The sequence below is a fragment of the Arvicola amphibius genome, chromosome 11 (genome assembly GCF_903992535.2).
Source record: "Arvicola amphibius chromosome 11, mArvAmp1.2, whole genome shotgun sequence".
In the NCBI taxonomy this organism is placed as follows: domain Eukaryota; kingdom Metazoa; phylum Chordata; class Mammalia; order Rodentia; family Cricetidae; genus Arvicola; species Arvicola amphibius.
The window spans coordinates 20,423,599-20,495,687 of NC_052057.2; the positions used below are offsets into that span (position 1 = coordinate 20,423,599).

Consider the following 72,089-nt stretch of genomic DNA (forward strand, 5'->3'; position numbering starts at 1 on the left):
ACTCCCCATCCACTCCTCAGAGAGGGTTAGGCACATTGCTTTGAGGAAGGACCAAGGCCCTCTCTACTATATCTAAGCTGAGCAAGGTATCCCTCCAAAGAGAATGGGTTCCAAAAAGCCAGTACAAGCAGTAGGGATAAGGGTTTGTGTTAGCTGACAGTTCCAGTGGGGCAGAGTCCGTCGTGGTAAGGAAGATGTGCCAGACGTCAGGAGAGGCACGGTGACAAGAGCAGAAGGCTGGCTGGCCACCTGGCATCTGCACTCAGGAAGTGAGGGTGACCTGTGAAGTCTCAAAGCTCACCCCAGTGCTGTTTCCCTGAAGCAATGCTCCACCTCGTGAAGGTTCCACAATCTTCCCAAATAGCACCACCAGCTGGGGACCAAATGTTCGGCCGTGGGAACCTTCCACACCCAAACCACACACACCATTTGGAGGCATATGTTCTTCTCTTTGCCTTCTAAACGCAACGGAATGTGCTGCCTTTATTCAGAGTTTACCGTGGGAAAGAGCCCTCTTGCCAGAATTGTTACCGGAAGAGAGACAAAGCTAAACCAGTAGGACACTTGAACTTGGCGGCCAACGTACAGATCTACGTTGTAACACTTGTCAACTGCAAGCAAGCAAAACCAACATTCCGCCTCCTCCTCAATCACAGATTCTAAAAGACAATAAAATCACCCCAAATCAAGGTACAGCGAAGGGATCATCTTGATCTAGTTCACTGGTGACTCATTTGCCTCATCCCAGAGCGTCTTTCTTGACAGCCCAGCTTTATCCTCACACCACTTCTTTATGCAATACTGTACTGGCTTGGATTTATGATGTAGTAGGTCTTGGAATTGAATTCTATGAATTTATGATCTAGTAGGCCTTGGAATTGCATTGTATGAGTGGTGGAAAGAGATCTAGGGAACATTTTATTTTACAGATGGCAAAACTGAGAAATCCAGAGACTGGAAATGATTTATTCAAATCCAGAGAATGGATTTATGGATTTATTCAAGGCCACGAAATGACAGATAAAGGACACACCCCCACTTTACGACCTTTATACTCTGATCATCTAGCTACTACATATCCTTCCAAGTGCTCTCTGAAAGTGTGTGACGTGGTTGCAACATCTGCAAGTTACCTTTAAATCCTTCAGCTCTGACAGTGGGATAGAAAAATGTCAGCTTGTTAAGGCTTAACCTGCACTCTCGGGCGAGTAAGTCACTCAAATCAAGAATTCAAAGACAACATCTAACCATAACCCCACATAACAGAGAAGACGACCACGGGCCTCAGCGACTTTCCATCAACACCGGAAGCACTGCTAACCACGATAAACATTATCAATAGGCCCTCGTGGGTAATTACTTAAAACTTGCTTCAAAATTAACGAGTAGTGACTTAATATAATGGATACTATAAATGGACTGCCACTGGTACTCTCCTGCTCTAGAGATAACTCAGTTCTTCACCATCGTGATGAACCGTGGGGAGTCAGCCCAAGGCTTTCTCAGAACCCCTGGTGGAAGGATAAAGGGAATGCTAGTTCTGTCTTTGCCCAGGGACAGACTTGGTGAAGTCTGGTCTGAGGATGAAGCCTGGGCCTGGAAGGAGTTAAGGCTGCAGCTTCTGGGGATCCAATTCTTCCCCCGTGCTGTGGTTATCAGTCCTAAGGCAGTCGTGTCCGAGGTATCCTGTGTTCTCTTTGTCGACATTGTCTGATTTAGCTCTCTGCTGACCCTGGCCATTCCCCCCTGTAAACAGTATGAAAGAACCTGAGCTTATGCAAGACCTCCTTGGCCTAGCTCTCTAGCTTCCTTATTATCATCCCTGGTCCTTCTTGACGCCTTCCTGCTTGTGGCCCTCGTGTCTGAAGGTTCCTCTGAAGATCTATAAATCCTTCATAAAGATGGCAACCAGGGTTTGACTAGAAACGATTCTTAGTCCAGCCTTATTTCTAAGAATCCTGCTTGGTTGATATTACTGCAGAGTTAACTGAATTCTCTCTTCTAGCTGAAGCACCAAACTCAGATGGAATCTTTACTCAGGATGGAGCGAGATGTCTACAGAGAAGAAAACTAGGGCTCCTTCCTAACAGTTTGCAACTATCCTTGAGAACTGTGCCTGGGCCTATTTGTCAATATACACTTATTTAAGAAGCTGTGCGAGTCTGTCCTCCTCCAAGCATAACAGCCATTGTCATCTTAAAGAGCGGCCATAATTACCTGCAAGAAAGCCCCCAAAAGAGGTCAGTTGGCCTTCACTCCCAAAAAGAGGTGTTGAGAAGGTTGATTAGACTCCCGCCTGAGAGCCCAGCTGTTACCTTCCATACCTCTGGAGCTTTCATCTGTATTCTACCCCAGCTGTATGTGATCTTGAAAGGTATTGGAATATATAGGGGGCACAAGGTAAACCTGAAGAGGGGACCCCATCTATGCAACTCTGGGGAAGTCATCATCTAAACCGGGGTAGGACTTTCCACTGATGCTTTTATTTTGTTCCTGTGAGCAACCCTCACCTATGCTCCTGTAGGTAATCCCAATAATCCCACTGGTTCACCAAGCTAGACTTTGTCTGTCATTGGTATCTTATAATGGGAAAAGACATTTGTTCACATTTCCCTGGGAAAAATGCACACATCAGAAATATTTACATGTGTGCAGGAATTTGACTGAATGTTGTAGAATATTTGTGTACTCTGTAAAGTTGTATTTCTGCCTAAGGCACATTCTGATTGGCTTAGTAAAGAGCTGAATGGCCAATAGCTAGGCAGGAGAAGATAGGCAGGATTTCCGAGGAGAGAGAGAAAGGAGGAGGAATCTAGGCACACAGATTTCGCCAGAGACTCTGAAGAAGATGGACATATGGTACAGAACAGAGGTAACAGAGCCACATGGCAAAATGTAGATTAATAGAGACAGTTTAATATAAGTTATAAGGGCTAGTTAGAAAAAAACCTAAACTAAGGCCAAGACTTCATAATTAAAATGATCTACATGTTGTTATAGGGGAGGTGGTGATCCCATGAAAGAAAATCTGACTGCATTAGTGAAAACTTGTTACAACTGAAGACTCACTTTAAATATAAAATAGAAAAGATTATATTTCTTTATATTATATAATATTATAGAAAGATTGTTAGGAAGTATCACCACTAGCTGTCTCTGAGAGTAGTGGCCAGCGACACCAACTACAAAGATGCTAATAGTGATGAATTAGGGGTTGAATTGAGTCCCCCATAAAGGCATTTGCTGATGGCTTTACAAAGGTAACCCAGCTCTGATGTGGCCTTTGGAGGGGACTTCAAGACGGTATGACTGGTGTTTTTATAAAAGGGGAAAACTTAGAAAAAGTGGATACATAAGGAGGGAAGGGTATAAAATAATTATTACAAGCCCAGAAGCAGACTCCACGCTAACTGCCAGAAGCTGGGTAGGGGGTGCTTCACAGTCCTCAGCAGTATGCGTGTCTTATAACTTGAACTTCTAGCAGGCAGAACTATAGGACACTAGGAGGCTACTGCTTAAACCTCCCAGTCCGTAGGATATTTTTCTCTTCAGAACACACTTCAAACACTGATACAATAAACTAATGGTCTTAGGTCTGTTCTAAAGAGATTTCAGTACCTGTTTGGACTACATATATATATACAGTTTCATAAGGGTGAGAAATTGCTACCAACTATGGAATTCTCCCTCTACTTAACTACACTGGGTTGAATTCCTACTTAAAAGTCCACTTCAGCCGGGCGGTGGTGGCGCACGCCTTTAATCCCAGCACTCGGGAGGCAGAGGCAGGCGGATCTCTGTGAGTTCGAGACCAGCCTGGTCTACAAGAGCTAGTTCCAGGACAGGCTCCAAAGCCACAGAGAAACCCTGTCTCGAAAAATCAAAAAAAAAAAAAAAAGTCCACTTCATAGGCATTATAGTGGGAGATGAGACTTCCGCGATCAATCGGAGCCACTGCAGTGCCTCCAAAAAGACACCTGGAATAGGAGAGGTGTTTCTGTTGTGTTGTCCTAGGAGAGGAACAACAACCAACAGAGGAACTGTGGAGTCTCTGGTATTGGAAAGGACTCTAAGGCTTGGGCTGGAGTTCAAGGAAGGGGGCTGTGCTTAAATGGTCCCATCAGGAAATGAAGGATTATATCAGGAATTTTATCTATTTAGTTAGTTAGTTAGGTTTTTGTTTTGTTTGAAACAGTCTTTCTATGTAACCCTAGCTGTGCTAGAACTTGTTATATGTAGACCAGGCTGGCCTTGAACTCATAGAGATCTGCCTGCCTCTGCCTCGCAAATGCTGGGATCACAGGTGAGCACCTCCCTGGGATTTTTAACTCCCATCTGAAAGGCAGAAGGAGGAAGTGGAATTAAGGCTGTATCACAGAGAAGCAACAGCCACTTAGTGGAGCCACATAGGGATTTACAGTCGGAACAATGGTTTCAGTGCATGCTCAGCATGATTTTGCTTGCGTCTTGCTCCATCATATATACAGGGTAACCTTACATGAGAGTGCATGCTCTTTGAAGACAGAGCTACTCAATGGAGAAACATCAATATTTCGGCAGGAGTGCAAGGCCAGTCCCCAGAAGGCCCTGCCTTTCTCATCATAACCAGTGAGCAATCTTAGCATCATAATCAGGGGGCAACAGGGTACTATACACCTCCAGATATGATGAAAGAAGTCCACATCACCCCAGGAGCGTTCTTCCCAAGAAGAAGCCCAGTGAACACAGCAGAGAAGAAGAAACTATAATACAAGTCACATGTGTCCACATCATAAGAGCAAAAATTAATTTTAAAGTATATTTTATTTGGCTAGTATATCTGACATATCATTTCACATATAATGAAGACTATTACGGGACTTACCAATCAGATGCATTCCTCGGACTTGGCTTGAAACTTGATTTGATAAAACAAATGGAAAACATTTTTTAGCCAGTTCCAGAGACTGACTTTTTTAAAGGATGATATATTATGGTTAATATTATATTATAATATTATTATTATATTATATATATAAAATATTATTATGGTTTTGGAGCTGATAATGCTACTGTGGCTACATTGCAAAAAATAAGTTTTAATCTATTAAAGATAAAGGCTGAAGTACTTACATGTAAAACAATGTCATATCTGGAATTTAAAATATTCCAGCAAAATTAAAATGTAGGAAAGTGGCGAATGAAAGGAAAACTGGCTGGATGTGGATGTGGTGTGGAGGGCCCATCTGCTACTGTGTTTGCTTGAGTAGCTCCATGATAAAAGATTAAAAATGTTAGGTGTATTGGCACGCGCCTTTAATGTGCACCCAGGAGACAGAAGCAGGTGTCTTTTTCTCAGTCCGAGGCCAGCCTGATCTACACAATGTGACCCTGTCTCGATAAATAAATAAATAATAACTGTGATTAAAATGCAATTAGTTTATCATCTCGAGTGTGTCGCTGGTATCAAAATGACCAAGTTTTACACTTTAAATATGATTGGGGAATTGTATGTCAATTAAATCTCAGCACAGCGATTTAATAAAGCAATCCATTGTGGTATCATATGTCCTTGGGAACCTAGCATGGGTGTGTTCACACACTCCATCTACGTGGATACAGGAGATAATTTGCTAGACTGTCTCTGCTGTGAGCAAAAGAATCTCAGTTCTTCATTGCCTAGGAAACAAAAAGGAAACCTGGAAAGCTGGCTCAGCATTTAAGAGCACTGACTGCTCTTGCAGAGGACTCCGCTTCCGTTTCCAGTACAAATGGGTGTCTCCCAACCATCCACAACTTCAGTTCCAGAGATCTGACACCTAATTCTGACTTTCATAGGCACCAGGCATGAACATGGTGCACATACACACGTGCAGGCAAAACACTGATACACATAAGCTAAAATAAATCTTAAAAAAGAAACAAAAATGGGTAAAGGGTGCCAGATCTGTTATTTAATTATGCCATACTTAGAAGCTAATGAGTGAGTCTGTAGCTATTTTAATGGTGCTGGTAGAAGACACCGATCAATGACCTATGACCTTGCTACTTATGGCCCAAGCAGCCTGGCATCCGCACACTCTCATCTCAGGCCGTCTGGAGTCCTGCAAGAGAAAATAACGTGGTCCAGATGGATATTTGCACAAAGTAGGTCTTCGCTGCAGCTGCATCATACTTAGCTTATGAAATCCATCACATTCACGCGTATATCAAGAAATAAGAAAGTCTGCTCGGGTGGGGAGGATACTGGGGGAGATGAGAGAGGTGAAACCATGATGAGAATATACTGCATTAAAATAACTATTTTCAAGTTAAAAAATTAAAAATAAAAAATAAGCATACAAATGAGTATTGTCAAAACAAAACAACTAAGTTTGCTTTTTGTTCTGGAGGAGGATGTCATCCTGTTCCTCGCAGCTGCGGGCCAGCTGTGGGAAGTGGCTCAGGTAAAGAGTAGTGGGGGCCTGTGTTCTTGTCCCACTCAGCAACATGCACAGGAGCAAGAGGAGCCACGGAGAACTTTCTTTCTTTTTGATAACATAATACAAATTCAGAGGTAATTCTACCGCTTCAGGCATGGCTGGATAAAGGGTTGCACTTACTTCACGAGCTGGTTAGCCTCCCCTTGGCTCTTTCTCCCTCTGTGTCAACGCTACTCCGAGACAAACCTTTTGTGTGGCATGATTACCTCCAATACCTGGGTGGGGTGAGGGGGAGGACAGACTTTCCCTTTCTTCCTCTGTGGCCAGGTAGACCACTCTACCTGGTTGGATGGCTTGGGTAGTGTACAAAACATCACATGCAAAGAAGTGCCGTTCATATATGTGTCATAGATTTGTGAACTGCAACCATTTCCAATAGATCGAAGTATCTTGGGGCAGGTGTTATATGGGTGGCCTGGTTTGGATGATGAGTCTGATCTCCAGCTATAAAGGCAATCTTACCGAAATCAGAGTGTTTGCCAGAAGCAACACTTGAGAGCATTTATCAAGAGTGGAAGTGAACACTGTACACACCAGTACATTACACACCAGGTCTGTTACTGTCGATGATGTCATAAGCCACAGGAACCAAACCCAAAGCCGTATGACCCCACAACACAGCCAGTTTCCACTTTAATTTCCTGCCATTAGTGGATCATAATTAACTTGCATATTTTGTGTTTACTCCCTTCCGATTGAAAGTCCATTCTTCTCTGTGTGATGGGGAGTCTTGACTGTCAATACATGAGAGTTTTGAGTCACCATGGAAATAAATCCCTGCACAATCTGTGAAGAATTATCTAGATTAGGTTACACGAGGAAAGAATGTCTACTCTAAATGTGAGCAGTAGTCTTTCATGGGGTCCAGACAATAAGACAAAAGAGAACTAAACACAAGCCCCCACCGCAGTGTACTTCCTGAGGATGCAAGGTGACTGTCCACTTCCTGCTGCTGCTGCCAAACCATCCCCACTTCAGTGGACTGTAGCTCTTTGAACCCAGAGCCAAAATAAACCTTTCCTTGCTTCATTGGCAAGTAACCAGTATAACCCCCTGTCTTAACCCCCACGGCTCAAAATTAAATGTACCCGCAGTAGTATCGCCGGCCTTCCCTCATTCTTTTTAAGAACCTCTGTATTCTCATGTGAAGCACATGTGCCATACAAAACTCAAAGCCGTATGTTTCTTTAAAGTCAAGATAATACTTCTGTGTTAGGTTACAAAATTATTTCCAAAACCCACCCACACATTTCATATTTATTTGTATTAATACCAACTCACCACTTAATTTCTCCAGGGATGAGGAGCCATACATAGGTCAGGACAAATACATAGGACAACTTTTGGAGCATCAGAACAGCCCTAAATTTCCTTCATTAAAATGTTTTTTTTTCCCATCTACCAACAAGGAACCAATAATCACATGTTCACAGAAAGCCTGTCTGCCCAGCCTTAGCCGGCTGCACTGGGAATAGTTATCTGGCCTAGGCTGGCCAAGAAAATGGTCTCTCCTGAGACTTGAACCTGAATCTAAGAAATAAGATGCTTTGTCCTTCCAGAACTAGAATAGAAAGCGGTATCTCAAAATCTGAAGGCTACCTGTTTTTGACTCTGTGTTCTGGCCACCAACAAGAACCAGTTTGCAGAAAGAGAAACAAGCCAGTCAATTGTTCACGGAAAGAATTGGAAAGCATATGCTGCCCGCTTACTGGAGCTCCCAAGCACCTGGTTCTGGGTTCACAGGCCTGCTGGCACTGCCTTCCCTAGTTTTCCAGGCAAGATACCTCAAAATCTGCCTGAAACAAGTTCCATCTTGTGCAAACACAAAAGGACACAGCAGACCGAACCCAAGATCAGCACAGAGAAGACATTTACTTTGACACAGGGTTAATGTTCCAACACAACAAATGCTTGTGTGTGGCTCAGCACGCCCATCTGTGCTCTATGTGCCACCATACAGTTCATGAACCAGGCAAGGGGCTGGAGACTGAAACACACAAAGGCTTATAGACAGCGACACGGGTCATCCTTAAAACAGGAATGCCCCAAGAATGCCCCCTTTATTGTGTTCAGGGGCAGTTTATATAGGGATAGCCATGCCCCAGCCAAACGCACCAGAAACCATTCCCCTGCCATCAGGAACTCCCGGGGGTCTCATGCTCAGAGCAGTTGCAGGCTGTCTCAGATCAGGGGAAAGCAAGTTGTTTACAGAAATTCAGGATCTGGGGGTTCACAGCTCCCAACACTTGTGTCTGACTCCTCCGGGTTGCAGAGCGCATTACACATTACTACAATAGAATACAGTCGGTATCTGCACTCACAGGTTCTATTCTGTGGATTCAACTAACCATGAATGGAAAATACTTGAGAGGAGAAGCATCTCTACTGAACATGCATAGACCTTCCGGTTGGCTTCGCTAGACGTTGTTCCCTGCAGCAGACAGTATAACAACCACACTATCAGAACAGCTCCGCATTTGTACTGTTCTAAGCATGTTAAGCAGTGCACAGACCTGAGATTATGGAGGTGTGGGGGTTATATGAGAACACTGCTCAAGTTCATATGAACATGGATTTGGGTATAAGGTTAAAACCAGTTTTCCATAGATGCCAAAGGATGACAGCTCCCAAGACTAGGTGAGTTAAAAAGAAGGCAAGTCTATTTTGGCTCACCTGTCTATAAACTAAGGGATCTAAGAGCCTGGTACCAGAATCTGCTCAGTGTCTGTGGACTGAAGGTTTCATATACAGAAAACCAGAAAGGCAGCAGAGTCTGGGGAAGAGGAAACACACAAGGGGCAGGCTTTCTAGAAACTGCTTCTAGCTCCCTGAGAAGAATATCAATCCCTTTTAATAACCAATCGCCTCCTGAAGGCCTCCCCATCCCTCCCCTCCCCACTAACACTGCCACAATGACAGTGATGATCAATCTTCAACCAGAGTTTCAGATAGGACAAACTGTATTCCTGCTATAACACACGGCGCCCAGCCACTCATTTACTGGGGCTCTCTGTGTGTTCTGGAAGTGGCGAAGAAGCTAGTGAGGGTGGTGGGAAGAAGGGCACAGGTCACTTGTACAGGAAGGGCCTGGTAAAGGCAGGTGAGGAAGGATGGCGGACAGTGCCACATGTTCAAGATGGCACAGAGGCATGGCTAGGCTGGAGGGACAGGACAACTCCAGAGTTCCAACAGGAATATAGGGGTGATCGCTCAGCCATCCACTAAATCCATGGAAACTATAGAGAAAAACAGTGTGCCTGTGGGGACCTGGAAAGTCTGGGAGAAAGATGCACACACAGGTTTCTCTAGCTTTTATGAATTTCTCCCAGAGGAACTAACACCCAGAGGAACTAACTTCAAAAATCACCTCCTACCCAGTGTGGAGTCGAGGGCTTCCTTTTAGTGCCCTCTTTCGTTCCGGCTCAACGACAGCCTCAATGTAACTGGGTTTTGAATGTGATGAAACTGATACCAAAGGAAGAAAAAGTATTATTGGAGGTCATGTCAAGTTTTGATGGTTCTCAGTGACCCACATGCAACATAAATTGAGCCCTCTGGGGAACCCCATGACCCACACAGACATGTGGGGCTTAGGACTCTTCCTCTCTGCCTCCCTTCACTTCGCAAACTATCTAAGGATAGGAATCTAAGACCAGTCCTGATACCGGTGACTGACATGCAGCTCAACATCGAGAGTAAGTGTTGCGGAAGTTGGCTTAGTTAGTAAGCTGGCTGTGTAGAGTCAAGTGATGGAGGAGGGTCATCTGTCTATGTGTTACTTTCATTGGTTAATAAAGAAAGTGCCTTGGCCCTTTAATAGGACAGAAAATTAGGTAGGCAGAGTAGAGAGAACAGAATGCTGGGAGGAAGAAGGCAGTGAGGCAGACGCCATAGCTCTCTCTCCGAGATGGATGCAGGCTAGAATCTTTCTCGGTAAGCCACCAACTCATGGTGCTACACAGATTATTAGAAATGGGTTAATCAAGATGTGAGAATTAGCCAATAAGAGGCTGAAACTAATGGGCCAGGCAGTGTTTAAATGAATACAGTTTCCATGTAATTATTTCGGGTATAGCTAGCTGGGAGCTGGGCCGCAGCCCACCGCTCCTTCCACTACAGTCAAGGACCTGTGGTTGAGCTCCCGGCACCCATGTAAGAAGCCAGGTATGGCTGAAAGTGTATGCAATCCCAGCATTGGGAGGGGGTGAGGAAGACTGGCAGATCTCAGGAGCTCACTGACAACTTAGCCTAGACAGACAGTTCAGTGCAAGACCCTGTCTCAAGGAAATGAGGCAGAGAGCCATAAAGGAGATATCTGATGTCCTCCTCTGGCCTACACATGTACTGTAATTCTTGCTTGATAACTGTTTTGTTATATATAATTTTACTATGTTAAAGTTAAAACCTTCCTTTTTGTTTAAACAGAAAAGGGAAAATAGTATAGGAGTTCCTTCTGTCTATGTGTTGCTTTCATGGTTAATGAATAAAGAAACTGCCTTAGCCTAGTTGATAGGGCGGAACTTAGGTAGGCGGAGAAAACAGAACTGAATGCTGGGAGGAAGAAGGGCAGAGTCAGAGAAGCCATGGATCCTCCGCCTGAGACGGACGCCAATTAGAATCTCTGGTAGCCACTGCCACGTGGCGATACACAGATTAATGGAGATGGGTTAAACTAATATGTAGGAGTTAGCCAATAAGAAGTTAGAGCTAATGGCCAAGCAGTGTTTTAATTAATACAGTTTCTGTGTGGTTATTTCGGGTGTAAGCTAGCCGGGCAGCCAGGACAAACAAGTGGCCCCTCCTTGCAACAGTTAAACTGTTTTAGACTTCCCAAAGCATCCCCAGCAAGAGAGCAGGATATTTAAAGTGCACACTGGCATTGCAGGAGCCTACCTCCAGATCAGGAATCTGCCCTTTCCCAGCCATGTGAGCTGCTATGAAGTACTAAACTCACATCCTTGCTTCTCTCACCTATAAAATGAAATAAGAGCACACACAGTTCTCACAGGGGTTAAATGATGAATGTGCTGTATAAGGGTTAGCCATTCTTGATATCATTGCCTCTCAAAGCAATTATCTCACCAAGAAGTGAAGCTTTGATGTGCTGTGTAAGAGTCAGCCATTTTTAATATCATTGCCTCTCTAAGCAATTATCTCTCCAAGAAGTGAAGCTTTGATGTGCTGTCTAAGAGTTAGCCATTCTCAATATCATTGCCTCTCTAAGCAATTATCTCTCCAAGAAGTGAAGCTTTGACCCTGGCTGGTAATCTTTGCATCTACACAGCTGACCAATGATAGTTCCACCCTCGCCCCTGCCTGGGGCTGAATTTCTGCTTGACCCAGGAAGACTTTCTTGGGACCAAAATCTTATTTAGAGCTCTCTCTCTCTCTCTCTCTCTCTCTCTCTCTCTCTCTCTCTCTCTCTCTCTCTCTCTCTCTCTCTCTCTCTCCCTCTCTCATTTTCTAACTTCTACTCTCATTCTGTCTTTGAATTTTAGTTTTAATGGTGGTGGTGGTGGTGGTGGTGGTGGTGGTGATGGTGTGTGAGAGTATTTCAAGGTCAGAGAAGAATCAAGTGGATTCACTTCTCTCCTTCCACCTTTAAGTGGGTTTTGAGTATTGAGCTCTGGTTTACACACTTGTTCAGCAACTATTTTACCTATTGAGCCATCTCACTGGCCATTAATTATTCTTATTAAACCACCAATTTTGGGTACTAGAGAGATAACTAAGCAGTTGTGAGCACTTGCTGATCTTCCAAAGGATCCTAATTTACTTCCCAGCATCCACATTAGGCAGTACACAATCATACAAAACTCTAGTTCCAGGGGATCTGAAACCCTTTTCTGATCTCTGTGGTATCTGGACACACACACATACACGTCTAAAGATTTCAGCAAGTCACCTCCCAGACCGAAAGACTATGTCAGTGCAAGCTCCAGCTAGTCTGGCTGACTAATTTTACCACCATTGTGGTACCAACCCCACAGCTAAATAAATTCTACTTTAAATGATTCCAAAAAAGCAAGGTCACCTTTTTGAAGGAGCACAAAAAAATGCATGCATAAATTCTCATTGGATAAAAAGAAAAACACAGAGCCAATGAAAGAGAAAGCAAAGGGAGCCCTGTGTTTATTTACCCTCTTGTCCTTCACCGTCTTCCAGGCCTTTCCGTGTTTTACAGTAGCTTGGTTTTGTGTGACTGCTTTATAATTGGAATTATTTGGGGTTTGGGGCTTTAGCTTCAAGTAACAATCAGTTTTAAAAACCTTTTTCAAATCGTACAGGATTTTGTAGGATGACTTTCTAGTTTATTTTTCTATTGAGAGTCATTGAAACTGTTACCAATCTAAAGGATGACTGCATTTAATCACATCTTCCACCACATTTAGCATTTTAAAAACATGAATTTTAGGAGCCAGAGAGTTGGCTCCCTACTTATGAGTATTTGCTGCTCTTGCAGAGGACCTGGGTTCAATTCCTAACATCCATGTGGTGTCTAATAACAACCTAACTCCAGTTCCAAGAAACTCGATGTCCTTCAAGACTCTCCAAGCAGTAAACACACAAGTAGTATACATAATTTAAGTTATTCACACACCTAAAATAAAAATAAATATCTAGAGATTATATGTTAAATTTAAATTTACAGAATTTAATTATAAATTTAATTTTAAATCTGAGTCTCTTCAAGACTCTCCAGGCAGTAAGCACACAAGTAGTATACATAATTTAAATTACTCGCACAACTAAAAGAAAAATAAATCTCTAAAATTTATATTTTAATAAGAGTAAGAATTCTATTGTTGATGGAAATCAATTTTTATAACTATATCCAATAGTCATCAAATTGTAATCATAGATTTACTCTTACATAATTACATACATAATAAAAATCACCATGGGGACAAACTAGAAGTTTTAGATTTTGCATTTATTTATACACACACATTCTGTGAGTCTGGACAGGTATATTAGTTACACACTTCTGTGTAACAACTTATCTGGGAACAGTGGTTGAAATTGGTAAGTAGGCTTTTCCCTGTTTTCTGAGGTTCAGTTCAGGTGGGCTCTTGGCTCCTGATCTCACAGTAGCTATCAACTGTCAGCTAGAACTATGGTAACCACAAAGCTCAGCTTAAGAATCCACTTCCCAACTCACTCACTGTGGGCAGGGGTGCTCACTGGCTGGTGCTCCCAGACTCACTCACTGTGGGCAGGGGTGCTCACTGGCTGGTGCTCCCAGACTCACTCACTGTCAGCAGGGCTGCTCACTGGCTGGTGCCCCCAGACTCACTCACTGTCAGCAGGGCTGCTCACTGGCTGGTGCTCCCAGACTCACTCACTGTCAGCATCAGCAGGGCTGCTCACTGGCTGGTGCTCCCAGACTCACTCACTGTGGGCAGGGCTGCTCACTGGCTGATGATCAGATACTTGGGTTCCTGGCCCTGAGGCTCTTTGTGTAGTTATCTACAAGATGATAACTGGCTGTGCCTACAAAGAAGGCTCAGAGACTAGTAGGGACCTAATACCTGTACCCCTCCTAACACAATGGCACATAATGAGATGATGTCATAGCAGAGATGAATTAATGAAGAATGTCAAAAGAGCATGCATCCTACTCACAGTGTAAAGGTCAGGGGAACTGTCAAACCTCACGGGACCTTAACCTGCAGGCCTTGAACTTCCTGTCCTACACAGCTGTGAGAAAGAAATGCTTTTTGGTTTGTGTCACCTAATTTATAGTATTTTGAAACAGCCATCAAGCTGGCTTTGAGAGACAAGGACAGACAACAAGAAATCAGTCTTTTTTTTTTTTTTGTAATATCATCTCAGAAGTGACATTTTATTGCTACTCTAGTCATTTAAAGCAAAGTCTGTCCTAACTAAAAGGGAAAAGATTACACGGGGTCAACTCCAGGAGGAGTGGCTACTGGGAACCAATAGGAATCCTCTCCAACTGGCATCTCTGTGCTTCATCATAAACCTCCAACTTAAAAAGACCAGTATGAGGAATCAAGGAGCTCACAAACCTACCAATCCCTGAACTCAGAAACCCACCAATCCCTGAACCCAGAAACCCACCAATCCCTGAACTCAGAAACCCACCAATCCCTGAGCTCACAAACCCACCAGACCCTGAACTTGAAATCCCAACAATCCCCACCCTGGAAAACTGTCCCCGAAAAACCCTGCCTCCTGCTCAGTTCTCTGTTGCTTCTCCCGTAGAGGCAGTCACATTCTTGTGTCTTTCCTAATAAATCTCTTCTGTGAGGTTTGTTGCATGGTGTGTCTTTTTGGTATTCCTTGGCTTCCAGCTGCCAGGATACCTTTCCCCTCAAAGCTGCAACCCTCCTATTGGGGAAACCTTAGCCCTCAGCACTGCAACACTTCAGAATCGCATCACTTACAGTGCCCACACCTGCAATCCCAATCCTTGAGGCACAGGGAGGAAGATTGCCAGGTCCAGGGCAGCCTGTGCTGCCCAACTAGATTCTACAAACTAAGCAAGCAGACAAAAAATATTCTGTCCATTTCAAACAAGTAAGTCCGCATCAATTGTTCAAGATGCATTGAAGGTTTTACTTTGAGCATGTAGAAATGACCCTCAGAGCCGGGCGGCGGTGGCGCACGCCTTTAATCCCAGCACTCGGGAGGCAGAGGCAGGCGGATCTCTGTGAGTTCGAGACCAGCCTGGTCTACAAGAGCTAGTTCCAGGACAGGCTCCAAAGCTACAGAGAAACCCTGTCTCGAAAAACCAAAAAAAAAAAAAAAAAAAAAAAAAAAGAAAAAGAAATGACCCTCAGAAACGGAGGTGCTTCATACAGCCAACATTGTGACCAGGAGACCTCATGGTCATCGCCAAATTTCCCATAAACTTTCCCCCATCAGAAGTTTTCAAGCTCCAAAGCACACCTCGTTCATTTTTAGACCTAAACAGGAAAGACCTCCCAGGCTCTGCTCTGCAAATGCAAACTATTTGCCTAACTGTAGAAGTCGCGGGGTTTGCAAAACCACACACCATTTGTGAGCTGCAGATATAAGGGCCCACTTGTCTGCCTGCTGGAGCTGTTCTCATGGTGTTCAACAGTCAAGGCAAGATGGGGGGCTCACCCACAAAAGTGCTGGGTTCTTCTTGTTGGCTTTTGTTTTGTTTGTTTGTTTTTTCAAATAAGATTTCTTAGAGTCATCATTGTCAAAGCCTGGGCACTGGCATTCTAACAAGCCAGACTCTTGACCACGTATCCTCAATAAGCCAATTTAAAAAAAAAGAAAAAAATAGTGAAAAGTAGAAAACAGAAACTCGATATCACCACTTTTAGAGACCCAGTGACCCACACCTCCAAGCCCATCTTGGGTCCTGACAGGAGGGTTAGGGAAAGGACCAGTGGTATGCTTGACTAACCAGTCGCAGTTCAGGTATGATCCCGCCTATCACCGACCCATGGCTGTCTCAATCCCAGTCTCTCCTCAACAGTGGTCTGACAAGTTCCCAGAACTCTGTGAGAGCTCAGGTTCCTACTCTGGCTGGACCAGATTTCAGCCTTCTTTTCACAGCATGAGAGTCCCAGGAGAATTCTAATTTCTTGGAGGCCGTAGTCTGATTGCTGACAGGAGAGACACGAGCTCACGTGTTCTTATTCCTACCAGGCCAGCTACAGGTGTACTCTGTGAGTTTAAGGCAAGGGAAAAATCCCCCAGTACATCCCCAGCTTTAAAGGTTCAGTGGGGCATGAGGACTGGGGAATTGGTTTGGTGGTTAGGAGCACTGACTACTCTTTGAGGACACTGGTTCGGCACCCACATAGCTATTCACAAGCCTTTGTAACCCCAGTTCCAGGGAATCTCCTCCTCTTCTGGCACCAGGCACACACAGACATACTCATGAAGGCAAAACACCCATACTCATAAAATAAAAATTCTAAGTCATATTTAAAAAGCACAGAGCAGGAGATAGGTAAAGGGAAGTATCCTGTTTGACAGGCCATCTAAAATTCAGTGGGTGGGAGGAGGTTCACCTCTCGGTTCACCTCTCATCTAGATGTGGAAAATGAGTCATGACTCAAGAGATATTACAAAAGGCTTCACCCCCTCTTCCTGAAGCCAAAAGGTCACCCATTAAGCCTAGGCCCAAGAACACCAATGTCTCCCGGGGCAAAAACATCTCAAGTCAGTTCCGCACACAGCACACATCTGGATACTCACTGAGTGGAAGCTCTGAGCTAAATGCTCTCTGAAGAGCTCAGGCTCCTATGTGGAAAGGCCACCTCTCTCACGCAAGCCCCTCAGGGAGGAGAAGGGAGGCTGGAAAGTCCAGTCTAGCAGCATATGAGGTCACGGGTGTGACTGGGCCACCAGGCCTGTCCCCTTGTCTACTGTCAGTAACTGCCAAGAGACTTCTCATTTGGCTTTTGCTTTTATTTTTAATGACCTTGGTCACCTTAATCAGGAGTGCCGTGGTTAAAATGAAAGCAGCTCTCTGTACCAGGTGATTCATCAGCTGGGGTAAGAGTTGATAGGTCAGTTGCCATTTTAGAAACTGAATTCTCTCAGCAGAGAATTGCTTTCCCTGTTCCTTTTTTTTTTTGTTTTCAGCAGTCAAAAAGAGCCCACACTTCTTTTTGAATTATCAGGAGGTGACAGCCCTTGTCAACAGAGACAAGGCCAAGAGCCCACATCTGCTGTAACCTTTAGCACATTCCAGGAATGGGGATTCCTAACAGAGACAAGGGAATGCAGTCTGTCATAAATTCCAACTGCTAGGGTTCTAACGAGTGGAATACATATACTCTCCAATAAAGATGAGATTGTGGGAGCTTTTATTTCCTGACATTGCTCTTACATTCTTTGTGCTCAACAAGGGTGAAAATCTAATAAACAGGATCAACCTTTTCTCTGCAGACCGGCTAAGAAGCAGTGATGATGGCCCAAACAATTCATTGTGGTTGTGAAGCTGCTTTTTGACTCTGGAGAGTGAGCTAATCGCCTCATCTCAGTGACGTAGGAATCAGATAAAGGTTCTAGCCTTCTCAGCTGTGTGGCCCTGGGCAAACCAAACTCCAATGTCCCCGTTTCCTCGACTGTAACCACAGCGTCCATCCTATAATATGGTGCCTACAGAATCCAAAAAGCCATCTTTTCTCACATAGTGGATGCTCAATAAATATTATTTTATAGACTCCACAGCACCAACCTAGAAGTTCAAGTTCCTCTTTTAAAAAAAAAATCCAGTGACTCCTGAATACCTAGACAAACGCCTTATTCATTCTGTTGTTCATACGCTAGCCTCACACGACAACACTCACGTTGCATTACACACACCCTGCCCCATCCTGTCTCTGTGTTCCCTTCTCACCTTGTCTTTCCACCCCCATGCCCCCTCTGTATTTTACCTTTTTGCGTTACTAGGAATTGAACCTAAGACCTTGTATAGGCCAGACCAACACCACACCACTAAGCTACAGCCCTACCTTTCTTTTCAGTAGAGGACATGCTAAGTTGTTCATGCTGGCCTTGAAGTCACTCCGTGACTCAGGCAGGCCTGGAACCTGGCCTCCTCCTCAGTCTCCCAAGGAGTTGACAGTCCTGTAACCACCATGCCTAGGTACTCTCTACGCTTCTGAAGCTCTTTCCCCTGAGTGCTTTACTGGCCTCGAGTCCTTCCTAGAATATAAACTGAGTAAGAACCATTTGCAGAGCCTGAACAGTCCTTGGCACACACAAATCCTAGGGAATATTTTGTGGGTCACTGATATTTATACCTAGAGTAAGTTTCTCTGAGTTTTAGATAACCCGTCACCCATGAAGTCTTCCTAGGTTCTTTACAAAAGTTAACTCTGCTTTTCTTTTGAGTGACATTCCCTGCGTTTTAAATTGCAGCTAACATTTACAAGGTGCTTATGATGGATGAGCTTCGACAAGAATAGCGTTCATGAAACTCCTTCAAACCTCACCTCAACTGTTTTAAGCTCACTTTTTACAGAGTAGGACATTGGGGCCAAGAAGATAGCTCAGTGGCAGAGTGCCTGCCACCCAGCCAGCCAACTTGAGAAAACTTGACTCCACAAAAACTATCCTCTGACCCCCACATGTGCACGCAGTCACGTACAAACTAAATCAGGATATTCAAAGAATTTTCTCCAAGTCACAGGGGCCACTATTTTTGCCACGTCCTAACTAATTTCTGTTTCGCCTACAAATTACACCCTACCAGCTTTACCAGTTCTAACGTCATTGGTTCGAACATAAAACTTTTTGCCCAGGCAATTATGAGCAGGCGGTGTCCATTCTATTAAAATAGGGTTCGCTCCAGGCTCCGAGGCTTCTGTAACTTCGGTGGGTCCTGCCGGGTGGGTGTCCGGAAACAAGGTTTCCAGAGACTACAGAATCCCCCGTAGAGTCTCTTATTACTAGAGAAGGAGGTTAGGCTGGAGATGCCCTCTGCTCCCCCCACCCCCCCCCCCCCCCCCCGCTTAAGGTTAATTTTTATTTTATGGGCACGTGCGTCTGTGTGCACGGGTACTGATGCCAATTGGCATCGGATCCCCTGCAGCTGGGGTTACAAACAATTGCAGGTGCTGGAAACCAAAGTCTGGTCCTCAAAGAGCAGCAAGCTGAGGCATCTCTTCAGGCGCCCTTACGCCCTTTATTAAGCTCCTTTTCTGAGCCCTCCCACATGCCAGGCTGCAGAGAGAGTACCAAGAAGGAAGCCAGCACCAGTTCTGCCAAGCTAAGGATTGGCAACAGGTGCGTTGAGCTCGCCCATTTCTTTCCTCCGTAAACCCCGGTAAGCTTCAAAACCTGCCCAAGGTGACGGGGACTAGACATTATAAGGACTCGGGTCTTTGAGGACGGAGGGTCTCGTACTGTCGTTCTGGGCCTCAAAAACCCAAGCCACGCTTCTGGTATTCCTTGGAGACTTTAATTCTCCATCCAGTCTGAGATGTCCACGAGATCGGGGTTCTTTACATCGGAGGCGCTCAATTCTAAGTCGCTTTCGCCAGTGGACTTTCCACGGAAAACCCCCCTCTACCTCCTGAAGTGCCCACTGCCGGTCCCTAACCGTTCCCGCCCGACTCGGGGTCCCGCCCCCTCGTGGCAGGCTACCCGCCGAGCGGCCCGGTCGCCGCGTTCTCCCGCGCACCGATGACTCATCCCCGCCCCAAGAGAAACGTGGGGATTCCACGCCCCGCCCCCCGCCCCGCCCCCGCGCACTCGCGCGCCGCCCACGCCCCCGTCCGGCCATCAGTTGCCCTTTAGCCGGAGACCGGGCGTGTGTCGGCGTGGCTCCCCTGGGAAAGGTCAAAGGACTCCCGGCAACGTCCCCTCCCGGGGCCACCAGCTTCCGCCACCGCCCAGAAAGCGACCGCGCGCGGCGACGGGCCGGTCGAGTCGTCCAGCAGGAAACGGCCCCGGCGCTGGCAGCCGGGTCGGGCGGAGCTCGGCGAGCCGCCGGGTGGCTCTGCCAGTCCCAGCGCGCCGGGGCGGCCGCACACGTGTCTTAGCGTCACGTCCGCGCGCGCCCCCGGGGCTTGCGTCAGCTGCCGCTCCTGAAGCGGGTGGGCCGGGACTGTGCGCAGCCGAGCGCCGCGGGAGGAGGGCAGAGCGCACGGCCGCGAGCCCCGAGGAGCGTCGGCCACTCCGGGCGCCCGCGGCGAGGATCAGCGCGGTCCTGTCCCCGCCCTCCCGGTGCCGGTCGGGTCCGCGCTCTCCCCCGCTCCCCGGACTGGGCGCCGTGGCGTTGCCCCGGAGTCCGCCACCCGCGGGGCGCGCACCGCCTTGATCCGGGCGGCCCCGCGGCAGGCAGACGCCCGCAGGTCCATGGTGGGCTCGGAGCGCGATGAGCCGCCCGTCCTCCACCGGCCCCAGCGCTAACAAACCTTGCAGCAAGCAGCCGCCGCCGCCTCAGACCTCGCACGCTCCGTCGCCAGCTGCGACCCCGGCCGCCGCCACCATCTCGGCTGCGGGCCCCGGCTCGTCCGCGGTGCCCGCCGCGGCAGCGGTGATCTCAGGCCCCGGCGCCGGCGGCGGGGCCGGCCCGGTATCCCCGCAGCACCACGAGCTGACCTCGCTCTTCGAGTGCCCGGTCTGCTTTGACTATGTCCTGCCCCCGATTCTGCAGTGCCAGGCCGGGCACCTGGTGTGTAACCAATGCCGCCAGAAGTTGAGCTGCTGCCCGACGTGCAGGGGCGCCCTAACGCCCAGCATCAGGAACCTGGCTATGGAGAAGGTGGCCTCGGCAGTTCTGTTTCCCTGTAAGGTAAGTCCAACGACCACCCGCAGATCTGCCAAGCGACCTTCCAGAGTTCCGGTGTCATTCATTCTCTCTCTCTCTCTCTCTCTCTCTCTCTCTCTCTCTCTCTCTCTCTCTCTCTCTCTCTCTCTCTCTGCGTGTGTGTGTGTGTGTACGTGTGTGTGTGCGTACGTACCTTGCCCACCGTTTCCGTGCCCACCTGTCCTCTTTGGGAACAAGGGTTGATGTTTGCCAGTATAAATTGTCACTTGCTGACGGTTAGGAGCATCCTTACTCTCCCAACCCAGAGCCGCCGCGTCCCCTGCAGGCGTGTGCTCTGTAGGGCTGGGCAGCTCTACGTAACTAAAACTTAAACCGGGAAGCTGGCGGTGGGGATTGTGGGGGTAGGAAACGGACGGTTTTCAGCAATAAGCTTGGCAGGAACGGTCCTGAATTCCTCCTGGACTCAGCGCCTAAGATCTGATTGCCCTAGGGTTTACAGCTACAAAGACAGGGAGGTACCACCTGCTACAGGGTACTCGGAAATCCTGCAGCCACGCCTTCTCCTCGCAGCTTCCCAGGGCCCTGGAAGGACTCAGAAGTTGAGGCTGCTGTTTGTTTGTTACCAAGTGCAATGAACTCGAGTCCACCAGGACCTAACGTGGACACCCAGGGGCTTTATTAGTTTTTCTTCAGTGCCAGCGGTTTATTTAGAGAGTTCCCTGTGCTCTTGGGGGAGAAAGCAAACCACGAGCAAAAGTCCACGCTTTCACTACCCTGTCCCCACCGGTTTGTGTTTGGGCCGTGTTTACACTCTCACAGCTAAGTCTAGAACCATTAATGTGTGTCTCTGAAAACTTTTTAAAATGCCTACACGAAAAGTATGCCTTTATGTCAAACAACCAGCTTTTCAAACTGATATCCTCATCTATTTCGTGTTTGAAACTTGACGGCCTGTATTTTAAATGCCTGATAGGATTGCCTGGTTGTACTATAACATCCTGTTGCCTACACTGAACCCCGTAAAAAAAAAAAAAATCCTCACAGCCCCACTTGTAAACCTCTTTATAACTGAAGCCTCCACCAGAAAGTTCATTTTCTGAACTTACAGGTGGAAATAATGATAATACTGAGGGTTTTTTTAAATATGAAAGTAATTGTTCTACCTGAGGCTGTTTAAGCTGTCTTTCACATATCACTGTTGATTAGTTTTTAGGGCAAGAACTGTTTTAAATTAAAAATAGTTCACTGAAGATTTTAATTTTAGGCTTGAGAGTCATGTCAGTAAAATGAGTGACTTAATTTGGTCTTCTGCCCAACTACAAATTCAGTTAAAATAGCATATTCAAATAAGGGTTTGAATGAGGGTTTAGGCTATGAGTTCATCTTATTAAGTTGCTTGCCTTTAGCCCCAGCTCTGTAACGTTTCCTAATTCCCTAAACTCAGGTGCTGTATCTCTGCAATCTGGATGAGGCATTTCCACTACTCCTCACCCACCTCTTTATTGAAAATGGACTTTTTTTCTCCCATGTTTCCCCTTCCTCTACTCCTCCCAGTTCTTCGCCACTTCCCCTTCACTCCAGATCCACTCCCTTTCTTCCTCTAAGAAACAAGCAAGCTTCTAAGGGATGATAATGAGAAGAAAAACTAGTTCATCGGAATTGTACAGAATCCCATAAAAACACTAAACTGAAAGCTTTAATACACACAGAGAGAGAGAGAGAGAGAGAGAGAGAGAGAGAGAGAGAGAGAGAGAGAGAGAGAGAGAGAGAGAGAGAGAGAACCCATTGCAGACACCTACAGGTCCCGTGCATGGTGCCTCAGTCTCTGTGAGCTTCCCTTGTGGTGTTTAGAGGTTTTGTGTGTGTGTGTGTGTGTGTGTGTGTGTGTGTGTGTGTGTGTGTGTGTGTGTGTCCTCCATCCCCTGTGGGTCACTCAAGATTTTTTTTCTAGTTCCATCCATTTACCTGCAAATTTCATTCTTTTTAATGGCAAGGTAGTACTCCGTTGTGTAAATGCACTATATTTTCTTTATCCTTCTGTTGAGGGTCATCTAGGTTGTTTCCATGTTTCCAGCTATTATTATTAGAACAGCAATGAACATGGTTGACCAAGTGTTTCCGTAGTAGGAGGAAGCATCTTTTGGGTATATGCCTAAGAGTGGTATAGCTGGATCTTGAGGTAGTAGATCTGTTCCCGTCTTCCTGCGGAGCCACCACACCAGTCTCCATAGTGGCTGTACAAGTTTGCACTCCCACCAGCAATGCAGATCCTCGACAGCATGAGCTGTCACTTGGGATTTTTATACTAGCCATTCTGTCAGGTAGAAGATGAACTCTTGAATTAGTTTTGATTTTCATTTCCCTATGATTAAGGATGTTGAACATTTCATTAAATGTTTCTTGGCCATTTGAGTTTAGTCTGTTGAGAATTCTGTTTAGTCCTGTACCCCATTTTTAAATTGGGTTGTTTTCTTGATATCTAGTTTTTTGAGTTCTTTATATATTCTGGATATTAGTCATCTAATGGGTGTAGAGTTGGGAAAAATCTTTTTCCATTCTGAAGGCTGCCATTTTTTCTGAATGACTGTGTCCATTGCTGTGGAGAAACTTCTCAGTTTTCTCAGGTCCCATTTATTAATTGTTGATCTTAGTCCCTGTGCTAATGGTGTTCTATTCAGAAAGTCTTTTCCTGTGCCACTAAGTTCAAGGCTTATTCTCCACTTTCTCTTCTGTCAGGTTCAGTGCATCTGGTTTTATGTTGAGGCCTTTGATCCATTTGGAGTTGAGTTTTGTGCAGGATGGTAAGTATGGGTCTTTTTGCATCTTCTAGGTGCAGGTATTCAGTATGACCAGCACCATTTTCTGACGATGTTGTCTTCTTTCCAGTGTGTATTTCTGGCTTTATCAAAAATCAGATGTCCATATGTGTGTGGATTTATGTCTGGGTCATCAGTTCAGTTCTTTTGATAGACATGTCTGGTTTTCTGCCGATGGTGTTCTATTTTTATTAGATAGCTCTGCAGTACAACTTGAAATTAGGAGTGATTACACCTCCATTATTGTTCAGGATTGTTTGAGATATCTTGGGTTTTTTCTGTGTGTGAGGCTGTGAATTGTCCTTTCCAGATCTGTGAAGAATTGTGTTGGCACTTTGATGTGGGAATTGTTTTTGGTAGGATGGCCATTTTATCTGTGTTAACTACTGTCGTGGATCAGTTTGCTACTGACCCATGAGCATGGAGATCTTTCCATTTTCTGGTATCTTCTTCAGTTTCTTCCTTCAATGCCTCAGACTTTATCATACAACTCTTTCACTTGCTTGGTTAGAGTTATTCCAGTAATATATATTATTTGAGGTTATTGTGAAGGGTGTTATTTGCTTGATTTTTTTCCTCAGTCTGTCATTTGTATATAGGAGGACTACTGATTTCTTTGAGTTAATTTTGTAACCAGGTATTTTGTTGACAACTGTTTATTAACTCTAGGAGTTCCTGGTGAAATTTTTGGGTCACTTATGTATGCTATATTATATGCAAATAAAGATTCCTTGACTTCTTCCTTATGCTTCTCTGGATTTCCTCGGTGTCTGTTGTTATATTCCCCCTCTTCATTTCTACTTTTGTTAATTTGGATAGTTTCTCTCTTCCTTTTAGTTAATTTGGTTAGGGTTTGTACTCTTACTAATTTTTCTCAAAGACCCAACTCTTGGTTTCACTGATTCTTTATATTGTTCTCTTTGTTTCTGTCTTATTTATTTCAGCCCTCAGTTTGATTATTTCCTGCCCACTACTCCTCTTGGATGCCTTTGCCTCTTTTTGTTCTAGAACTCTCGGGTGTGAGGTTAAGTTGCTAGTATGAGATCTTTACAATTTTTTTTTAGTATAGGCACTTAGTGCTATGAACTTTCTTCCTGGAACTGCTTTCATTGTGTCCTGTGATCTGAGCATATATCCATTTTAATCATTTCTAGAAAGTTTAATATCTTTCTGAATTTCCGTCTTGACCAGTTTTTTGTTCGGATGTGAGCCATTCAGTTTCCAGGAGTCTATGAACTGTCTGTTGTTTCTGTTGCTGCTGGTACCCTGCATTAACCTGTGGTGCTTAGGTAAGATGCAAGGTGTTGTTTGGATTTTCTTGTATCTGTTGAGGCTTGCTTTGTGTCCAAGAATGTCGTCAGTTTTGGAGAAAATGTTGTGTTATGTGTTTACCTTAATTGTTCTAGTATTAATAAAAAAAACTTGAGAGTCAGAAATTGAGATTTTAAAATCTCTTTAAAAACCAAAGATTAGCATTCCTAGATTGAAAAGATCCCAAACCTCCCCAAGCCTCCTTTTATCTTTCCTGTGCCTGAGTTCCTCAGCCCTCCAACATGTCTATGGCTAGTTCTGGCCAGCCAGGCACTGACTCTGCCTTCTGATTCAAGGCTTAACTTTTTTGGAAGTCCTGGAGTGTCAATGTGAATGACTATCCCACAAGATTTCCCTATTTTTGTCTAAATAAAAGGAAAGGTTTTTAACTCTTAACATAATAAAACTATATACATTGAGAACAGTTATCAAGTATTGGCTAAATAAAAGGGAAAGTTTTAAGCTTAACAAAGTAAAACTATGTATGATAAGAACACTTATCAAGTAAGAATTATATTCACAAAGTCCAGTCCATTTGCATTTAGCTAATTCAGAGAAAATACTCCATTATCTATCCGATCTTGATGGGCCCAAAATTTTGTATCAAATTCACTTTCCATCCTAACTTGTATTACCAACCTAAAACTATCTTTTTAGAACCTCAAAATATTTTCTTAGATAAACCGCTAAGCTTTTATGTCTCAATCTTATATACTTTACCCCTCTTTTGTGAGTTTCTTTCCTGAATTTGATATCAAGGAGTACTATAACTATCTATAACTATCTAGTCTTCAACAGTATCAGAGTGCTGAGAAAAACAAACTCCATATGGAGGTTCCTCATTGTTTTTAAAGTAATTTGTGCTGCCAGGGACAGATGTGCCTCACTGTCATAAAAATCTTGTTATTGATACCATATTCTGTAGATCTCTGAAGTATTTGAGATCATCTATGTAAAATATATCTGCTTGACCTTGAAAACATATATAACATGGTCACAGATTTGATTGTTAGGTGATTAACTACTAACCTGTATTTCTTAATTATCCTGAATAGTTTGTAATTCATAACTTTCATTGACTAGGCATTTATATTGTTAAATGAGTTGCATAAATGCAATTCCTTAAACGAGTAGAAGCATATATAAAGTATAACAAAAATCTTAAATTTGTGCCATGTACAAAAATCCATACCAGTGTAAAATATTTAAGACTAGTAGTTGCCTTTTCATTAAAAGTAGATTCAATAATCTACCCTTTTAGCTTGTCATTCCTATTTCCCCCCTTTTACATTTCAGAATGAGATCCCTGATTCTGATTTCCTTTGCTTAGTTTCCTCGACTATAAGGACTTGTAGCTAACCCCCCAATCAGTGAAATGACAAACATCCACCAGACGACCAGAAACACCCACCCCACCTCTTAGGAATATGGGAGTCCTGTTCTTAAAATTACTCCCTGTTATCTGGGGGTGATAATGTCTTTAGGGGACCCTGTGAAAATTGAGATAATGTCAAGTCCTGGGAGAGCTAGCTGTTGTCCAGTCTCAGTGTGATGGGAAGATACAGGGTTATTTGAAGTCCTGGCTGGAGGAGTCTGTGAGACTGGACCATCTTAGCTCACTGCCTTGAAACTGTCCTGAGCAGTTCATATTTCATAGCTTATCTTTGGGTGGTGTTTGTCAGCTTAGTGGCATTACAACAATCCAGATGGAATCATCATTTGTGGGGCCCCATCATCCTTTTGGGGACTTTAAAGGTCACTGTTAGGAATACTCATAGTTCTGCAGAAAACTTAAAACATTTTAAATATCTCATGCAGCAGATGTTGGAAAGGTTAAAGGACCACAATCTATGAAATATAACTGGGATACACAAACTTAATTTCTAGTTAACTGCTTCAGACTCAACCCCAAAATCTCATATAAAAAACTAGATGAAGCCTATTTAGTTAGTACTCTATATGACCATAAATATCAAGATAGGAAGTTTAAATGTATATATACGAATCTTATAAATTTTGAGATAATATTCTCTAAGGAAAGTTTTAGAGTCAAAATAAAACCAAAGGATTATGAGATTAGTAACAATAGACTAGACCCTTAATTTTCTTTTTCTTCTGCCCCATACCAGGTGGCTCTTCTGACATGAGACAGATATTTTAGATTTTCCTTTAACAAGCATACTTGGGTTTAGAGAAGGATAGCCATGCTCCAACTCCAAAGCTAGCTTTATTTTTTTAAGTGAATTGGGACTACAAAAAGACCATTTGCCTATGTCTATAGAGAACAGCAAAAACACATTTGGGAGCATTTATTAAAATTTATCTTGTTGGGAATGTTCTATTCCATTAAGCCTTTTTCTGGGGACACTTCTCTGGATGATTTGTCCTTTTTCTTCAGATAGCTCATTTTTTCCATGGTCTTCAGATTCTTTAGTTGGACACTTTTATTCTCCTGGAAAGACAAAAACAAAATCTTGCCCCAACCCTAACTTTGGGGAGTTTCCCCTTTTGGCAGGTTATAGCTGATCAAATGAAAAACATTTGTTAGTTTTATAATGAAAAACATTTGTTAGTTTTATAAGTTAGTTTAGATTGAATGGCCATGCTATTTGATGAACCTATCACGTTTTCTAATCAAGAGGTCTCTACTGTTTGAATCTAATCTTTATCAATCTTGATGGTATCCATAGCTTTTCTTCTCCTGTGGAAGCAGAAGTAAAACCTGTTTTCCAACACAACACATATTCTGTTTTCCATTCTGAGGTCAATCAGTACATCTTTAAAGTATAAAGGCTGATTTAATTCAGCAGTTTTTTTTATACTATCCAATGTCTCTCCTCAGCTGTCATTCTTTTCTCAATAGTATTAAAATTTTGAGGGTAATAAAACATTGTGTAATCTATCTCTGGGGGTCTTTATTATCCCTTTCTGTTTACTAAGCTTATCTTTTCAAGTGTGACTGGATCTTTCCATAATTGCTTTTCCTGTAGGATTGAGTGGTATACCTGTAATATGCTTTATGCTGTAATATGCAAAAAACCTTTTATTTTACAAGAGACATGTGCTGGAGCATTGTCAGTCTTAATTTGTACAAGTATTCCCATAATGATGATAACCCTTAATAAATGTGTGATCACATTTATTTTCAGAACTCAAAGTAGTTTCCCATTGAAAACCTGAATAGCTATCAATAGTGTGGTACACATACTTTAATTTTCCAAACTCTGTAAAATGGAATCCATATACTTGCCAAATGTAATTTCTTTGAGTACCCTTTGGATTTCTTCTTGTAGGTAGTGTAATTTGGTCACACAAAGAACAAGTAGGACATTTCCTCATAATTTCCTTGGCTTGTTACCAAGTGATAGAAAAATCCTTCAAACCTTTGCTAGTAACATGGTGTTTCCTATGAAATTCTGAGGCTCCTAGCACATTTCCTACCAATAGGTGATCAATTTCATCATTACCTTGTGCTAGAAGGCCTGGTAGACCTGTGTGGGATCAGACATATGTTATATATAAGGAATGATTTCTATTTATGCTTCTTTCTTGTAATTGAATAAATAACAATGTTAATTTTGAATCATCTGGAACAAGTTCAATGATTTCAATATGTACAACAAAGCCTTCTGCATCTGAGAGTCAGTAACTATGTTAAGAGGCTCTGGAAAACCTAATAATACCATAAGAATGGCATATAATTCTGACTTTTGAACAGAATTATAAGGATTTTGAGGATGTCTGTGAGTTCAAGACCAACCTGGCCTTCAGAGTGCATTCCTGGACAGCCATGGCTGATACACAGAAACCCTGTCTTGGAAAAAGGAAAAAAAGGAAAAGGAACTTTGCTTGGGGGAGAGAGAATGGGAGGAAAGGAGAGAAGGGAAACTGGCTAGGATATAAAAATTAATAAGAAATAATAAGTCAACACTCTGTGTGGCGTGGATTCTAAATGCAAATGGTTTCCATTAAGTTCTGTATTTCAGATAAAAGAATGCTTTTGAAGCTAAAAAAATATACAAATTAAAAAAATAAGGGCTTTGAGCCACTTATTTTTCCTGACATAACCCGCCTTTCCTGATTTACTTGCATCAGTATAGAATGTAGGGGCTTCAAAAATTGGTGTTCCTCATACAATGTGAGGAAGGATCCCATTTGTTCTTTTTATAAATTGAAGTCTCTTGCTTTTGAGATATTTGTTGCTAATCTCTCCCAAGAAATTACTGCAAGCTCTTTGCCAGTGTTTATTTTCTGCCCATAATGAGGCAATTTTTGCATTAGTAAAAGGTGCCACAATTTCTAAAGGGGGAAATGTTGCCGAATATTTGTTTTACACTATGTGAAGATATGTCACTGTGATTGGTTTAATAGAGGACCAAATGCCCAGTAGGTAGGCAGGAGAGAATAGGCGGAACTTCTGGGCAAAAAGAGGAACTTGGGATGAATCTAGGTGCATGAGAGATGCCAGCTAGACACTGAACAAGTTGGACATATGGTACAGAGAAGTAACTGAACCATGTGGTAGAACATAGATTAATAAAAACAGGTTAAGTTATAAGAGCTAGTTGGGAAAAAGCCTAAGGTAGGCCACGCTTTAATAATTAATAAGTTGTCTCTGTGTAATTTATGAGCTGGTGACCCAAAGAAAAGTCCAACTACAGTCATGAGGTGCTGACAAGAAGATACTTTATTGTGTTTGATGAAATGTTTTGTAATGTGAGGTCCATTTGGTTTACAGTGTCAACTTGCTCTAGCATTTCTGTTTAGTCTTTGGATGACCTGTCTATTGGTGAGAGTTGGTTATTTATGTCACACTCTATCGGTGTGTGAGGTCAATATGTATTTAAGCTGTGCTAATGTTTCTTTTGCAAATTTGGATGTTCTGTGTTTAGTGCATAAATGTTAACAATTGCAATGTCCTCTTGGTTTATTTTTCCTTTGATCAGTATGTAGTGTCCTCCCCATCTCTTCTGATTAGTTTTGGTTTGCAGTCTATTTTGTCAGATATTAGAGTGAGTACAGCAGCTTGCTACCTTAGGTCTACTTGCTTGGAATATCTTTTTCTAACCCTTTACCCTGAGGTGATGTCTGTCCTTGACGTTGAAATGTGTTTCTTGGATGCAGCAGAAGGATGGGTCCTGATTTTGCATCCATTCTGTTAGGGATCTTTTTATGGGAGCATTTAGACCATTGGTGATGACAGAGATCAATGAGTGGTATTTGTTGGTTCCTGTTATTTTGTTGTTGGTGGTGGTGGTGATGGTGTTGTGTGTGTGTGTGTTACCTCTCTTGATTTGCTTGTATGAGATTACTTATTCCATGTATTCTCTTTAGTTAACCTCTTTAGGTTGGAATTTTCCTTCTAGCATCTTCTTTAGGGCTGTATTTTGTAGTTAGATAAGGCTTAAATTCGGTTTTATCATGGAATGTGTTATTTTCTCCATCTGTGGTGAATGAAAATTTTGCCCAGTACAGTAGTCTGGGATGACATCTGTGGTCTCTTAGTCTGTAGAACATCTGTCCAGGGGCTTCTGGCTTTTAGAGTGTCCACTGAGAAGTCAGGTGACATTCTAACAGGTCTATTACTTGGTGTTTTTCCCTCCCAACTTTTAATATTCTTTCTTGATTCTGTAGGTTTAATATTTTGATTATTATGTGCCACAGGAGTTTTTTTCTGATCCAGTCTATTTCATGTTCTGTGTGCTTCTTGTACTTTAGGTTAGAGAAATTTTCTTTTGTGATTTTGTTGAAAATATTTGCTGTGACCTTGGCCTGGGTTTCTCCTTCCTCTATTCTTAATATTCTTAGATTTGGTCTTTTCATAGTTCCCCAGATTCCTTGGATGTTTTGTATTAGTAACTTTTAGATTTAACATTTTTCTTTGATTAATGTATTTATTTTTTCTATCGTATCTTCAGTGCCAGAGATTCTCTCTTCCATCTCTTATATTCTGTTAATTAGGCTTGCCTCTGTTAAAGTTCCTAAACTTTTCCTTTCCAAATTTCCCTTAGTTTTTTCTTTATTGATTCTGTTTCCACTTCGGGTTTTGAACTGTTTTGCTCGTTTCTTTTCACTGTTGTGCAGAAGGGTTTCTTTAAGGGGTTTATTCATTTCCTCTTTAAGGACCTCTATCATATTCAGAAAGGCTATTTTAGGGTCTTTTTCTTGTGCTTCAGCTATGTGGGAATGCTTAGGACCTGCTCTGCTAGAGTTGCTGGGCTCTGGAGGAGACGTACTGTCCTGACTGTTGTTGGTTATGTTTTGCACTGATGTCTAATCACCTGGGTTTAGGGTAATTCTAGGTGCTGATACCTGGTGTTGTCTTTGTTGGGTGGATGTTTTGTTCCTTGTTTTCTATTTCCCTCTCTGATTTTTAAGAGACTGTGGTGGCAATGCATTACCTGGTAGGGAATGCTTCTGGGGTCTGGATAGGTGAGGGCACTGGGCTTCCAGGGAAAACGAGTGTAGGTATTGGGAGCTGACCCTTCGTAATGGGAAAGGGCTGGAGGTGATTGAGAGTCCTTGGGTGTGAAGAAAGGAGGATGTTTTCCAGCACCTGCTTAGTCCTCAAGAGTAGGGACATTGAGTGAGCAGAGGCCATCGCAGAAGGTCTGCTACAGACCTGAGGATGAGCCTGGGGGATTGGGCTTCACGGAATGGAGGGGGAGAAGTGAAGGTTTGCTGCTTCCCCTGCCATAGTGGCCCCGTGGTCCCCAGGACAGGCCTGTAAGTGTTGAGGACTGGAATAAATCAGTAAGTGGGCAATAGAGAAATCTGGAGGAGCACGTCTCTGTGGTCTCCTGGAGATGGGTACAGGGTGGGGGGTACAGTAGGTGGACTAATACAGAGCTGGGTTGAGGATGGGGGTTGGATTTGGAGAATAGCAGAATAGGTGAAGATCTGCAGTTAGCCGACTTGCTTCCCTGGTCAAAGTGGCTTTTCACAGCTTTCTTTTCTTTTCTTTTCTTTTTTGGTTTTTCGAGACAGGGTTTCTCTGCGGCTTTAGAGCCTGTCCTGGAACTAGCTCTTGTAGACCAGGCTGGTCTCGAACTCACAGAGATCCGCCTGCCTCTGCCTCCCGAGTGCTGGGATTAAAGGTGTGTGCCACCACCGCCCGGCTCACAGCTTTCTTGAGTGATGAAGAAGGCTGCTGCTTTGTGACCAGGGAAAAGCAGATGATTGTTGACAGAGTGGGTAATTAACATTTGAGAAAATTCAGGTGGTAGGAGATACTCTCCAGATTCCTGCAGAGCCGTCTTCCTCCCTTTACTTTCTCCAAACTTCCAGTGGCTGTAGAAGAAATGGCTCCACTTGATAGTCAGTATTTAGTGGTGCTGCTGGTGTGTAGCATTTTACTTTGGTTCCCATAGAAACATGTATGCTTTCCTAATATCTGAGCAGGCTCGGGAAGTCATCCTTGAACTTTAGCAGGACCAGTACATTGTGGGTGTTTTTCTCATTCTATTCTATATGAATGCAGCTGGGTAAAGCCATCATATAGACCAGGAAACAGACTTATCATATGTGATAGTTACTTTTTCATGTGCTTATGTATGAGGTTTGTAAAACTGGAATGTGCATCCCATATATTTGGTTAAGTAGTAATCCAAACTGTTGAGTGGGCAGCTCAGCCACTTGGTGTGGATAAGCTAAGTTTGGACGTGTACTTACTGCAGCAACCAAACTATTCTTGGAGAGGAAAAACATTAAGGAATAAGGCCTGTGTCAGACAAGGTGGGTCTTTGTCCCGAGCTTTTATTTTATCCTGCAGTTTGAGACTCCTAAAATTCCTGAGGACTGTCACATACTGCCCCCTGCTCTTCTTTCTATAAGCCAGCTCATGCAAGAATACAGTGTTGAATATTCAGTGCCCAGCAGAGTCTCCAGAGTTGCCGGATTCTCTCTATTTTCTTAGAGTGGGCAGTGAGGTAGGGAAGCCTTGAGTTCCTCCTCTGTAAATGAAGAGCCAGGCTGCCCGACTAAGGAAGTCAGTGTTCATTCCATGAAGAGTGGGGAGGCTGTGTCCCTGCTTTGTACGAACTCATTTGCAGGAGGCAGCGTTTATTAGTTCTCCTAGACGAGTCTCATGTCTGTAGACTGGTTAAGTGTATCACGTGGTCAGGCACACATCTTTGGTGTGCTCCTTAGTACATGGGGATTTTGAATCTGAATTTATATTCCAGGCTTCCAGGTTGTCATTTAAGGCTAACACAGGTAATAAAGCCATCTGGTTGGAGGAGTTCATCAGATGATGCTGTCCCAACACAGCTTTGGACTGTCCGATTAAAAAGAATGGGTGTGTTGCCAAATAACTACCTTATGTAAAGTGTGAAGCCAGATAATTAAATATTAAAGTGTTACCACATCGCTGATATAGACAACATGAATTAACTCAGATCTTCCTTTTTAAGGATTTTATCAAGATATGCTTACTTGGGTGTTTTCAGTCCATTTCTCATCTACAGTCTGTTCTATGTCTCCGTGGAAAGTGGGTGTAGGGAATGAGGTGAAGGTTGCCATGCCAACCGCACAGTCTGTCTCACCACTTGTGGTGCATTTCTTAACGTATTGTTATGTGTTGTGTGTATTCACGTGTGTGAGGCACACTATGGACATTGTAGGACAGCTTGTGGGAGTCAGTTCTCTCCTTCCATCACCTGGGTCAGTCTTGGTGGCCGGGAATCAGATGCGGGTCCTTGGCTTGGTGGCAGGCGCCCTTACTTGCTGAGTACTGTCCTCAGCATTTCACTGGTCCCTCAACAGTGCTTTGTATCATCCAGGAATTTCTCTCCACAGGTGTAGGAGATACTAACCAACCCTCTCTAGTCTACTTATATTGCTGTCGTACATATGTTCCATTTTCATAGTCTTCTCTGAAAGTTCCTGTCATAAAGACCGCATATCATCACTGAATTTGAAAGCCTCAGCCAGATAAGTCTTTCCTGTGGTTAGATTGCTTTTTAAAAAAATAATGTCAGACAGCATAGTTGACCCTTTGGTGCTCCCAGGGTCTAGGAGGACAAGGAAGAAGGTAACTGACGCACATAGCCTGGGGCTGGGGAAGCCGCTAGAGCATTGGCTCTCAACCTTCCGATGCCACGACCCGTTAATACAGTTCCTCATGCTGTGGTGACCCCCAACTATAAATTTGTTTTCCTTGCTACTTCATAACTGTAATTTTGCTACTGTTATGAATAGGAATGCAAATATCTGTGTTTTCCTGTGTTCTCAGGTGACCTCAAAGGGGTCGCCACCCACAAGTTGAGAACCACTGCTCTAGACATACAGAACCTGGGGAGCTCAGGCCCCTCCAAAGAGGGCAGCCCTAGACTGAGCTGGATCACCTGAGCCCAGCTGGACTGTACATCACAAAAACAAAACCAGAAGGCAACCTTTCCTCTTGCCCGAGAGCTGGGAATGTGGACACAGCCATGCCAGGCATTCATAGGAGAAGAAAAAGAAAAACTAGAAACTGGACTTTGATGTCAAATCTCAACCCCTCCCCCCTCTCTCTTTGTCTCAACTTTGGCCAAATGCAAACATGGAGCCAGCACTGACAGGCCACACAGTCCGTCTCTACAGGCCACATTCCTGCTTAGGGATAGCCTTTGACTGGCTCTGTTTTAGGCCGCGCGCGTTCACTGAGCCTAACTCTCAGTTCATCTCTGCATGCCTGATCTGGAACTCTGACAGGCCTCGCAGTGATTTTGTTTTCTTCTTTCTTTTAACATTTATTTTCTAAGGGGCATGCATTCTGGTCCCCACGGGCCGTGACTGCTGTCCTAGCAATTAGATAGCTGACTTTGTACAAGGCAAGTTGTTGCACCTGTGGGTCTTTAGGAGCAGGTCTGGGGCAGACTGATTTTTCCTACCCTAAAGTTCTGGACTCATGGTGTAAAGCACTAAAAAAGGCAGAAGGGGTTCTCACAAGTCCTGGCTGTGGTCTAGCCAGGACCCTCCCTGAGCCAGTTAGTTCCTCTGTTAAAGCGAACAGAGGGACTTCCCATGGTGGGTGCCTTAAGAGTGGACTAGAAGGCCACAGAGGGCCCTTCCTCACCATGGGAAATGAAGGCCGGGTGCGCTTGTGCTGGGACAGGGAAGCCCTTTAGCAAAAATACTTTCAGAGATTTCTTCTTAATCTCAAGAGTTCGCCGGTGACAGTTGTTTTCTTTGGAAGCTGTCTTTATGACTGCCTCAAATTGACCGGGTTGGCCCAGAGACTTAGTACAGGAAGAAGCATAGCTCAAATCCATTCCTCCATGGTTCAGGACTTTAAAGAGTAAGATTGGCAATGCAGCTCTTATATAGCAAATAGAACTGAAGGCTGGACTATTGCATAGCAGTGCTGAAGTTTAATGTTGATTCTAGTGAAACTGACCAAAGAATGTCAATTGGTCACCACTGCTCAGAGCTGGAGTAAACTGTCATTAAAATTGGTCCCTCCTACAGCCAGACTATTATGGCAAATCTGGCCCATAAAGTGCCAGCCAGAGATTAATTGTAGTCTGTCACTGTTCCTTACAGATCTTTCTTATAAGCCCCTTACAAAGTATTGCATTTGTGTGATTGTATGAAGGCCAAGCTAAGTAGCACTTCCTATTCAAACATATATGTGTGTGTGTGTGTGTGTGTGTGTGTGTGTGTGTGTGTATATATATATATATATATATATATATATGTATATATATATGGCCTCCACTTGAGTGCCAGCTTCCACCACCATCAATGGAGATGTGATTATCCATGGGTATTAGAACCAGGATCCATCTGAACATCCAGAAAAGAAAACTAAAGATGTTTTTCTGGTTAAACTGTCTTCATACTTTAAGTACCTCCAAGGTTTTATTGGAGTTCCTGAAAATTATCTAGTGGTGCTCATTTAGATTTGCATCAGTCCCCCATCTGTTTCTGTTAGTTCCTTGATAGTTAGCCATCTCTTCTTCTTCACTTCCAGTTTGGTAAAGATTTTATGTAGTGACTTTTTGGACTATGTGGCATTTATGGGATGAAAAATTACTGCAGAGATAGACTGGACAGCAATAGACTGTGGTGAGGGTGGAGGCTTGTGCATTGTTTTAAAACTGAGTGGAGCTGGGCGGTGGTGAGCACGCCTTTAATCCCAGCATTCTGGGAGGCAGAGGCCGGCGGATCTCTGTGAGTTCAAGGCCAGCCTAGTCTATAAGAGCAAGTTCGGGCTGGAGAGATGGCTCAGAGGTTAAGAGCACTGGCTCCTCTTTCAGAGGATCCAGTTTAATTCCCTGCACCCACATGGCAGCTCACAACTGTCTGTAACTCCAGTCCCAGGGAATGACACCTTCAGACTAACACACATGAAATAAAGTTAAATAAATTATTATTTTTTTTTTAAAAGAGCAAGTTCCAGGACAGGCTCCAAAACTACAAAGAAACCCTGTCTCGAAAAAAAACAAAAACAAACAAACCAAAAACTTAGAATAAAGTCATACCTTTGGTCCTCCTACTGCTAGGCTCCCTGGCTCTGGTAGTCCTAAGAGCTGCCCCAGTCACAGCTGGTTTGCATCTTCACTCCCTGCCCACCGTGGCTGGCTGCTCGCTCCCCTAAGCCCAGGGGCTTATTTGTAAAACAGTGCAGTGCCTCACAGTGCCTTGGTGCTAAACAATGCACAGTTAGATGCTCAGAGGAAGCAAATGATGAGCAGTGTCGCTCAGGCGGACACAAACTGGAAAAGGAAAAAAGAATGGCTCCTAATTCCACCCACGAAGTCTCACTGGGCTTCTCTCCCCAACTCCTGATGGTGTAAGCCAGTCTTAGGGTCTCCTAGAGCCCGGTGATGTTGTTCTGACATTGGTTCATTGGCATTAGGATTTGTCTTTTTTCATTCTTCCCATTTCTGTAATCTAATTTTCTGTCCTTCCCTCTGTTTTCTCCCTTCCTTTTTTAATTGAGAAAGACAAGGTATTGTTAGGTAGCCCAGACTGATCTCAAACCCATGATCTGGCCTCAGTGTCCTGAGGTGGTGGGCATGTGCCATTATCTTTTGAAGCCTGGTTTAGTTAGGTATCACTTTTAAGTCTATATGTTTTATTTTATATGTCTTATTTTACACATTTTAAATTATTTTTACTTACATTTACTTCAGAGGGAAACACGGTGATCATCCTTTCTGAATGTACAACTGAACAGAAAGTGATATAAAATCAAAGTGCCCTATAATTCTCCCCTAAAATAACCATAACACCGTTCTGTAGATTGCTTGCAAGCAGACCCGTAATACAATGGTTCCTCTCACTCATACCATCCCCACCAAGAAGAATAAGCAGCACTATTTTTCCTGCTGGTTTTGGCTTTTCTCACTGTGGCTGCTTTTTTTCTATGCTGATAAACATTCTTTGAGGTCATGTTCGAGGCTGGTTGCACTGCCCTTCCCTGAAAGCACCAGAACTATTCCCTTAGCTCCCTGTTAGTAGTCATTTTTAATTTCATTTTCTTGCTTTGATTTTATTTTAATTACAACTAATCTGAATCCTTGGGCTTAATTTGACCATTTCCCAAGGATACTGTTTCTAGGGATTCTGTGCATCAGCAGGGGGCAGGTCCTTGTTGGTAAAGTCAAACTGGTTTAGACCCTGAAACTATTCACAGCTCCATTCCTTCCCACAGTGTCCTTTATGGCCAGTGCTGCTAATGATTCAGTGCTCCCTAAAGTCAACTCAGGCCTGCGACGGTTGCCGCTGCTCATGGCCCACTTAATTTTAACCCCTCACTCTTGTAGACATCCTTCTGCAGCCCCAGGCCTCCTCCTTTCAGTGACCCACTGTCTGCCTCACGTGCCACTGTCCCCATTCACCTTCCTGGAGTCCAGTAATAGAGACAGATAAGCCAGCAGAGCCGCATTGCACTGAGACGGAGGAGCAGACAGGAGTCCCTAGGGCTGTGGGCTGCCCTTTGCTCCTGAAGAAGGGGTGGAAGGTCATCTGTGACCTCAGTGAGGCTAGCTGGAGAACACTGCTTCCTTCCTTTAGGTGCCCAGCACGTTGTCACTGACATCCTCCCAGCCTCTTTGTGAAGGAGATGGGACACAATCAGCACGCCCCATAAGAAAAGAACGCTCCTTGATGTCGGTTTGGACAGTGCAGGCTTCAGTCTGAAGCAGTGACTCTTCTCTTACAACCCCCTGTCTCCTTTGTCTTTTCCTCCACTTGACTAAGAAGCCATGGTCCCCTTCCCACTGCAGACTCAAAGCACGGCTTTGGGAGGGCTGGCTGTGATCACAGAAGGGTCCTCTTCCCAGAGTTTCCAGATGTCATTCAGAATGCCTAGTTAAGCAGCATATAATCTTGGAAGGAGGTATAAGTACATAAAACAACAACAGGAAAAACCTGCCTGAAGATACACTGTGCACCTTGTATTTTATTTGTTAATCTACAACCCTACCAATCTTCTGGTGAATCTGATTGATTTCGACAATAAAAGGTTGGTAAGGGAGAAGCACTGTTTAAGGCTTGTCGGTGTTATCAATCGGTTGTGCAAGTGGGAACCTGGCATTGAAGAGAGAACAGTGAAAAGGGTGGGCCAGGTGCTAGGAGCCTGGCAGAAAGCCTTTGCTCCGGTACTCTGTCCAGTGCTTTTGTTTGCACTGAAAGGACCTCACAAAACTGGTTCCCAGTGACTGTGCACTTGTCTGTTAACTCTGGCTGGGAACAAATGAGAAACACGTGGTCAAAAATCAACTTTTGCTCAAAGTTTCTAAGATTAAAAATAAACTACTGCTAGCCCAAAGAGTCTTTGCAAGGTCCTCTCTTCTTCACAGAATGTTCTCAGATCTCAGGAATAGCAATTACCCCAAAGTCTTCCACCAACACACCATTTGGTAAGAAAGCTATCTATCGTATGCAATCTGTTTTGTCTTAGGAATAAAGGATAGATTTGTGAACCCAGATTTTAATTAGAATGGCCTTCCTCTAAACAAAGTTTGTCAAGTTAACAGTATATTAGTCTCACCAGTGTTTGGTGACACTGTTTGACAGTCTGGGGCTCAGTAATAGTATCTTAGTATCTTCTCACTTATTATCTGGGGGTTACAGAAAAATATGCCAGGGTGTTTAGAGGAAGATCTGAGCTGATAGAGGCTGGGCAGCTTCACTTTATTCCGCTATCCAGGGGTTCTCCTGAAGAGTACACGCTCTCTTGTCGTTAAGCATACTAACAGGCTCAAGGGCAGACAGGCTCGAGCACTGGCCTTCTAAACACAGGCGCTCCACCAGTGGCTGTCAATCCAGAGAGGCCTACGGTGGTCAGAGCACAGCGGACCTGTTTGTTTCTGCTCTGTGGGACATTTCAGGAGAGTTATAAAGACCACGCTCTAATTGTTTATGTAAATAAAATATGTGAAACATCTTTATGAAAAGTGAGAGGAGAAACCTATAATTTTGATATTTAAAAGTATGAACATTTTTCTTACATGATCCGAAACTACCGGATCTTCTTTTAATACTAAAATCTACAATAAGATTTCCAGCTGATGTAAAACCAGCATAGTGCGAGACTGTCCATCATCTGCAAATAAATCTTGTATTTACTCATCTGTCAGTAAGTACCAGCTAGACAAGGGCAGGTAATAGAACCAGTAAATCAGAACTTAAACAAAATTATCAGGCCTATAAAAAATTGGGAAAATAATCTATGATCACTTGGTGATATTTGGGAATCAGATAAACATTTTAATTGCAAAGTTAGTTTGAATTGCTAGAAGGCTGTGTTTTTGTTTTTAAGAGCTAAGCTTTTTAATGACTTATTTATGTGCACCGCTGTTTTCCCTGCTTGTGTGTCTGTGTAAGGGTGCCGGGTCCCCTGAAACTGGAGTTACAGACACTGTAAGCTGCCATGTGGGTGGGTCCTCTGGAAGAGCAGCCAGTGCTCTTAACCACTGAGTCATCTATCCAGCCCCCAAAATTCTGTTTTTAAAAACTGGTTATTTTGAGGCTGCACATGTAGTTCATGAGTGTATCATTTGCCTCATCTGCATAAGGCCCTAGGTCTTGTTCCCAGTACCGATTAATGGTTGATTTGATAAACGAGGTATTGCCACGCTGAGTTTAGCATACTATAGTAGCTTCACCTCAAATCCCCATCTGAACAAGCGTGAAGTGTTGAGAAGACAGACAGCAGCTAGATCATCCCCTGGTTATCTACAGGCTGTGCATGGTAAATTACACCCCTCTCCTGTTAGACTCGCTCACCGCACTCCACTTCTAGAACCCTGTAAGAAAATGGGGGATTGGGCAGATTCCATCTTGGAACTCACGTTTTAGCTGGGGTCTTAGAATGGAATGGACCTGTCTATGTGGTGGATAATGTCACTGAAGTGGCCAGAAGTAGCAGAGCAGGCCTCAGAGTAGCAGTCCAGACTGCCAGCCTTGGCGGGGTCAGCAGGTGATGTGGAGACTCTGTCTTCTGTGAGGCCTAGAGATGCATTGGTTTTTTTAAGAGTTGTTCTTCGTTGTAAAACTTTGTTGCTTCACTAGAAATGAGCCCCACAGAACCTTGGGAAAAAGAAAAGTGAGTAACTTTGGTTCATTTCCGTGTAGATGTTTTATGCAGAAGTGTGTTTACTCCCAGGAAAACACTAGGAGAAAGCTCAATTCATTCAACCAACTCCTCCTTAATCCCTTAAAATGTAAACATGCCAACCTCTCTCCTGGATTCCTTCATACAATTTAATTTGGATGTAATCTAAAGCACAGACAACAGTTACAATATTAGTGTAAGACAGAACAGCGGCCTTTGTCCAGGTTCTCTAGACCCTTCTTGCCATGTGTGTTTTCATTTTGCTTTTTCAACTCAGATCTATATTGTTAACCATTTGAATGTCAGCTACAGGCTGACCCCTTGTGTTTCTCTTCAAAGCCAGGGTGTCTTCATGTCATCAGGAAATATGATCAGCACAGACACGGTGCTCTCTAATCTGAAGTCACGTGCAGAGCGCAGTGGCTGTCCTAGAAATGCCCTCTGCAGAATTGAGGGTGGGTTCCCAGGCCAGAGCTCCGAATTGTATTTAACCATCAGTGTGCATTTTATGCTCATTAGAGCTTATTTAGATTGGAACCAAGTCCTGTTTGCTCATGCTTACTCAGGGAAAGGTCATTTCTTAGATTTGATTCACATCCAACAGCAGGATATTGGCTGTTTTATTTTTGTTATTTATTTTTGAGACATTCTCATTTGAGACACTGGCAGATATCCTGCTAACGAGTCTGAGCTGTTTCCATGGAGGTAAGCAGATGGGGGCAGGGCATTTACCTCACAGTGCCCCAGAGGAACCAACTTCTGCCACGGAGCTCCTGGCACCTCAGTTGAAGTGGACACTGATTGCTGGTGTTCAGGGTGTCGTTCTGGAATTACACAGAATCAAGTAATGAAACAGACTATATGACTTGATCCAAACCTACAGCACACACAGCCTTCACTAGCATTCTGGATGAGAGCATATTTAGCTAATAACCTCATTTTATAAACAATTAGTCTTGCTGTTTATTAGGTACATAAATGTTGTCATGTTCCATATGCTGTAGTGTCTCATACATACTTGTATATGAACTAGTTTTATATTTGTATATGAAAGGGTTTCTGTGTCAAAAGGGAAACCCTGCCTAAATTCCATCTTAAATACAGCCAGCCTTCAAACCTCTCGCCGGCAAAGAATGGGAGCTATTTACTGCTTTCTGCAAAGACTTAAGCAGGGAAGCAGCAGGGTGCACACACAGCCTTTCAGTGCCGAACATGTTTGCACAAGACGGTTGCGTGGCAGCACCTGACAGGCCACTACACAGGTCCTCGGGTGATGTCCACATTTGATTCTCCTTCTCTTCCTCCCCAAGTTCTTCAGCGTTGAGTTGGTCCTCTCCTACCTCTGTTATTTTTCTGTGTGCCTTTCTTTCTTTCCTCCTTTTTCAGAGAGAGTTACTAAAAAATAACCCCACCCTTTGGGGGAAACGAACACACCTTTCCCAAAGGAGAAGTCTCATTTATAGCTGCGGGTGTCCCAGGACACACAGGCCTCTCTGCAGAGGAGCCCAGGGACTCTGCTCAGTTGCACTGCCTACAGGAAGAAACCAGGTCTGTAACTGGACAGCCCTCTCTCTCACCACAAATGTCAGAGAGAATCATTTGCTTCACATCGCCCTAGATCACTGAGTCAGAACTGTGTCAAATAAGTAGATAACATAGCACGGATGAGCCAGACAGTAGGGTGACTTGATTTACATAGGTACCACAAAAAAAGAAAAAGGCTGAATGGTTCTTTCTTGGCGGTAATCTTTAATTCAGTTACCATAGAAATGGCTTCTGTGGTTCTGAACTACAGAGTGAAATGAGAGAATAGATGGGTCTTGAAGTTCAGCTGGTTTAGAAGAAACAGTAAAAAACCAAAGGCTTTAGCCGGGCGGTGGTGGCGCACGCCTTTAATCCCAGCACTCGGGAGGCAGAGGCAGGCGGATCTCTGTGAGTTCGAGACCAGCCTGGTCTACAAGAGCTAGCTCCAGGACAGGCTCCAAAGCTACAGAGAAACCCTGTCTCGAAAAACAAAAAAAAAAAAAAAAAAAAAAAAAAAAAAAAAACCAAAGGCTTTACAAATGTCTCAAGTAGAGCAGAATCTTTTCAGAAGGTCGTTGTCCACACCAGGGCAAGGAAATGCCTTTTTTTTTTTTCAACTTGGGGGTTACTCTGAAGAAGAGTTACATGTGTGACGACCAAGTAAGTAGTAGAACACTCACAGATTCCTACCTGAGCAGGGCAGGTTCCCAGGCTGCACTGCTGATAGACAGCTTGTTGTGGGTGTTAGCTGGGGGAGGGGGGGTGGCCTGGGGCTGCAGGGAGAGGCTGGGAACAGGCTGTCCTGGATGCTGTCCCATTGCTAAACTTTGCCTTACTCCTGGGCTTCATCCTGGGCAGCTAAGGTCAGCAACCCATCCTAAGACATCTTTCCATCCAAATACTGAGCCAGGCACGGAGAAGTTCTTGCTATTTTTGTTGTGTTTATGTGTGTTTTTAAAACTCTGACTGAAATGCCTCACCAACTGTCCACAGGAGACCATCAGGAAGCTCTCTGTCCTGCCCACACCCCATATTTAAAACCATTCATGAGACTTCTTACTATTTAAAAAGCTGAGAACACAGTGTAAATAAAAAAGGATAAATCTCCATTGTGTAAATGTACCACGTTTTCTTTATCCATTCTTCTGTTGAGGGGCATCTAGGTTGTTTACAGGTTCTGGCTATTACAAATAATGCTGCTGTGAACATAGTTGAGCACATGTCCTTGTGGTATAATTGAGCATCCTTTGGGTATATACTCAGCAGCAGTATTGCTGGGTCTTGAGGAAGATTGTTTCCTAATTTTCTGAAAAATCACCATACTTATTTGCAAAGCAGCTATACAAGTTTGCACTCCCACCAGCAATGCAGGAGTGTTCCTTTACCCCACAACCTCTCCAGCATAAGTTGTCATCAGTGTTTTTGATCTTGGCCATTCTTACAGGTGTAAGAGGGAATCTCAGAGTTGTTTTGATTTGAATTTCTCTGATGGCTAAGGATGTTGAGCATTTCCTTAAGTGTCTTTCAGCCTTTTGAGATTTCTGTTGAGAGTTCTCTGTTTAGGTGTACCCCCCTTTTTTGGATTATTTGTTCTTTTGATGTCAAGTTTCTTGAGCTCTTTATATATTTGGAAATCAGTCCTCTGGTACGTTTGTACAATGGAGGACTACATAGCAGTAGAAGATAATGGCATCTTGAAATTTGTAGGCAAATGGATTGATCTAGAAAAAAAACATTGAGGTAACCCAGAGCCAGAAGGACAAATATATACTGACTTATAAATGGCTTCTAGACATAAATTTAAAAAAAGTCCACAACCCCAGAGAACCTAGACAACAAAGAGGAGACGTACATGGATCTAAATAGGAAGGCGAAAAAGCCAAGATCTCCTGAGAAAATTGGGAGTCACAAGAGAGGGGGAGGGAGGGAGAGGAGTGGAAAAAAATGTATCCACACAATAAAATAAGAAAAAAAAGAAGGGAGATAAATCTTTCTCTTGCTGCTCAAGAATTTTTCTTTACCTGAACTTTTAAAATTAGTCTATGGTTCAGAACTATAACAAGTGATTCCTGTCAACAAAGCAGATAACAGAAAACTTCTGCCAAAGTGGTAGAGGCATGAGCTGCCTTTTTGTTGGTTTTGTTTTTGGTTTTTGAAATAGAGTTCTGTGTAATTAAGGAAAGTCTGAAACATGCAGTCCTCCTGCCTCAGCCTCCAGAGCAATAGCATTCAGACACACCCCTCATACACCACCACACTGGATTTTTTCAAGTGTCTTTCTTTGAGTTCCCTGTGGAGAGAGGTTGTTATCTTGGCTTCTGCATCCTCTCAGAGACTTCATCTTGGTGTGCTGTGTGGATAAGGCCCTCCTGGCTGCTAGAAAGACGATCTATGAAGATTGGAATTTGACCTGTGTTAAGTTTATAAGGGGTTTATTTCATAGGTCAGGATAGGGAGAAGCAAAGGCAGTTGTGAATTTCCAGGTTGGTTTGCTTTCTTATCTTAGTATCTTAGAAAGATGACCTGGTGCGGTCATTTCTTAGGCACCTGCTTGCTTCAGCAGAGGGTGGCAGATTAAATGCAGTAAACTAGGCAGTTTATCAGCTACCCTATGCTCCAAAGACAGAAACTAACTCCTCATTTTACCTGAAGAGTGGTTTCCAGTTAAGTCTTCCTGTGACCACAGCACAGTTACTGGGTAGATACCTGTGGGTGGATCCTCCCTCTGGTAAGTAGAACTAGCATTGCTATTCTTGTGATGTTTGGCAGTAGAAATCTCTTCAGTTCCTGTTAGTGTGGCCTTCTGTCGTAATAGACAGATATGATGTGTCTCCTGGGGATGTCGTGAGAATGGTAAGGAAAGGAAAGATTGTGTTCCTGCCCTAGTAAGCAGTGTCTGAAGGCAAACTCTGTTAGATGTTCACCCAGTTTTTCCTTTCCCAGTTTCCTCAGGAAGGTGTGTGTGTGTGAACACGAGGATGAAGCATGTAACTAATTCTTTATTAATTAAAAAATCAGGAGTCAGATATTAGGGTAAGAACATGAACAGTCAGAGTAACTGCTGAGAGGCCATCAGTCAACTCCTACCTCTTCCATTTCTTCCTCCAAAAAGAACACCTTACTATTTCCTGTCTCCTATCTACCCATAGTCCTCCAAAACTCTATGGCGAATTTTGGTCAGCTAGTGGCTATCTCTGCCCTCTGACTCAAAGCAAGCTTTAATTTCAGAATGAAATCAAAATATCACACAACATGTCCCCCTTTGTCTAAAAAGGAAATGTTTTAACTAGCCCTGTAAAACTATAATAAGTACAGTAACTATATATAAATATATACAGGTAAAAAAACTACATTAACAATGTCCAGTTCATTTGTATTTGGCAAATTCAGAGATATTACTCCATTATCTAGCCTATCTTGGTGAGTTCAAAGTTTTGCACCTAATTCACTTTCTATCCTAACTTGCATTAGCAACCCAAAATTATCTTTTTTATGTCTCTCAATCTTATACATGTTATACCACTTTTGCAAGTTTAATTTCTTGATTTTGTAGCAAGGAAAACTATAACTATCTCTGTAGCTTTGGAGCCTGTCCTGGAACTAGCTCTTATAGACCAGGCTGGCCTCAAACTCACAGAGATCCACCTGCCTCTGCCTCCCAAGTGCTGGGATTAAAGGCGTGCGCCACCACTGCTACCCGGCGAGAAGCAGGAAATGTTGAAGGACTGTCATGCCTTGTCTTGACAAAGTTTGACAGTTGATTTTTTTCTTTTCATCTTTCTGGTCCAGTTTGAACAATAGGTAACTATCAGCAATTGAGGCAAAGTCAGTTTCTTTGCCCACATAGCTAGCTTTTTACATAAAGAAAACAAACTCCATATGGAGGTTTTTTCAAAGCCCATCATCTTTGTTGAAGTAGATCAGTGCTGCCAGGAGCAGTGTCTCACTGCCATGAAAAGCCTTTAGATTATTCAACATACTAGATACTGTATTGTATAGGTCTTTGAAGTGTTTGAAAACCATCTATCTCTCTAAATATATCTGTTATATTTACATACCTACCCAACATGACTAAGTATGGCTATTATAGATGACTATTAATCTGTATTTCTTAAGTATACATTCCATTTTTAAATGAGCTACATAAACACAATACCACAAACAAGAGTAGACACATACATACAATATAGCAGAAATAACTTTAAATTTGTATCAGTAAACTAAAATCCATACCAGTGTAAAATATTTTGAGATTAATAGCTTTTTTGGATTAAAGTAGATTCAATAATCTACTTTTTTCCCCTATCATTCCTATATCATATCCCCCCCCCCCCTTTTCAGGAAAACTCAGTAGTCTTTAAGAAGAAGTTTGATCCTGTTCTCCTTAACCTCTGCTAAGATAATAGCCAAGATGCCAGTCTAGAATGAGATTTCTTTAAAAACAAAACTTATAGGTACAGCACTTACAGGGCCACAGGTACAAAGGAGACAGCAACATGTGACAGGACCCCAGCCTCCTCCTCCTGCTGTGCCCAGGCTTGGTCACACCAGCAGTCAAGAAGAGGGACCCACAAGGGAGACTGACTAGATGACCTGTCATCGGTCTAAGTCAGAAAGGAGTGGAACTGTGCTGTCTTCAGAGTCACTGATCGCAGGAAAAGCCGAAAGGTGATCCAGGAATCCTTGCCCACCCCTCCCCCAAGCAGTTGAATTCTTACAAGGAGCTGGGCTACAGAAAAAGAGAAAGGGCCAAGTTATCTCAGCAGTTTTGCTTGTTTGATGTACTTAAAAGAACTTTAATTCTCACCCTTCACCATTGTTGGGATTAGGGAGTGGTGCCTAGAAAGCAGTGCCTGACTTTATGCATGATGCTATTGACAGTGAGTAGAAACTGACCCTCCTTGGACAAAAGTTGTTGAGATAAAGATAGAATGTGAGCTCAGGAAACTCGTGTGGGTAGGTATGCGTAGATAGTGGCACCAAGTCGGTCTTGAGAAAGAGCCATGATGCAGTATGTTTCTTTCTGTCTCTGCAGTATGCTACCACGGGCTGTTCCCTGACTCTCCACCACACAGAGAAACCAGAGCATGAAGACATCTGTGAATACCGTCCCTATTCCTGCCCCTGTCCTGGTGCCTCCTGCAAGTGGCAGGGGTCCCTGGAAGCTGTGATGTCCCATCTCATGCATGCCCACAAGAGCATCACCACCCTTCAAGGGGAGGACATAGTCTTTCTCGCTACAGACATTAACCTGCCAGGGGCTGTGGACTGGGTGATGATGCAGTCCTGTTTTGGTCACCACTTCATGCTGGTACTTGAGAAGCAAGAGAAGTACGAAGGTCACCAGCAGTTCTTTGCCATTGTCCTCCTCATTGGCACTCGCAAGCAAGCTGAGAACTTTGCCTACAGACTGGAGCTGAACGGGAACCGGCGGAGACTGACCTGGGAAGCCACACCCCGGTCCATTCACGACGGTGTGGCCGCAGCCATCATGAACAGCGACTGCCTTGTTTTTGACCCGGCCATAGCGCATCTCTTTGCAGATAACGGGAACCTTGGGATCAATGTGACCATTTCTACATGCTGTCAGTGAGGCTCCAGGAGGCTTTCAGAAACCTGAGAAGTTATTTGGGCGAACGTTCTTTGTTTAATAAAGTTTTTTTTAAATAGATGTTTTATTCAGTTATGTCTTCCCAAGTCAAGACCCACAACTGTCCTGTGTTTTGTCTAAACGGCAGCTTCCTGTCTGGCACTGAGGAAGCAGAGTGCACTGGACTGTGGTAAACGTGGTTGGCCCGTTAGTGAATCGGAGGCTGTTCTATGATCTCAGATCAACTCTTTTCTGCTTTCTTCCTGAACAGCTCTTGACAGATTGTCCAGAGCTGCTCCCACCTGCCTCATCCTGAGCTGACGAGAGCACAGTGGCTCTTGCAAGATTCCTTTTCTTTGGGGGAGGTAGGAATGGCGTTGACATCTTTGAGTCTGGGTGGCTGACCAGTGTACACACCTGTAGTCTTCCTCTCCAACACAGGTTGAGAGAACCCATAAAGTTGACTCTCCTCTTTTCAGACAGAGTTTGCGGATTGCCTGCGTGCATCGCGGGGAAGGGTCCAGGATGTGAAGGTGCTGTTAAGGCTTTCCTCTGCTGGCACTGCTGGTCTCTGCTGTTTCCTCCCGCAGCCTCTGCACACACCACATTGAACCCAGAACTCTAGATCCGCGCGGACACACGTCTGAGGCTCGGTTGCTTTCATGCGTTCAGTGAGTTGGGAGTTCTCACGTAGTTCTTGCTCACCATAGTGTGGATGACCTGTTTACACATGGCTTTCCCTTGGAAGCCCTCCTTGATGGGAGCTGATGTGAAAGACCAGATCAGTAGTTGAGAAAACTTTATAACCAGTCTCACGTGCTTGCTATTTTAAAGGCATGTGTCAGTTGTCTGGGTTTGGGTTTTTGTTGGTTTTTGCTTTTTTTTTTTTTTTTGTCTTTTTCCACATTCTAATTTTTTAATAAATTTTTTTTTTCAAAAAATGAGTGTTGGTTCTGTTTTCCCGTTTGAGTTGTAGGCATGGTTTGAGCACCTACTGTGTACAAATGCAAAGGAGCCTCCACCACTACCACTAGAGCATGTGCCTTCAGCGTGAACAAAGTCCCTTGTCCACGGTCGGGGACAGCCCTTGTGTCTAAGCCCCTGCCTGTGCAAGGGCTTGTCATTCGTTGTGCGGGACTGTGTTTGCTGTCTGACTGCCGGCTGTCAGGTGAGAGCCCCCCCCCCCCCCGTTTTCCCAAAATCAAAAAGAAGGGCCATGGTTAGTGTTGAGGCTCAGAATCTTGAGGTCCATTCATGGCGGTACCACACTCTCCTTCCGAGCCCGAAGTCATCGTTAGAGGATTTAGTGTCACCTCAGTGGCGTGGCTAAGCCACCATAGCACAGTTGGAAGTAATGGCTTTGCTCCCTAAGAGGAGCAGTGTGAAGCTCATATGTGACAGTTCTGGCAGGTAAGGAGTTCTGGGCTGCTCATTTTTTGTCCTCTTGACTCAAACTGTCGTCATTTTAAGAGCAGGAACCTCAATTGAGAAAAAGCACACACCGGATTTGCCTGTGGACGATCTCCTTCATTGGTGATTGATAGCTCCCTGTTTGCAGTTCCACCCTGGGCTGGTGCTCCTGGGGGTGCTAACAAGGGAGGTTGAGGCAGCCAGTGAGCAGTGCTCCTCCTTGAATCCAGGTTTCTGCTGTGTTTGAATCCTGCCTGACTTCCTTCAGTGATAGACCTTCATATGGAAGCAGAAGCAAAATAAACCGTTACTCTGCACGATGCTTTGGATGTGGTATTTTATCTAAGCAATAGTAACTAAATTGCTCAGGTAAACTCTAGGCTGTTTTTCAAATAAAGATAAAAACTGTCATGTGCAAAAGTAAGTACTGAAAATGTATTTTTCAAGTGAAGAAAGCGCCGCTGTTGGCACTAAGTACATCACTTCTGACACTGGTGGAGGTGGACCCACATCCAGGAGCAGGTGGAACCCAGCCACTCCCATTCGGTGGACTGAACATGTCCGCTCTGCTTCCTTCTTGTCTCACCCACCCAAAATCAGGACTCTGGCCAACAATGCAGGAAAAGATAAAGCTACAAACAAGACCCAGAAGGACAAGAGATGGCAAGAATGTGGTATTTTAAGTGCACTGGCTCAGATGTGCAAAAGGGGCCAAGGGAGTAGCCATCTGAGTGGCTGGTGACAGGACTGTCCTGGAGTTGAGGTGCCCTAAGTCCCTGCAGACAGCAAAACTGAGCTCTTCCAGTTAGATGGCCCCATAACCTGACTGGAAATTACCAATCGTGACCTTTACTCTGGCTTTTCTGAAACTTATTTTCTGATGGAAAAAAAAAAAAAGCTGAGAATCCCCAGGTTGTAGAATTTCAAGAGGAAGTGAAAACAGAAAGAAAAAAGTGATATAGCAATACCTGGCAAGAAGTCAAGTGATCTATTTCCCATATTTTTAATAAATGTAAGATTTGTCTTTCCTTTTTCCCTTGACTACAATCCAGCTGATTGGACAATGGTGGCTTCAGTATGTGACCCTCTAATTCATTGACAGTTTCTCAAAGGATTCTATCTCAATCATTCTTTGAAATAAAAGAAAAACCCCAACCCTGAGTTCCCTGTCATCAGCATCACTGGGGGGGGGGGTTGGTCTGTGTCTCTAAAACGTGCAGGTTTTCAGATTCAGAAGCTTGCTGCCCAGTAGGAATGACAGAAAACTTAAAAGAAGCCCCCTGAGCCATCAGCTGTCTAGGATTCTCAAATACAACCTCAGGCTCAGCCGTTATGTCCCAGACTAACAGCCTGGACTGTGTGAGCACCACGCCACTCCCTTACAATAGCACGCTCAGAAAACCATCCCACGGAAATCAGCTCTGTACTAATTCCATTCAGGTTCTTGGAACTTGCCATGTGACCCTAAATCGACCTCTCGGACTCGAGATTCCTAGCCAGCAACATTAGAAAAATTACTCTCTGTCTTATATAGTACTGGGAGAAGATACTCAGCTTCGGAGTTAAAGCAGATAAACCATGTTAGCTAGCAGCCTCTGCGAGGGTGACTCCAGGAAACCTGGGAGCCAGCTTTGTTCTGTGACAGGTGAGTCATGTTTCAGCTCCCTCTTGATTCCCTTGAGTCAGAGCTGCAGGTGGTGCCCCCCTCACCCCGGGCAGGGGGACCAGCTACCTTTGTGGTCCTGCTCTTAAAGCCTGTGACCTTGACCCATGAAGCCACCCATTGGCGCTGTCCTTAAACCACACCACCTGCTGCCGCTGCTCACTTGAGGCTTAAAATGTGCTGTCAGTGAAGACTGTTCATTTGCCTTAAAAGTCTCCAAATGACAAAGAACTTGGAGCCTGGATCTCCCTGGGAAGGGGACTAGATATTTTGTGAGTGGACTGTGGGCCGCTGGGGATGAGAACATGAGAGACAGGTTGGGGGGAACGGTAGGGGAGCGTACTGACAGAGACTACTGAGGGGCGCATTTCAGGGCCAGGTGAAAACCACCTGAAATTCTCCCAGGAATCTACAAGGATGACCCCAGCTAAGACTTCTAGCAAGAGCTAAACTGGCCATCTCCTGTGCCCAGGCAAGACTTCAAGTGGAGGAAATGGGAAAGCAACCCAGCCACATAACCTTCGACCTACAGTCTACCCTGCCTATGAGATGTGCTGGGGTAAGGGCAGCCTAGAGATTGAGAGAGTGACTAACCAATGACTGGTCTAGCATAAAACCTGTGCGGGAGAGTCAGCCAGCCCCTGACAGTGCCAGGAGCATCAGGACCCACAGGCTGGATGTGCCAGAGACCTATATAGAACCAAACACGACTGGAGGAGGAAAAAATGTCAATGCAATTGTTGGATGTAATTGGCCCCCATAAACTCATAGGCAGTGGCGCTATTAGGAGGTGTGGCCCTTGTTTTAGTGGGGTGTGGTCTTGTTGAAGGACGTATGTCACTGTGGGGGCAGGCTTTGAGGTCTAGTTTGCTCCGCCTTCATTCAGTGTGACACTCTGTTGACTTCCTGTTGCCTGCAAGCTGTAGCACTCTCGGCTCCAGCACCATGTCTGCTTGCGTGCCTCCATGTCCTGCCATAATGGACTGAACCTCTGAAAGTATAAGCTGCCACTCAATTAAATGTTTTCCTTTATAAGAGTTGCCATGGTCACGGTGTCATGGTCATGGTCTCTTCACAGCAATAGAAACCCAAACTAAGATGGTACTAATCTCTTAACAATATTCTGCTAGACTCATAGATTGGTGCCCAGCCCAGAGTCATTATAGAACTGATGGAAACAGAGGCAGACCCACAGGCAAACATTAGGCAGAGCTTAGGGAACCTACAGAAGACAGAGAGAAAAGATTGGAGGAGCCAGAGGGGTCAAGGACACTACAAGAAAACTCAGAATCCACTAACTGGTTTCGTAGGGATTCACAGAGACTGAACCAACCAACACCCAGGGAGCCTGTGTAGGGCTGACACACTCTGCACATATGTTACAGTTGTGTAGCTTGGCCCTACTGTGGGACTCCTAACAGTGGGTGCAAGGGCTGACTCTTTTTTACTGGCTTGTGAGCTTACTCCTCATACTGGGTCACCTTGCCCAGCCTTAATACATGGGGAGGTGCTTAGTCTTACAGCAACTTGATATGCCATGTTTTGTTGATAACCGTGGGAGACCTGCCTTTTTCTGAACAGAAATGGAGGAAGAGTGGATGGGGGTGGGAACAGAGGTTGGGGGAGGGGAGATTAGGAGGAGAGAAGGGAGAGGAAACTGCAGCTAAGATGTAAAATACTTAAAAGAACTTGGAGCCCACCGAGCTGATGCCATCACCATTACTATTTCAAGAATGAATGAATTAATACATAAACAATGTGTGATGCTTCTTCCAGCATCAATGATTATACATTAGGCTTTCTGAATGAGGTGCCCCTGTGAGGCAGGGGAGGCGGCTGGCGGGATGGAGGCTGTCAGAATAAGAACAGACTGTCCCAAAGAGAGAAATAGAAAAAGGACTTCCAAAGTCCAAAAAGAAAGTAAAAGATACCAGAAAAATTTGGGTGTGTGTGGTGAGGAGGGCGTGACAGAGAGGAACTGAAACAGCTGTGATTCCCCTGGGGGCTATGGAGGTGTGCAGAAGCCACTTCCAAAAGCTAAGCTAGGTGAAAGCTGAGCCGTGACTTTCTGTACCCCAGACAAACCCTGCCCATGACACTCACAAGTCTAGAGGTCAATTGCGAGTTTGGGGAAGACCGATTCCTCATAAGGTCCAGGAAAGAGAGAGAGAAATCTTATTTTGTCATACTACGTGACTTACGGTGGGAGGGGGATAGCGGGAAGAGCCCTGCCCTTGGCCATCTGGGAACAGAGCTCAAGTGAGGAGAACCCTGGAACTGGGTGGCCTTGAACCCGAGACCAGCTGGGAGACCGAACTCTAGATTCAGGCCATCAAGTTTTAATGGCACTGATGCTGTCTCTCCTGTTCCTCTTCTTTAAAACTCTGTGTTTTGTCTTAATCTCTTGCTCGCTTCTCTTCCATGCCATAATGTTTTTCTGCTCCCCTTCTTTCTCCCATTACTTGCTGAGTCTCGCTTTGCTTTCCACTCCATCCCCGCCTCCTCCCCTCATTCTCACTGTCTTCACATTTGCCTAGGTGCTTGCCAGGCTCACAGCACACTATGTGATACTTCAGTCTCTTCCCCTTGCAGGGTCATTCTGTGATCTGCTGGGCTGACCGGTGTTCCGTGTGCTTGGACACCGCCTATGGCTTTAGGCCACTGTGTCACTTTGTCATCCTTGATGCGTAGTTCTTGGGATTGAGCCTTAGGAGGCTGCTCAAAGCCTGGGGTGGTGGCACAGGTCTGGAATCCCAAGGCTCAGGAGAAACCGGCCGGAGGATTAAAATTCAAGGTCACACTGGGTTTGAGGGCAGCCTAGGTTGACAGGAGATCCTGTCTCAATAACAAGAAAAAGTAGGCTGCTCAATAAAAATTGCCCACATACCTTGTCCTTCAGACACAACTGTTGCATGTATCGTTGCATGTATGAGAGGAACCTTGAATTCACTGCAGGTGGGAGGCGTGATGTAAATCATCAGCATGGAGATTTCCCGAAAAGCAGCTAAAAGGACTGTGACCCTATAGCACTCTTGGGTCATCTAGTCAACCCACCACAGAGATAAATATCTACATTCAAGGCTGTGCCAGTCCCAGTAGCCAAGAAATTGAACCAGTCTATATGTCCATCAATATTCCATCTTAGGGACAAGCTCCTCAAGACACAGGATATTCTGAAGGGAGGTAGAACATTCCATCATGCAGGAAAGCTCATTAAAAGTCAGGAAATAACAACTCAGAAGTTTTAGGAAGTGCCTGAAACTGAACAGATATATGAGGTTCCCCCTATCAAAGCTTGCAGAAACACAATTCCTTCAGAGAGGCATACTCTCAGATTAACTCAGATGCCTAGAAGAGGCAAATCTTCCAAGCTACCTGAAACAAGCAGAGACCAGCTGTAGTAGTTTGAATGTATTTGGCCCCATAAGCTCCCAACAGGTAGTGGCACTATTAAGAGGCATGGCTTTGTTAGAGTAGGTATAGCCTTGTTGTAGGAAGTGTATCACTGTAGGGATAGACTTTGAGATCTCATATATGCTCAAGCCATGCCCAGTGTCTCAGTTCACTTCCTGTTTCCTACGGATCAAGATATATAACTCTTGGCTTCTTCTCCAGCACCATGTCTGCCTACACACTGCCACGTCCCGCCATGGTGATAATGGACTCAACCTCTGAAATATAAGCCACCCCAATTAAATGTTTTCCTTCATAAGAGTTGCAGAGGTCAGGCTGGAGAGATGGCTCAGTGGTTAAGAGTACTGACTACTCTTTCAGAGGTCCTGAGTTCCATTCCCAGCAACCACATGGTAGTTCACAACCACCTATAATAAGATCTGGTGCCCTCTTCTGGCCTACAGGCAGGATACTGTATAAATAAATAAATCTTTTAAAAAAAAAGTTGCAGAGGTCATGGTGTCTCTTCACAACAATAGAAATACTAACATCAGACAAACGGGCTGAAAGAGGCTCAGTCCCAAGTAATTAGCTGGAAGAGATGAGCTCCAATCTGTAAAGTTGCCTTTGAGTTATGCAGCTCTTTCTAGCTGTTGCCCATGCTGGGTGGGCTTTAATGATGCAGCTGTCTTAGAGTCATTTCTGCTTCTGTAAATGACCCTCACCCACACCTTGTAAGAAATCCCAGTGAACATACGAGTTGGACTTTGGTGGTATCCTTACTTTGGTCTGTCATTGGTTCTTTATCTGGGGTGAGTGGATATTTATGCAAGTCTCCCCAAGAATAGTGTCACACAACACAAAATTAGATCTGTTTTCAAAATCCACCATAGTCACAACAGTTGCCATGCATTTGGGTACCACCTACGGGCAGAGCGCTTTGTCTGTATTAACCCACTTAATTCTCTCAAAGAGAGAAACAGAGTTTATTATTCCCATATTGGAGTTGAGAAACGAAGTCTCCAACAGATCAAATACCTCCCACAGCTGCTATGTTACAGATCTGGGATATGACTACTTTCATCTGGTCATGTGAGGTAATATTTAAATCTGGCTTTCATGCTTACAGAAATACTGCATATGTGCAGATAGCATTCAGGATCTAGAGACTCTGGATGCTCAGGGAACAGAATACTTGGGCTATGGAAGTGCATTCTTCATTAGCACAGCATTGCAGGAGAGGATGGAAACTGGGTGGTCCTTCAGAACCCCTGCTTACCAAGGACTCCACAGACCAGCAGAATTAACATCACCTGTTTCCAGCATCCCAGGTCCCATGCCAAATCTGCATTCTAACCCAAAGACCAGGTGATCTGAATGGATGTTCAGGTTTGCAAAGCACTGTTTTAAGTGGGACCCTATGTCCTTCACAATTAGCTGTAAAGTGTCACAGCATGCTGGGACCTCAGTTGCATTGGTGAGGAAAGTGTCACAGCATGTCGGGACCTTGGTTGCATTGGTGGGGGGAAGTTTTGTAGCATGCTGGGACCTCAGCTGCATTGGTGGTAGTAAGGCTGAGATTCTGTGTACTTTTAAATGCTACCCATTTATACGAGTTGGACTTTGGTGGTATACTTACTTTGGTCTGTCATTGGTTCTGTATCTGGGGTGAGTGGATATTTATGGAGGAGCCAGTATGTAGCTGGGGTTGAAAGTCATTGACCGAGTTCAATCCCATTGCCTTACCATCTCTTATTTTGTCTTTGCCTTACACTACAGTTATAGCAAGCAGAATGAGCTGCCAAATGTAATAAAAAATGTGTAGACTCAAGCAAAATAGGTCAAAATGTACATCCTGATTCTATTGCTTACTAGCTTTGTAAGTAGGCCATTTATTCAATGGATATAAAACCCCCTACACCCCAGAGGCTCACTGTAAAGATGATCCATGCCAAGAATAAAGACAGGAATGTCAGTACAATCAAGAACCCCAGTAATTGACAACGTGTCTGGTGGCCCTTGTCAGAACACCTGAGACAAATGACCGTTGGAAGAGCAAGGGGCCGGGGCACCACCAAACCCTTCACGGAGTCTGAGGAGACAGCGTTTGCTGAGACAATTGACGAAACGCATGAGAAGCAAGGCTTCGTGGCCCCCAGGAAGGGGGCTGAACTGACTCCTCTTCTATGGGCTCCCGTCCCAAATCAACTCTTGTTAAGGCACAGAATGCTTCCGATACTGTATTTTTATCTTTAATTCATAGAATAATAGAATTAACACAGGCCGAAAGAGCCCCTTTGGCGAAGTTCAGTTGCCCACTCTGAGGTTCTCAAGGAAAACACAGGTGTGACTTCATACTATCCTACTGTTATCTTTAAATTATTTTGTGGTAAGAGGTACATATGAAATTTACCATTTTAGGTGTCCAACTTAGTGATATTAAGCATAGCCACACAGCTGTGCAGTGATTTTAGTGACTTTCTTCCTACACAAAGAAGCATACGAAGCATTTTCATTATCATTGCTGTTCTGGAATGTGTTCATTTAAATTTAGAAATGAGCTGGGATATAGGCAAGAATAACAAGCCCTGAAGTTTGAAAAATTCTTTCTTTCACTGTAGAAATTTTATGCATATATATGTTTGTATATATGCATAAATGTGTGCATATATATGTATATACATGTATACATAGTGTCTAGTAGGGGCATTTCCACCCACCCATATTAGATACCACAGACTAACAAAAAATACAGTGTCAGGAATGGGTTATCTTTTTTGGAATTGGAGTTATTGGCCACAGGTTATAGCAAATGCTTTGGTTTCCTGCCAGAACTTAAGAGTAAGACCCTATTGGTAAACTGAGTTGTAGAACACGGAGAGATCCAGCTGGTACTGGCCTGGAAACTTCATCCCTCTGGGTAGCTTCTGCAGTACTGGAAGGTGCTATGCACATGACCAAAGGAAAACAGTCACTGGCGATTTGAATGAGAATGGCTCCCATGGGCGCATATGTTTGATTGCTTAGTCACCAGAGACTGGTGACTTATTTGAAAGAATTAAGAGATATGGCCTTTTTGAAGGAGGTATTTCACTGGGGGTGAGCTCTCTCTCTCTCTCTCTCTCTCTCTCTCTCTCTCTCTCTCTCTCTGTCTCTCTCTCTGTCTCTCTCTCCTATCTGCTATCAGGATTTAAAGCTCTCAGCAACTACTTCAGTACCAGGCTGGTCTGCTTCTCAACACGATAACCCTGAACCCAGCCTTTCCACTGTAAGCAAGTCCCCAGTTAAATGTTTCTGTTGATAAGAGTTGCCTTGGCCGTGGTCTCTCTTCACAGAAATAGAGCTGTTGTAACTAAAGCAGCCATTATCGGTCCTATCCAGCCACAAACCCTGTGAGCTACAGTAACAGCCATCCTTGCAGGACATGCCTACTGGCACAATAGTGGCACCAACGTTCGACTTTCTGATGGGATTTAAGTCCTACTCCATTAGATAAAGACAATACCTGGCATTATCATTGGGGCCAAAAACCTGTGACCAGACAGGTCATAGGTCCTATGGAAGAGTATATAACTATTATTCTACTAACAGGGAATAATGCTAAACTGCTCATGACTTCTCACTATGCCAGTGGATTGGCATCTCTCTCAACTCTCATCAGAGAAGCTTTTTTTTTGAAATAGATGATGATTAACACAGAGACCTGAAACTTGTCAAGGAGAATAAGAGACTAGAAAATGTTCAGCTCCAAATGGGACATCTCTATCACATCCCTCCCTCAAGGGCTGGAATCACTGTGGGGAAGGGGACAAAAGACTGTTGGAGCCAGAGGTGGTGGGTGTTTTCTGAACACAACAGGGCAGTTGCACTTACGAAGTCACAGTGATTGTGACAGAACATATGTGATCTGCACAAACTCAGGCCAAACACAAATCCCATCATGGAGTGGGGAGGAGGGCATGAAGCTCCATCCTTGGCTAAGGACTGATAGCTCTTGGGAGGAGAATGGGGTTTCTTTCAGCGTGTTGTCCTTGGTAGGTTGACCAAGCTCCAGCCGATGGCCCGACACCCAAGAGCATCCAGACAACACAAATTAGACTCAGTGGTGGGAGGGAGGTTGTTTGTCTGGTTTTTGTATTTTTTTTTAAATGAGGACATGAGGTTGGGCATGAAAGGCAAAGGGGAATCTGGGAGAAGTTGACGTTGACGATGTGGATACAGAACTCACTGATTTTTTTTTTTTTTTTTACGTTTTTTGAGACAGGGTTTCTCTGTAGCTTTGGAGCCTGTCCTGGAACTCACTCTGTAAACCAGGCTGGCCTCGAACTCACAGAGATCTACCTACCTCTGCCTCCCGAGTGCTGGGATTAAAGGCGTGCGCCACCACCGCCCGGCTCACACTGACATTTTTAAAGAGCTAATTAAAAATGAGAAAAAGGAAAACGAGATAGAAAGGAACTGGAAAGGTCTCGGGGACACATGCATTTCCTCCAGAGCAGCACGTAGTAACATCTGTGTAGCAGGTGTTTTCGCACAATTTCTAACAGCCCCGTAAGAGAGATAAGTAGGCGAAGGCAGCAAAGCAGCATTTGGGGATGGGAAACAAGGAGAGCGTCTTTCTCTGGGAGGTGAAAGTCAAAGCTCTCTATTTCCCTCCCGGTGAAACGGGACATGGGACTCCCTCCAGGAGAATGTTTAAGAAAGAAGAGAAATGAGTTGGTGGAAGGTTTTACTTCACAGTAAATTGGCGCTTTCCAGTCTTCCTTAAAGCCAGGATGAAATGTTCTTGAGGACTGGTTCATTCCCAGTGGGAGAGCTAAGCCTACCCAACGTTCTGATTCCGGTCCCTGGTGCAATGACCGACTGCGGCTCAAAATGGAGAGTTTCCATTGCCCTGGACAAGGCTTGCTTGTGCACACCTTTGGGTTAGGGTGGCTTCTGTTGGTGATGTAGGAAAAGGTGGAGGCTCTGCTTGGTCAGCCTGTGGAGAAGCCAAAGCTCGGAGCTCCAGCTGGTGGGCCCCTTTCTTCCCTTACCTCCCCAACTTGCCTCTCCCCAGCTCAACACACACCAGCCAACCCCCTAACCTTGCTGCTACACTTTCTTTATGCTAATGTAACTTATAAATGAAGACAGTGGCTCCCGGAGACACTAAGTGACTGGACCAAAGTCACACAACTTGCAAGCCCTGAAAGGGGTGTTTAAAAACAGGCCGGGGTTCTCCCTACCACTCTGTCTGCCTGAAAACGTAACTAAATAAAGCTACAAATTAGAGCTTGATTTCGAATTTTATGTCACAAAATGGGGCATTGATTTCTTACTTTTTCATCTTCCTATGCTATTTACATTTCAAAAAATGGCGAAGAAAATGTTAGTAGCATAGCACTAACTTAAAAGCATGCCAGATTTCTCTGGAAGCCTCTCTCCTGAGTACCAGCTATAACAGTACCAGGAGGTGCTATGCAAGCTGCCAAAGGAAGGAAGCCATCAACAGCCTTCCAAGATGTAGTGCCCATGAACCACAATGACCAGCGTGGCAAGATTTCCCTAAGGTGCATTGTAGGCACTTAAATCTCGGAGGTAGCCAATGTCTATCTAATTGGTCTTAAGGCACAATCAACAGGATGGAAACCCTGCCTAGTAACGGAAAGGAAACCTAGCCATTGGGCTTGTGAGATGGACCATAGAGGAGAACCTGGTAGTGCCATGTACTAAACCAGTGTAATTCCTATCTGCGTTTGAAATATGTACTCCTCTACCCACAGAGAAATGTAGATCTCTCCTCGCATCAAAGAAGCTCCTGTTATCAGCAGGCGGAGACCATTAGAGAAACCACAGCTTATTGGGATGCAAGACAATTGATGGTGGGGGTCCCAGTCCCATCTGATAAACCTACAACACAACCCTCACACCTAAGACTCAGAAAACATAGCTGAAGAAGGGGCAGAAAGAGCGTAAGAACCAAAGGACCAGGAAGTCTGCTTTGAGGTTGTCAGGGAAGCTACACCTATGATACCCCCATGTTATAGCTGCCTAAAATAACATCTCAACAATGACAGACAACACCAGTGGACACGGGAGGGGGAAATCCCATGGGGCCTCACCTCTACGCGCAAGAACTAAGGGCAACTAAAGACTGCGGAGAGAAGAACTCCTTTTCCCTAGGGAGGTGCCCCATACCTGGGTTTCTGATACCAAGCAGTCAGTCCAGAAATCATACACATATAAGCAATAAAAATAGAATCAGTAGGTTGTGCTTATGTATTTATGCACGCATATATGAAACAATAATAACTAATGAAAAAGAGGCCATGAATTTGCAAGGGAACAATGTGGGGCATGGAAGGGACTGGAGAGGGGAGAGGAAAGAGGACAATCATGTTATTATATTTTAATTTTTTTATTGCAAAAATAATTTGGTCAATTTTTTAAGTATGTCAGATTTAGAATACATTGTAAAGAAAAAAAGACAAAAAAAAATGAGGAATTTTTTTTCCAGCATTCAAATGCTATCACCAGTTTAGCAGGAAACACATTGGTTATCGATGACCCCTAGGCACTAGTCAAATCCTGATGGATAGCTTGAAGCTCAGGTTGCTTCACTTTAATGGTTCCAGTGCAACCAACATTTATACTGCAACCACACTTGTTTGTCTGCTTCCACCACAGGTTGGTTACAGAGAAAGCAGACCCAAAGGATAGCAATTCAGATAGTCCGTGGGTTATCAAACATGAGTGTAATTAGCAGCTCGTTTCTGAAATTTACAATAAATGACAGCCTATTGTTTTTAATTTTGTTCTACAGGCCTTTTAGGTCAGAATTGTTTACCTGAAAACTTGACGTGTGTACAGATGAGCACACGTACACAACATGTAGTTTTTGAAGAGCCTGTTGTTAAACATCTGCCAACACATTGGCAACCCAGTTGCAAATTCAGTTTTAGAGATAGTGGGGAGACAGCCTGCAGAAATAGGCAAGCGATCAAGGGATGGGTTTATTTCATGAGTGCGCTGCTCGAGAACCTGGGGTGCAGGGCCCGGGAAATGGCCCGGCAGGTGACGCTGCTTACCACCATACATGATAACCGTTTCAATCCCAGTTCCCACGGGTTGTCCTCCGACCTCCACGCATGCACCCATGCCATGGCACTCACACGCCCACACACATATGCGTAGCTTACTTGCACACAAATGAATAAATAAAAATACAATAAAACTAAAGTTTTAAAAAAGAAAATCGGAGACTTCCAGAGTACAGACCAGGGATTTCCTTTTATTTATAGTAATGGTAACTTATGTTTGTAGTAGGTGATTCTGGCCCTAACTTCTCCACACTATCATGAGTTCTCTGTCTCTATCACACACACATGCGCGCGCGCGCGCACACACACACACACACACTCACACTCACACACTCACACATACACACAGTGGGGGGTGAGCTACTGCTTCTCTGAGGACTCAAAACACCAGCGAGCTCCTGTCTGTAGCTCAGCGTTGTCTGCGTTCCTAGATGGTTTTCCTGCTGCTGGAAGAGTTGATTTCTAGGTTTTCTGATGCTCCTTCAATGAGACTTCCAACAGCTAGGACCCCAGAAGAACCTTTGGTGATGTGCTCTGGACCTGCATGGCACTCAGGGTACAAAAAGGGGTTTTACCAGCTCATTTGGAAAATGGGAGAAACCTATCAAGATTATGGCCAGATTGGCATGACCTCGGGACACCACTTGCCTGGTCTCTCACTGTTCTTCTCCATGTTGGGCTGTTTCGTTTGCCAGGAACAAAGATTCTGGCAGTGCTCAGTTGACAGCTAGTCACTGTTACAAGGACAGCTACAACACTGTCCACCAGCATTTGTGCTGAGCGGGTTCCCTTGGCTCCAGATTGCCCCTCCACACTCTGCCTAGGGCTCTGTTGCCTGGCAGGCTGCTCTGCAGCTTCATAGTCCCCCGGCTTTCCCGCTGGTCTTTGCTTGGACTGAACTTTGGAATGGGGTGTGTGGGCTGGAGTGGGGACAGGTTTGAGGAGGCTGTCACCATTGTACCCTCCACGGAGACCACAGTATAAACCATGTCACACCATGAGACCTCTGAGCCCAGCCTTGAGAGGGTCCTTTGCTAATGGCCTTTATCTGTTCCCACCCTTTGTCGTCTCCTTTCCACTTCTCAGCCACTGTTTTTTGACTGATCTGCTACCTGTTGACAGTGTGCCTAAAACATGCCGGGCTCTTCTCCGTATTTTATGTTCGTCATCGTATCCAGTCATCCCAACAGCCCTGGGAAGGAACATCAGCATCAGCCTGGTTTACAAATGAGGAAACTGAGGCCCAGTGTGGCCACCTCCTGTCCTAGCGATAGGGCCAGTGCATCTCCCAACACTGATGTATTTGGATGTGCAGGGAAGCTGTGACATTTCCCGCCCCCCTCTGGCTGTATGCAGCAGCACACGCCAGCAGGCTGCAGGAAGTGTGAAAGGGATGACCCTGCATCCCCACTGAGGTCCCAGAGCCTCACTATCTGCCTGCCCTTAGTGCTTGCTCACTGTGGAACAGCTCTCCACTTCTAGGTATTAGCCTCCTCCCTCAAGAAACGCGGCCAGCTCCTCCCCAACCCTCTCCCAGCAAGCATAACAAAGCAACCTCTAGCCCTGCTCCACCAATCGGGAGCCACTCTTAGCCCTCCCTGCAAAAATTGAGCCCCAGCCAGAGACTGTGGTCTCTCTCTGTCACAAAGCCCACTTTTTAAATGTGTAAACGTTCATTCTCTGCCTACGCAGTTCTTTCAGACCTGAAGGAAGAGGGGCTCCATGAGGTGCTGGCCACGGAAGCGCAGCGAGTGTGCAGGCAGCTGACCCAGGGGGTACACCGGTGTGCTCTGTTCTCTAAAATGGCCTAACGAAATGACCACTGAAAGAGTCAAGAATACATCCGTCTAAACAGCAGAGTGACACCCCTGGTGAGAGACACAGCGTGAGAGAACAGGGACATCAATCGCCTTTTTGAGAGTTCCATCCATACAGATACAAGAAGAGCAGGCCTCGGGGGACGCCAAACATTTCTCTGCTGTGTAGTGACGGCTCCAGGCAGAGCTAGGCGTCACTGTCCTCCCTGGAGCTGGGGACACGTTGACGTCAATATCCTTCATGGTAGCTGTCATGGTAAATCAGATTTTCCAGAAGAGTCAAAGATCAAAGGCCGCAGGAGAGATGACGGTTTGTTTTCTCGCGTGAGTCATGGCTGAGATCACCACACACAGAGTTCAGCCAATGTTGTGAGCTGCGATGACGGCACTGAGACACAATTACGGCTTTCTGGTGTGATGTTTAATTCAAACTTTTCATCTGCTCAAGGGCACGGTCACTACCGGTGACAGTGTGACTTACCCATCACCCACAAATTCTTCCTCTGGGAATTGATCCTAAAGCACTCGTAAAGATGTAGGCGAAGACTTAGCTACAGAGATAATCTCCAGGCAGCCTTTAATAGTGCAAACATTCAGAAACAACTTAAATCCCCCTCTCCAAAAGAAGGTAATTAGCTAATTAGCATCATCATGAATAGGCTACCACTATGGTCCACGTTGCCACAAATGTGCACACCATACGCAGGTACGCACAAGGACTCGTGCATTTGTATAGTATGCTCTGACACAGTGTGGGAATAACTTGACATTCCCTTTAATAATATAGGTGAATGATATTATTAGCATGCCAAATGTTCTTTGACCACCTGTCATTATGAACCTGAACCACATTTTTGATGAAGAAACTATCCCAACAGACCCAGACCCATCCACCATAGCACCTACCTGTGTAACTGAGTAATTGCTCCAGATTCCAATCCATAATATCTGCATCGCCCTGCCACACCCAGACTTTCTCCCGCGCTGCCGCTTATGCTCAGCTGGATCGCTATTGAAGTTCCAGCACTATATGTGCCCAGTGGGTGAATTCCCTAAGTCTTTTCACTGGCCCACCCCAGGCCCAGGCCGAACTAGGGGTCCAATCTCCGTGCACACTCCCTGTGATCATCATTCCAGGCCCTTGCTTGCATCCCTGCGTGCCCAGATTGCACCCACACATGCTCTCGTGGTGAGCATGCTCACACCATCCTTCTTGCTCAGACCCAGCAGGGAGTCAGACTCATATGCACTACCCTTGAATCTGCCCCAGAGCCCTGGCTATTGCTGCCCTTCTGTGCTAAACCAAGTCCAGAGCTACAACTGCAGGCTTTCCCAGTTACCACTAACTAAGAGTCAACTCAGTATCTCCAAACAAAAATTAACACTGAATACCCAAAGGACTGACCTACAAACCTTCATTTCTCATCTGAAATCTGCCAAGTTTGAGAAACGGCAAAGCGCCCACTCAACAGAGGCAGCCAGATTGTCATTTCAGACACACAGCCAACATAGCAAGCCCATATGCACACATCATGTCAAACAAAACACAATATGAAAGACTGTGACAATATGTCCCTCACCACTACCACCCCCACTAGTCCTATAGAATTGTTCTTCAATGAGAATTACCTAGATGAACTCCAGGATACAGAATTTAAAAGAAAAATTATAAATATGATCAAAGAATTCAATAATTCAAAAGAGGGCATGAACAACCTGAATGAGCTTAAAGAAAAGAGGAATAAATTCCTGGTAAAAGTCCAAGAAAACACAAACACAGCTGAATGAAATGGTGGAGACTGTATTAGTTACTGTTGTGTTGCTATGATAAAATACCATCACCCAAAAGCAACTTAGACAGCAACAAGTTTGCTTTGATTTTAGTGTTCTGAGGAGAAAGTCCATAATAGAGGAGGAGGCCCATGTGGCATCAGGCATCCAGAGCAAGAAGATTAGAGAAAACACATCTTCAACCACAAACAACAAGCAGAGAGAGCAAAGGGAGGCAAAGCCATAAACTCTCAAAGCAAACCCCATTGGTACACTTCCTCCAGCAAGGCTCCACCCTCTAAGGTTCCATAACCTCCCCAAACAGCACCACCAACCATGAGACTGAATAAATGAAAGAGATGAATAAGTTCAACCATGAAACTAGAGAAAGACAGAGGAACTGTCTTAAGTACTGAAACAAAAATAAATCTAAGAACACACACCGCAATCAAACAGCAACAAAGTGATAGCCATCAACACAAGGTTCTCAGAGACAACTTTAAATATCAGTGGCCTCAACTCCCCAAACAAAAAGCACAGATCTGTTGATTGGATTGAGAAACAAAATCCATCTTTGTGTTGTCTTCAAGAAATTGATTTTTTAAAAAAAAAAGAAGAAATTGATTTGACCTTCAAGGATAAGGATCAACTCGGAGTGAACGGATAAGTACCTGGTACCTGTGGAAAGTGGGCATTACTATCATAATATCTGACAAAATAGCTTTGATCCAAAAACTACTCAGAAGAGCAAAAACTTTTCATTCTGATCAAGGAAACAATTAGCCAAGAAGACATCACAATCCTCAACATCAACGCACTAAAGTCTGGCACACCCAATTCAATAAAAATCATACAGCAAGACTTCAGGACACAGATTAATCCCAAATCAGTAACATTAGGATCTCAATATTCTACTCCCTCCAGTAAACAGGCCATCTGGACAAAAAAAATTAATGGAGAAACATCAGAATTAAATATCATCCATGAAATGGACCTAGCAGATAGCTACAGAATATTCCGCCCATCACCAAAGAGTATACATTGACTCAGTAGCCCGTGGAAGTTTTTCTAAAATATACCACATATTGGGACACACACAAAAAAATCCCCAAACAGAAAAATTTATAACACCATGTATTTTGTGTGACCATAATGCAATAAAGCTTGAAATCAAGACTATCTAGAAAACACACAAACTCAAGGAGATTAAACAACACATCAAAGAAGAAATCAAGAAGGAATATTTTTTGAAGTCTCAGAAATAAATGAATATGAAGCATACCAAAACCTCCAGAACAAATTAAAAAGAAGTATTGAAAAGGAAATACATAACTCTCAATTCCTACATTTAAAAATAGGAACACACACACACACACACACACACAAGAAACAATGTAACAAGGGAATTCAAGAATGCGGGGGGGGGGGTAGAAAACTAAATTCAAACCCAGAAGATGAAAAGAAATAATCAAAATTATGCCTTGAGAATCAAAGCATAAATTAATGGGATAGAAAAAAATGAAAATACAAAGAATCCATCTAAGAGCTGATTCTTTGAAAACACAAACAAGATTGATAGACCCTTAGCTGGATTAACGAAATGAAAGACAGAGGAGACCCAAATAAACAAAAATCTGAGGGAAAGAGGGGAACATTACGGCAAACACCAACACATTCAGAATATTGCGAGAATACTTTAAAACCGTATTCTTCATTATGCGGAGTGAGGAAACCCAGACGCAGAAAGACAAATGCTGCACTTTCTCTCTTATGTGGGCATCGTAGCTCCAGATCTGAATAGCTCACCTGTAGTGACTGCAGAAGCCGATGAGTGGGAAAGGGCTATGAAGGGCGGGGCGCAGAGGAACTCAAGAGACAGGGGTGGTGGGACGTGGACACTGTGACGGGGGTGGGGCAGTGAGACTGCAGGGGAAGGAGAGACAAACAGCACAAAGGATGTTTGGAAAAGCCATAAGGAAACATATTTTTGAGACAGGTTCTGTGTATCCTTGGCTGTCTTTGAATCTCACAGAGATCCGCCTGCCTCTTTCTCCCAGGTGCTGGGATTAAAGGCGTGCACCACCACCACCAGGCCCATCTTGGAAATATATTACACACACACGCATGCACACCATCATCATCATCTATATATATATGGGGATGTATACATACATATATGTGTGTATGTGTATATGTGTGTGTGTGTCTCTCTGTGTGTTGTTATATCACACAGGGTAGTAATGTTCATCTCAAGAGCCAAAGACATCTAGAACTCCAGTACCAAGTGTGGGAAATCTCCCTTCGAGTTGTTGGTTAGGGTTAGTCTGGGATATAAAAACAATATAGGCTATTGCCATTACCCTGCTTGCCCCCCAAAACTTGGAGGTAAGTCTCTATTGCTGAAGACAGCACACACTTCAGTCACAGGTCTAAACCTAACCCCAACTGAGCTGGAATTGATGGGGACTGGCTCCCAAAGTATCAGAAGGTCTTCTGTAAGATGCCAAGAGAGAGAAACAATCAATAATCCTGCCCATCTGTGAAACCTCTGAACCACAACAATAAGTGGCCTGGCAAGACATCCTCAATGGCTGAATAGTGGCACTTGGAAGAATCCAATGGCTGTCTAGTTGGACCTTGCTAGGTGTTTGGTACTGTAAACCTAGCCAAGGATCCATGGCCAGAGAGACTACAGAACGTAGAGAAGAACCTGCTATGGTCATTCTCCTAGCTCACGATAGTTTCTCTAATTGCATTCTAAACACTTATGCTAGAATCCACAGGTAAGTGTAGCTCTCACCACTCAACAGGAAACCTTCTTTCTGGGGCTGGAGAGATGGCTCAGTGGTTAAGAGCACTGCCTGCTCTTCCAAATGTCCTGAGTTCAATTCCCAGCAACCACATGGTGGCTCACAACCATCTGCAAATGAGGTCTGCTGCCCTCTTCTGGCCTGCAGGAATACACACAGACAGAATATTGTATACATAATAAATAAATAAATAAATAAATAAATAAATAAATAAATAAAAGAAAACCTTCTTTCTGTAAAAAGTGGGGGCTCCTACAGAGATCTGCAACTGGTCGAAATACAGAGACTAAGTGACAATGGGGTGCTCAGTCCGCAGTCATCTACAGCACAACCGATACCCCTAAACTTAGCTCAGGGAGCATCATGGCAAAGGGGTCAGGAAGATTCTAAGAGCCAGGGCAGCAGGATGCTATGTACCAGGCTTTTTCTTTTGGGTCACCAACCAGCTCCCAAATCATGACACAGAGATTTAATGTTACTTACGATGCTCAGTTTTATCTTATGCTTGTCCCAACTCTCTCTTTTTTCATCTATGTTTCGCCTCAGAGCTTTTTAACCTTTTCTTTCTTTCTTTCTTTCTTCTTTCTTTCTTCTTCTTTTCTTTCTTTCTTTCTTTCTTGTTCTTCTTTCTTTCTCTTTCTTTCTTCTTTTTTTTCTTCTTCCTTCTTTCTTCTTTTCTTCTGTATGTTCTATTCCATGGCTGGCTGGCAGCTACGGTATTCTGGTGCAGGGTATGGTCCCTCTCTTTCTCCCTCATTCTCTTCTCTCTTCTCTCTCTCCTCTCCTCTCCTCCTCTCTCTCTCTCTCTCTTTCCTCCCTCCCCCTCCTCTTCTTGCCCTCTCTCCTTTTCTCCCTCTCTCTCCTCTCTCCTCTGTCCCTCCCTCTCTCTCCCCTAGATTTCTCTTCCTACTTATTCTTCCTGCTTGCCAACCCTGCCTATTCATCTTCTACCTAGCTATTGGCCATTCAGCTTTTTATTAGACCAATCAAATGCCTTATACAGGCATGGTAAAACAGTAACATTTTATATAGTTAAACAAATGAAGCCTAAACAAAAGCAACACATCTTTACATGATTAAAAAGGCAGCAGAAACAGATGTAGCACACCTTTCCACAGTTAAAGTGATATTCCACAGCACAAACAAATGTAACACACCTTTACACAGTTAAAGTGATATTCCACAGCACAAACAAATGTAACACACCTTTACACAGTTAAAGTGATATTCCACAGCACAAACAAATGTAACACATCCTTACATAGTTAAATATTCTTAAACAATGCTACTTGTAAGACAGTGTCTTCTAGACATGACAGGGTTGTTGCATGCCTGAAATCTCAACAATATAGTTGCCAAAACAAGGCCTGCACAATGACAACCCCAGTTGACATGGCAACGTAAATGGGGGAAGTTTCACGGGTCCATCCTTAAATGATGAGCTACAGGCAGTGAGTGGATGCTTTGGGGAGGAAGAATCAGTTTTCTCCAGGGACCTTGATATGTTATCCATTCCTAAGTGGTCAGCCCCAAACACATGTACATACAAGCAACACTAAATGGACTCAGTAGGCTCTCTGTGTGCGTGTGTATGAGCACATGCATGCTTGTGCCCGCACGTGTGTGTTTATATAACAGGAACTATGGAAGAGGAGGTCATGAATTCAAGAGACGAGGTGGGAACAAGGGAGAAGTTGGAGGTGGAGGTGGGAGAGGTGGGGATAATGTAAATATAGTACTCACGTGTTAGAGGCTCAAAACCAGTTTAAAAAATTTTAAACTGAGAAAAGAAAGAAGTTACTCAAGACAGTTCGATAGGCAGGGCATAACAGGAGAGAGCTACTGTTCCCGAACGCGACCCTAGCTGTCCCTCTTCTCCCAGCTCCTGCCTCACTAGGATACACTGTGGTAAACTGCAGAGACACAAACGTGATGGTACAGTCTCTAGCCTCGAGGGACTCGGGGAGTACAGACAGTTACACTTGAAGCTCGGCAGATGTTGCAAGGAAATTCCTAGGTTCGGAACTCTCCTGGGTGCCCCAGAAACAAGATACTCTATTAAAGCACTTTCTAAGACAGCACTTCCAAAGGAAGGCTACCAGAGTGGAGCCTCTCAGCTGAGGAAAACTGCTCACCGCAAGTGCGAAGGGTATCCGTGAGAACTGAGGAGACGGTCTTCTGACCTCCTTAAGGCAGACGTGCGTGGGGGCAATGCTGCGGCAGCTGTCCTCCTGAGTAACTTCCCTCCCATAGAATATCACGTTGTATTAGAGGGTATAGTCAAGTCCTATAGGCTGAGCTGTTAGTACAACAGTATGCTGCCCCCTCCTGTTCGTCTGTATTACTACACCCAGTTGTAAGGGGTTGGGGAGGAACGGAGGGAGGGAGAACTGAGGGAAAAAAGAAGTAAACTGATCATGAGTTGAAACTGCCCAAACCATACAAATAGCTGCCACATAAACCATCAAATGTAATCCACAATCCATTATTCTTTTTCCCTCCAAGAATAAAAATGGTAGATTTTGGTTAGGATAATAGCTAATAACGAGCACAATATTAGGTTCATTGCATACACTGCATCATTTGATCCTCCCAACGTCCTAAATAGTACTAGTTTCTTTGAGCTTGTATCCAGTTCAAAGGATGAAGACATGAAATATTGCATCAGAGGAAAAAAAAAAAAAACCAAAGGCATGTGACGGAACAAAGGAGAAATGCTGGGACACAGGACCACATGACGATGGCGGGGACAATGCCTGATGTTCTATGGCTGTTGTTAGTCCTGACTGGCTGGATTAAGCAAATGCAAGTTAGAATGACAGAGATTCTATCTGACCCCAGTCGGGATGGCTGCCGTCAAGACAACAAGCAACAATAGGTGTTGTTTGAGGATGCGGGGCAAAGAGAACCCTCATCAATTCCCGGGGGTACAAATGCTCTAACGAAACTGGTGTAGGGATTCTCAAAAGGTGAAAAATGGATCTGTCGTGTGACTCGGCTCTCTCAGGCTTGGGCATATATACAAAGGAGTCTATCTCCTACGCAGAGATATTTGCGTAAACATACCCATTTGCTATCCACATTCGCTGCTGCTCTGCTCACAAGAGCCAGGAGCTGGAATCAGTCCAGATGTCTGTGAGCTGATGGTGACGATGTGGTGTGTGCGCACAGTGACGATGTGGTGTGTGCGCACAGTGACGATGTGGTGTGTGTGTGTGTGTACACAGTGACGATGTGGTGTGTGTGTGTACACAGTGACGATGTGGTGTGTGCACACAGTGACGGACAATGTGGTGTGCGTGCACAGTGACAATGTGGTGTGTGCACACAGTGACGATGTGGTGTGTGTGTGTACACAGTGATGATGTGGTGTGTGCACACAGTGACAGACAATGTGGTGTTGAAGGTGCGTGGTTGATCGGCAGTTATGATTCACCAGACAAGCTTTAATATATATAATTCAGTTTTAATAAAGGAAAGGAAAGGGAACTTACAAATCCAAGGTTCCAGCGAGGAGGGCAGGAAAACAAAGAGCAGGCAGGCCGCAGGCCCGCAAGATTTTATAAGTCAATATTAGCCTAAGGGGGACACGCCTAAGAGGGACACGCCTAAGAGGGACACGCCTTTAGACCAAGGGGGACACGCCTTAAACCAAGGGGGACACGCCTTACAAAACAAGGTTTTGGGCTAGGCTTCCCCTTCATCTCCCCCTTTTGTCTAAATAAGACAGAACCAAACCAAATACAACTATATTCAATAGGAACAAATAATAAATATAAAATTACAAACAATATTAAGAAGAAACATATAACAAAAGTTTTACTAAGCATTCTATTTCAAGGAGTCTAAATAATGTAGAGGGTAACTACAATTATCTAATCTTCAACCCCATCAAAGATCTGAGAAGGGAAGTAATATTACTTAAGCAACCAGGAAGTACAAACAAGAAACTTCCAAAATGTGCAACAAATGACAGAGACAACTAACTACCTGGGCAGTCACCCAAAGTTTCGTTTTGCAATGTTGAGGCAACCAACTTTGGCTAAGGCCTAACACAACTGACATAACATTTTTCAAAGGCAAGGAACTTTTTGTAGAACTGTCCAACCCTGTCTTGGCAAGATAAGACAATCCTGTTTTTATCCATTTACGGATACTCTGAAACTCTGTCAGTGGTCAAGGTATGGGCTTTTTCTTTGCCTAAAGGCCACTTCTGCCAAGAAGAAAACAAGCTCCCAGTGGAGTGTCTTTGGTGCTCAACATTCTCTCGGGAGTAGAGTGGTGTTGCCAGGAGTGATTGTGTCTCATAAGTACCAAACTCTAGGTTAGATTAAAGGCCATGTTCTACAGCTCTTCAAAGAGGTCGAAGATTATACTATCTATACTAAATATAATTTCTATGTATCTAAAAAACCTGAAAAACAACTGTGCAATAAATGAGGACAATATCCCCAAATGTAAACAATGTCATTATACAAATAATATCAGAGGTAGAAATGTACATTGCAATATGATAAATATCTCAATATAACAATTGTTTTAAACAGAGGTAGAAGCATACTCTCATACAATAGAGGTAGAAGCATACTCACATACAATGTTCAATATACAAGAATCAACACCAATGCAATTTTCTAATAACAATAATTCACAAATACT

At 44.2% G+C, this 72,089-nt stretch overlaps 1 protein-coding gene across 1 annotated transcript; it reads left to right on the plus strand.

The window, feature by feature from the left end:
• The first annotated feature begins 19,758 nt into the window (after positions 1 to 19,758).
• Siah2 (siah E3 ubiquitin protein ligase 2) lies at positions 19,759 to 47,566 on the plus strand. Its single transcript, XM_038348391.1, has 2 exons — positions 19,759 to 20,721; positions 46,931 to 47,566. The coding sequence occupies exons 1-2, from the start codon at positions 20,302 to 20,304 to the stop codon at positions 47,486 to 47,488; spliced, it is 978 nt and encodes a 325-aa protein (XP_038204319.1). The 5' UTR covers positions 19,759 to 20,301; the 3' UTR covers positions 47,489 to 47,566.
• The last annotated feature ends 24,523 nt before the right edge of the window (positions 47,567 to 72,089 follow it).

Coding starts and splice junctions, on each gene's coding strand:
- Siah2 (XM_038348391.1), top strand. CDS start 20,302: ATGAGCCGCCCGTCCTCCACCGGCCCCAGCGCTAACAAACCTTGCAGC. Junction 20,722..46,930: donor CAGTTCTGTTTCCCTGTAAG/GTAAGTCCAACG, acceptor CTGTCTCTGCAG/TATGCTACCACGGGCTGTTC.